Raw genomic sequence first — 72,089 nt, forward strand, 5'->3', positions numbered from 1 at the left:
GTGCTCACAGTTTAGCTGTTTTTCCATGTTTTTCTTTGTCAGCATTATTGTACATTTCCTGGAGTAAATGGAGAAATTCTCTTCTTCTAAGACAGAACTGTTCAAATAAAGAAGTACAAACCTTCCAAAAATTTGTTTGTTTATATCTTTTGGCACTAGCCATAATAAAACATATTCTATTCTGTTCTTTAAAATATCTGTGGGACAATAATCCGATTTTTTGCAGTAGCATTGCTACAAGTAGTAACTGTTTAATTTCATTTTCCAGTAGTGAGGAGCATGATAATTTTAAGCTAGTAAATGACAAATTTTATTGAATTATTACCAAAGTAGCATTACAATACAGTGCTGTGAAAAAGTATTTGAGGAAAATCAAATTGTTTCAGAAATGTAAACAAAATATAACATAAAACAAAGGCAACCTGAGTAAAGGTTTTTAAACGATAATGTTATTTATTGAAGCAAAAAGTTATCCAATACCAAGTGGGTCTGTGTGAAAATGTATTTGCCCCCATAGTTACTAATTCCCCAAATCTATGAAACTGCATTCATAATGGGGTTCAACTGGACTAGATGCAAACAGGCCTGATTACTGCAAACTCTGTTCAATCAAATCAACACTTAAATAGAACTTTTTCAACAGCATGAGGTTGGTTAAAAGGTCTTACCCAGTAACACACTATGCCAAAGTTGAAATAAATTCCAGAAATGATGAGGAAGAAGGTGATTGAAATACATCAATCTGGGAAGGGTTACAAAGATATTTCAAAGGCTCTGGTACTTCAGAGGACTACAGTGAGAGCCATTATCTCCAATTGGAAAATCTTCACAGTAGTGAACCTCGAAAATTCCTTCAAGAAGACAGCAACTACTCATCCAGCAAGCCACAAAAGGGCCAAGGACAACATGAAAGGAGCTACAGGCCTCTCTTGCTTCAATAAAGGTCACTGTTCATGACTCCATTATCAGAAAGACACTGGGAAAAAATGGCATCCATGGAAGAATGGCGAGGCAAAAACCACTGCTAACCCAGAAGAACATTAAGTCTCTCATCTGAATTTTGCCAAAAACACACCTTGATGATCTTCAAACCTTTTGGGAGAATGTTCTGTGGATTGATGGGCTGAAAGTGGAACTATTTGGAAGACAGGGGTCTTGTTACATCTGCATCTGGGGTAAACCAAACACAGAATTCCACAAAAACAACATCATATGCATGGTGGTGGACTAAACCATATTTAGGGAGGGGAGAGCAGATATTTGGAAAATTCTTTCACGAGATTGCATGTTTTTGAGGTTTTCATTAAACTCTCAGGCATGCAAGCTGAAACTGTAATATACTATAATTATTCATAGAGTAGGGGCCTATATAGCATAACTACTGGATTTAGTGGGGCCCCTTTGCAGCCCACTAGCGACAGCTCTCACTCTATTATGTTATATTTCTTCTCAGTTAGTTGTAAACATAATTAACTCGAGGTTACTTGAGGCTAACAAGTCTCAAAAGTCAAGTTAATGGTAAATGCACTGACAGGCAAAAGCACTTTTTGAACTTTTATTTTAGTATTTGTGTTTAATTTAATCCATTTAAAATACTCTAAAATTTACTCTAAACAAGGAACTCTAAGAAACTCTTACAAAAGAATATGTATAAGTGAATCAAGAAATGCTTATTATTAGCTGTTGAGTGATTTGAGAAATGTTAGAAATGACTTGATTTCATACATGAATTCAGAGTCCTGTTATGATCTGAGCATGAGCAGTTAATGAGTTCTACAAAGATTTATTTTTCTATTCTGTATCTTTTTCTATGCAGATACTACAGGCAATAATTGTGAATTAAACTGTGATAAAAAGCATAAGAAACCTCACGTTTTGGAAAAGCTTTACATGTATTTGGGTTGCAAATTGCACATAATGATGCCTTCTTAAACTTCTTAAAGCTGTCTCTATGTTGATCCAAAGCTGGAGAGGATCTCCTTTTCTCTCTCTCCTAAAAACAGTTTATTGGTGTGTGTGTGTGTGTGTATATATATATATATATATATATATATATATATATATATATATATATATATATATATATATATACACACACACACACAAATAAGCTGATTTCTGAACTTAAATATATTTGTTTTTAATATATGTAATTTGTTTTTCAAACCTGATTATAACTATAACCTGATTTCAGATATTGTATCATGCTGTTTACAATACCACTTGAATATGATATATGACAAAAATCATACACTGTAAACCCTAATGTTGTCTTTACATAAACAATCAAGTAATCATGACTAAACATTACTTAAAATGTTGCTTTTTTAAATCTAAGTTTGTTTAACTTATTTACCTACAAAATATTTCAAGTTTAATGAACTCAAAATCACGATTTACTAAAAGTGATAAAAATGTCTCATATATTGCACAGAAGTTTGCATAATGTGCGAGGTAGTCTACAGTCAGTTGTAATATATTTGCATGACACTTTTCAGGAAATATCTTAGCTAAAACTCCTCACTAACATGTTCATATATAACACAACACAACAGAATTTGCCCAGTGGAAAAGAAAAAAGCCTCCATCCATTTGTGCCTGTAATACCAGGGCTGTAAAGAGGGAAACATGCAATGTTCTAGTAGGGAAAGGTTCTGCACATGTGGATGTTTATTTATGTTCTTTATTTGTGTGGATCTTGTATTATTCAGTGCTTGAGGGTCCGCCATGTCTCTCTATCTCCACAGTATCAGGCCATTATTCAACTATTCAACTGGGTACCACATTAACCTTGTAGAACACACAGGATCAAGCTAAGCATTATAAAAAATGTATGACACAATGTGTCATGGTAGAATCTAATGAAATATCGTCTGACAGAAAAGCCCAAGGTTCTCTATAAAAGTCAAGAAAGTTTACAAATGTCCCTACAAAATGAACTTATATATTAATTCATTTATTTACCTACTCTTGAGACAAGACTCAAAATACAGAACCCAAAGACAAACTCTAAGATAAAAGAGACTAATAATTTTGCATCCATGTGTTCAGTGATATTTTATCGGAGCATATTGAGGGTTAAATTAAAAATACATGTGTAATTATTTGTATATGTTTTAGTGCAAAACTGTAAAAGATGATTCTTTGTCTCAAACACTTAAATTCACATCTAGCTAGTGTTAGAAGAAATGCCCCCAGAATAATTCAAATATTAAAAGTTCATGAAATATTTGTTCTTGCATTTAATACTAAGAGGAGCCATGGTGCTGCCAAAACATACCCTAAATGCTGGGTGAAATAGCTAGGATTCATATCGTCAGGTCATTATTCCACTTGCTGATCTTGGATATCTGTGCTTGGTGTCATGGCAATTAGGATCTGCTCTCATTAACATTATCACACCTTGTCAGAATCATAGTATGATTCAAACTTCACATGAATCCACACCTTGACTGTTGTAGAAAAAATTGGATGGCCTTCTTTTAATGCATGAAATGGACACAAGTGTTACCAGAGGAGCATTTTAAACATCAAGGATTTGCACATTTTAACTTTTAGACTGACTACATTTTTTACATTTACACTTACTGTTTTTCAGCATTTGAAATCACTGTTCAGAATCTAGATGAGAACAGACTTGCCTTGTTGATTAACCAGTTTACTTGGGACAAACCTATGTTTTTAACCAACATCATTTATTCACACAGACCTATCAACCATGTCAATGGCTCCCCTGGAGCATCACACAAACCCAAGCCCAGGACAATTTCCCTTGTGAAAACAGGGTGGAACCCATTAATATACTCTGTTTAACACAATTTGCACTTATTCCAATTAAATCTATTTTCTTCATCAGAGTAAACTTTGATATGGTTATTGTCTACTATTAAATAGGATCAAAGTTTATTATTAATGTCAATATTTCAAGTCGTAATGCATTATTAAACATCAGCTCAAACCAAAACTGACAGGCCACTTCATATAAAAGTCTGAAACAGGCTCATGTGTGTAGTGGAGTGTCTTTTATTGGTCATGCTTTTTATCGTGGTTTGAGATAATTGCTCATCTTAATTGTCCTCAAATTGATTACCTGACTTGGTCATGCAGGTTTCTACAAGAGGTTTTAGCCTTATCTTTCCATGGCGAAAAGCACTGGGTTAATATACTCTTTCTTCAGTGAACTGACAGCAGCAGTTTGTACTAACTGTAAAGCAGGACAATAAGAACTGATTCACCTCATTGCATAGTAAGTTACTGTATAAAGAAGTTCTCCAGTTCATAAAATAGAGAATACATAAAGGGGAAGGTTGGACAAGATTATTAACAAGAATGTTAATGTGATTACTGGGAACAAATAAAACTGTATTTTCACTTTCCCTCATTTAATTGGTGGAACTGAAAGCCATCCATTTCTTGATATCTTCAAGACAATTAATTAGAGACATTTAACAACAGCTGTCATTGGGTATTAGGGGACATATATAGCTCTGTGTCATCCATGGAGTAAAGAAAGTAAACATGCTGACAGATAATTTGCTCTAACAGGAGGCTATAGGTCCTAAGATAAAGCCTTGTGGAACGCCACAAGTTATCATCTAACAATAACACAACAATGAAACTATTAGTGTTGATCAATGCATTATATTAAAAAGTCTTATCAGTGGCATAATAAAAATTAAGTAAGGCAAACTATTACACACACACCTAAAGAAGGATAGGCAGCTACATTCATGATTTCTCATTAAGTACTTCAATTTCCGAATGTTCTACTGGGGTCTGGTAAACAGAAAAGATGTAACTCTTTCATTCAAACCAAAAATACTAAACTTATTGTTCTATGTGCTGTGCTTTTGTGCAGTTTGTACTTTGACTGGACAATGTGTGCTTAGTCTATGTATATTTATTATCTTCTTCAAAGTTATTTTGAGGAAAAAAAGACCAATGACTGTATATCATTGGCACCTTCTCAATCACTGCTGATGATGTATTACAGATGTCTCTGTGAAGCAGATTTATAAATTCCAGCCCAAATGCATAGAAAATCTGCTTCACTCGACACAACTGTCACTGATAATCTGCCTGAATTTACAGAACGGTTGTAACAGAATACCATTATTTGTATCTGTATCTGTTTATCGCTCAAAAGCCCTCCCCTGAGCTTCTGTGAGCCGTTGTCTGAGCTCCACACACTGTAAATATTATAAGATCCTCAAGGCACCATTTGGGGTTCCTCACATTGCCACACAGGCGGAACCCGTTTCCAGATTTTGTCTGTTTTTGTGTATATATATTATACAAAATCTAACATAAAAAAGGCAACCTGAGTAAACACAAAATACAGTTTGAAATGATAGTTATTTATTGAAGCAAAAAAATTTATCCAATACCAACTGTGTGAAAATGTATTTGCTCCCACAGTTACTAATTCCCTAAATCTATGAAACTGCATTCATAATGGGGTTCAGCTGGACTAGATGCAACCAGACATTTATTTTACGCTAACAATCTAATGTGGATGTCTTTATACCTTCCACCCCTGCAAACTGAGATCCAACAACACCATGGACAATAACACCAAAACCCCGAGATGCAGTTTAGGGTTCCTCAGCTTGTTCAATAAGGGGTGACTATTTCTCTTTCTCTCTCTCTCTCTGCTTGCACACAGTAAATATGACGTTTGTAGGCACTACATACCAGCTGTCTCCTTCTTTCTTTCTCCATCTCTTGGACTATTTTTTGACCTTATAATTGCAGTTAGCATCTGAGAGACTTATTTACACCTGACGGAAAAGGACGGGAGTGATGACGTCACTCGAATGCGTCAGTCAGGCGCTCGCGCTGTATAAATAGAGAAATGGGGAAAGTTTTGCAAGCAGCGATTCTGTGAAGGAAAACGTGCTGAATTTTTTAAAACTGTCTCCTTTAAACTCTTTCTCCAGCAGCATGGACAGCATCCGGACAGCGGTGTATCTCGGCGTGTGTGTGTTATTGCTCAGCACTGTGTGTCAGGCTCACACTTCTCTGGACAACCGACTGGCCGTGTCCGAGGAGCAGCTGGTCACCAGAGACATGGTAACAAACAAACAAAACAACAACAACAACAACAACTTTGGTTTATATCCATCATTTCATAATTTAGTTTCGATCTTAACTTCTCTTATTGCATCTGTTCTTCAGATTAAAAGATAAACAGATGAAATGGTCAGGTGTAAACGCAGTTTGCGTCTCGACTTAGTATAAGTTTTACGAACTGTAGATATTTTTGTAATTTATATTGATATGTTTCCGTGATTTGCTCAGGTTGAAGCACTGGAAAGCCTTCTGGAAGGAGATGGAGACAATCAGAAAGCAATGGATAAAAGAGCCAGCATCATTCCAAGAGTAAGACTTTATTTTAATAACTAATACATCTTTAGTACTTTCTAATCTCTTATACAATTTAACATGAGAAATGATGTCTGGTTTATTTCAAATTTGGAAATAAATCAGTCGGGTTTTTTTTTCTTTCTGGATGGTAAAACTATAAAGTGAAATTCAAAACCCTCAAGATCATTTTAAACACGTATTCAGGCTATAATTTTGCTGTGTATAAAGGAACGTGTGTTAGTGAGTTAATTCCTAGGCTAAAGATTTACATTCATGATCTGTAATGTTCCTGAAAGCCCAGTCTGTCTTTTATAAAGAATGCAGCGTTTTTTTTTTGTTGTGTACCCGGTGGTAAATTATGCATATTGTATAGAAATTTATGCATGTTGCATAGAAAATACCCCAATCAACACCTACCATTTCTAAAGTACTGTGCAACAGTCTTAGGCACTCCATTTTGTTTTAGTATAAACTTGTTATAGGTTTTTATTTTATGAATTCTACATTATCGAGTCAGAACAAAAACATCGTAGATTTCCAAACATTCGTTTTCCACCACAAAATTAAACGTTACAGAAAAATGTTTGTGTGTCAGTAAATAAAGCAGCCTATTACATTTGAGACACTTTTCAGACAAAATACACAATGAAGGCTTCTGCGGTTTTGCTGCAAAAAATAAGAAGTGAGGGCGACAGTTAAAGTCTCCAGAAGAACCGTGTCTGGTTCTGCAAAATGCTCAATAAAACTTACCAGTTATTTTCCTAATAAAACTGCACTAATTGTACCTGAGACTAAAGTAAAATAAGTAAATATATTATAAATAAAATTAAAAATAGCTAAAAATTAAAGGAAATATTGACTTTGTTTTATTTATTACTGTTTACTGCTCTTTATAGTATATTATTAAAGTAGAAATATTTCATTGAATTTTTCTGAAGGAATCTTTGCTCTACAGCAGTTCTTTGCATGTGCCTGGTACTTTTGCATAGTACTATATATACTCAGCAAAAAAAGAAGTGTCTTCTCACATTCAACTGCTTTTATTTCCAGCAAATTTCTTAACATGTGTAAATATTTGTATTAACGTAAAAAAAAAAATAAAAAAACAAAATTCAACAACTGAGACATAAACTGAACGAGTCTCACACACATTTGACGAACAGAAATGGAATAATGAGTCCCTGAACAAAGGGATATCAATATCAAAAGTAACAGTCAGTATCTGGTGGCCTCCAGCTGCTTTAAGTACTACAGTGCATCTCATCCTCATGGACTGCACCAGATTTGTCAGTTCTTGCTGTGAGATGTTACTTCACTTTTCCACCAAGGCGTTTGTAAGTTCTCGATCACGTCTGGGGGGGACACACGGTTATATGTAATTTTCCACTGCAAGGACGATCAGCTGTCCTTCCTGTCTCCCTGTAGCACTGTCTTAGGCGTCTTACATTACAGACATTGCAGTTTATTGCTCTGGCCACATCTGCAGTCCTCATGCCTCTCTGCATCAGGTCTATGGCATGTACATGCAGGTGAGCAGGAACCCTAGGCATCTTTCTTCTGGTGTTTTTCAGAGTCAGTAGAAAGGTCTCTTTAGTGTCCTAACTTATTGTAACTGTGACCTTAATTGCCCACTGCCTGTAAACTGTTAGTGTCTTAAGGACTGTTCCACAGGTGCATGTGCATTAAAGATCTGTAAAGCTTATTTGGATTTTACAAAATTTTCTTTAAAATACAGTCTCCTGAAAAAGGGATGTTTCTTTTTTTGCTGAGTATATTAGGCTACTCCACATTTGGTGAATTACAGTATATAGCACATGTTGATCGATGCAGGGTGAATTCAGGTATTTTGGGCATCAGGTAAATTGGGACAGTTTAACTTAACAGCATTTATTTTCTATAAGCGAAAGCCTTGCATTGGAACAGCTTGATTGATGCAACATGACTTAATTCATGTGACATCAGATAAGAGGGTGTGGTCAGCATCAGACCAGAAGTGGACCCCAAAATGCTTGAGGAAGGAAAAATTCCAAATGCTTTGGCTATATCACAAAATTGTCATGACTTATATATCATACATATGTGTAATAATATATGTACTACTTTAACAATTTAAGCATTATGTAAGTGTTTAAATGCACGTTTATAACTGACTTATTTATTATTTAGTCTAAACCTTGATGATTCAGAAATGTATAATGTGTTGGGGGATTTTGTTTTATTAATGGCAAGAAAATTCAGACAAGTGGAAATCCAAAAACTATATGTCCCACTATATCTGAATTCACCCAAGTTTTTTTTTTTTTTAAATCATTATAGATATTTTGATTATAAACAGTGAAACCAGTACAGTAATGTAATGTGGCCATTTTGCACCAAAGAACCAATCAGACATTCTGCAAATCTAACCATGTCCTCTACATAATTACACACGTTGGTGTTTAGTGCGATGTAGGAGAGCGGTGTGCCATGAAGCACGGACCACGCATCGGCCGTCTGTGTGACTGTATGAGAGGGAGTGCGTGCAACACCTTCTTCCTGCGCTGCTACTGACCAAGCTTGCAGAACTACTTTCCATCAGGCATAGTGTGGCTAGCTCTGATAGGATCTTACGTTGCTGATGTCTTAAAACTGTTGTCTGGTTCGTAAACCTCTCATGTATGTTTGATAAAGACACATGTATGTTTACATTTATTTATTTTTCTTTGATAAAATATCTTTAAGACTCATTGATTCTGTATCATTAATATCCAATTCTGCATTTATTGTGACATGCATTTATATAGATACTATACATTATAAAGGTGTATATATGTATGTAAATACAATCCAAGGTATTTAAAAGCACATTTCCATTAAGGGAAGCAAATATAAAGCAAGTGACTGTGACAAATGTTTAATTATGTATTTATTTATGTGAAATGTGACCACATATCCTGCATCCATTCTTGAAAGAATATTATCAAGTCATATAATTAAAAGACAAACATTAAAGGGAACAAAGGTGAGAGTTTTTTCTGTCAGCTGTACTGACCAACGGGTTTTTAAATGATTGCAGTAATAGGTTTTTGGCGTCTGATGTTCTCATCAAAGGCGTTTGACTCAGTGCTGAACTTTACAGAGCATTAAATGAGCATCTCTGAATACATTTCCTAAAGCACAGCACACTGTGAATTAATGACATTCTGCCCTTTCCTGTGTCAGAGAAGACCTTTTACCAGTAGCCAAACAAGATAATACACACTGCGTTCACATCAGTGAATTTTGTCAGCACACCATTGACATGACATTTATTTGAATAAGGCACCAAATGAACCAGGTGCCATGGAATAAAAAATTATCCTGAACCTGATTGTAATCTGTTATTTGAGTAAAAAATGAACAGGACATTTCACTTCTGTTCTACAGACCTTTGTAGAATACACACAAGTGTCCAAATCCGATGTCCAAGTGATTTAATTGATTGTATCTTTGCATTTATGGTGCTATATGGTGCTATTCACTTCTCTCAGAAGAAGTAAAAGTATAAAATGTAAAAGTATTGTGTTTGACTGAATCTTTAATAGCTTTGAAAAATCCTTCAAACTTCTAGAATTGTTTTCAGTCAGGCTTGGGTCACTGATCTGTTTCCAGTGATGTAAGCGAAGCTCAGGATTTTTCAACAGTGATCATCCTCACGCATCCTTACTATCCCAAGCTTGACTTTATTTAGGTTTGTATGGTTTTACATATTTAACTGTGTGGATGCGGGACCAGCAAGTTTCCACTGGAGCCTCAGACACCAAAACAGAATTGGTGAGTACAGATTAAAATACTGGGACAAGCAATTTATTGTATGCCTAGACAATGAATTTGTAATTAGGACCAATTGCACTAATGATGCAAACGACCTTTGTTTTTTTGGCCTGATTATTTTTTTCCAAAACTTTGGCCTTTTCTGAGGTGCTTGGCATGCTTGAAAACTCACGAAACTTGGCACAAACGTTGTCCATGGTGGTCAAGTTCTGGCAAAAGCCTGACACTGGGGTAGGCCTGAGGGCTTGATAGCTGCTGCTTGCAGGTATATTTGATCTTGTTTCTCTTATTACATTTATGGTGTCTGAGCATACTATTTAAATAGAACACTATTTACGAAACTCATATTTAAAGGCAAGATCGACCCATGCAAAAATGAACACAGATGGCATAACTGTGTTGAGGAAAAAATTTAACTGCTTTGCTGGAGTGTGGACATGTGAAGTGAAGGAGAACAATAATTCTGTTCTGTCTAATAACAGACAAACACAGTCATGCTTGCCCATTTTTGCATGTATTCCGTACGTGAGTTGACCATCACAGTCTTTTTCTGTTTCCTGCACATGCATACACATTAAAAAAACATTATTTGTTTTCTGCATATTTTACCCTAACAGTGCAAAATGGTAAAATATTACTCTTCACTGAGAGAATCTCAGCATTGCTAAATCTGTTCCTGTCAAAATGCAAATCTCACATTACAGTGGTATAAAATGCTTGCCAAATAGTCCTTACCTGAAAATAATTTGCTTTATGAAGAATACCAAAACATCAACATATTGTTAAAAAAAAGAAGAAAATTACACAAATTACACAGCAGTAATTCTTTCTATTTGGTTTATTCCACAGTTCCCCTTTTAAATACAGAGAACAGGAAATGTCTCACATCTTTCATAAAAATACATAATCTACAGTCAGGTGGACCAATAAAACTGGTGAAAGAGAAAACAGCATGCACCCTTTTCTTCATTGCATCAATGAATTTGATAAAACTCAACTTTTTCAAACTTGCTTTACACTGCCAGAGCAAACACATGAGCAGACAGGCATGGCTTATTAAGAGATCAGCCATGTACCTGAAACCAAAGGCTGTAGCTTTTGCTTGTGCGGGGAGGAAAAAAAAAAAAAAAAAAAAAGAATTAGACATATCCAACAATTAACAATAAGCTCATTTAAAAAGTAACATATGCAAATTAACCTATATAATAAAGTTTAGTTATGTTTTAGATTGACGGTCAGCAGCAATATGTGCAGTGCCTGGGATGTATCAAAATACTCCATAAATAAAACCTCAAACTGGTGCTGAGACACACTGAAGACTACGTACAACATGACAAGCAAACACTTGTAATTAAGCAGAAGCCATGTTTCAGAACCAAAATCATAACGGACTGGAATCAAAAACAAAACCACAAAATTCAGACTTTTGTTTAAAAAAAAAAAAAAAAACTGTTTTGTGAGAAAGTGGAATATATGGATGTCTTCACATGATCAGTAAAATTAGAGCAAACTAGAACATTTACAGGTTCCTGTGGGACAATTCATAAGCGTGTGAAAATGATCTTTTTTTTTCTTTTTTTTTTTTACATTTACAATAAAACAAAGAAACAAACAACAACCTGATTCCTGTGTCCATGTTTATATTCCCTGTAATTTGATTTGCAACACACTTATTAAAACACACAGTAAAGCAGGGTCAGATTAATTTGTAATGAACATCTCTCAGTACAACAGTTCCAGGGCAAATAATATTTAGCAGAATTCTAAACATAATACAATTTAATTTGGAGCAAATGTCAAAATGGAGTCTCCCTTTACATAAGATCAGTACAGTGTTAGTGTGAACATGTAGTATCAGCTGGAACAGAAAATCTTAAGTAGAAAATCCAACAAGTAAGCAAACTGTTAATCTTTTCTATTATACTGCCTGTTGATTTAGATGCTGACTTCATTATTAAATCCTGGCGGTTCACAGTTAGGAGTTCACTGTAGAATATCATGAGCAACTTGTGTGAAAAGATGTTGCATGGAAAGAGCAATCTGCCTTTACAGATTAACATCTACATTGAATGTCAAAGTTAAAACAAAAAACATTGAGTCCATCCATCCTCATATGACGAGCTTTGTCAACAAGTGTCCAGTGATCCCATTGTTACCCCAGGCCAGTTACACTGGCTACTATAGCAGTGCTAGAACACCGACAAAATGATGATCACTGTAACTCTGGAGCGCTTTAGAGCTGCTCATCACATGTGTAATACTTATCAATAGAGTTCTGAGCACTAAATAGATTCAATCTGCCTGCGAACCTTTTCCGAGGCTTGGCGGTCTAAAGACCTCTGCCGGCCGATCACTACGAGTGCAAAGAAAACAGTAAGGCCTAACATGGCACCCTCAAATTTCCAAAAGAGATGCTCCTCCATCACTGCTGAGCGGCAGCTAGAGACACACACACAAAAAAGAGGATGATCATTTAACATTTTATTATGAACTGGATGAACACTACAGTGAGGTTTCTATCCACCTGTTTTATGCAGGTTTTAAATTTGTGCATAATAACTGAAATACCATAAATACATTAAAAAAAAACAAAAACATGTCAGTGTGCTGATAAAGATTTTTACAAGAAAGTAATGACACAGCTATGTATTTCAGTATCAGTAGACAAATCCCAAACCGCAAATTGCCATGTGCATTACAATGTGTATTCTTCTGGTTTTGTTAAAAAAATTTTTTTTTTTACACTTATAAGTTTCTTTTATATAATAGATAGAGTCAATTAATGGTTAGACCTTCATATTTTCAGTGTAAGATTAGACTAATTAACTACAGGTTCTCGCAAAATCTCCATACAAACGAGGAAATTAACACTTTTTATGTGTCATTTGTGTGTACTTTTAAATGTCTTCCAAAGTTTTTCATACTTGGTATATTTTATGGAGGGCATGGTGGCATAGTAGGGCTGGGACGATACTCTTACCTCCCGAATCGATACCATCACGATACTTGGGTGCCGAATGGGTATTGCGATTTTTATATGATATTATATTATCAAACATTTGATCCTCAGTGCCTATTAATAAAGTTGATATACTTGAACAAATCCACAAGGCAATTAGCCTTTCCATCATTTATTCAACAGAAATATCAAAAGATGTGATAATCTTCTGTGTAAAAAGTAAGTACACCCTTGGTCTCAGAAGCTAATATTGCTCCCTTTAGCAGAAATAACTTCTTGAAGGCGTTTTGCACAATTGTCAATCAGGCTTGCTGGAACTTTTTACTACTCTTCCATGTAATATTCTTTCAGTTGCAAGATGTTTGATGGTTTTCTTGCATGTACTGTCCGTTTCAAATTTCCCCACAACATTCCAATGGGATTCAAATTCGGGCTTTGACTAGGCCATTCCATATCCTCCATTTCTTCTTTTTGAGCCATTCCTTGGTGGATTTGCTAGTGTGCTCAGGATCATTATCCTGTTAGATAGACTTCTTTTTGCATTAGACGGTCTGCTCTTGGGCTGAATTTGCTGGGACAGCCAGTCCTGGACAAACTGGTAGTCATCTTAAATCTGCACCAATTGCTGATTTTCCTTACAGTGGAATGATGTATTTCAAATAACTTGGAGATCTTGCCAGACTCATAGGCATCCACAACCTTTTATTCTGAAGGTCTTACAGAACTCTTTAGATCTTGGCATGAGGACACCACACATGTTAATAACAAAGGGAACACCAGACACTAGATATGAGAGGGGTATAAATAAGACAGGTTCCACCTGCACTCCCTAAACAGGTTCTAATCACTGGCACACAATCTTGAACACCTGATTTTAATTTTATGGATTTGAAGATGTGATAAATGTAGGGGTGTACTTACTTTTTCCATGTGACTGATCTGTTTTTTGTTAATTTAAATTGTGAAAATTACTACAAGTTTGTCTATAAGCAAAGGCTAAAATAAAGCAACTGAATATGAATTACAGTATATCGATTCTGGAACAAAAATGCCCTATGGCATAATGGTTAGAACGTTTGCCTCGCACCTCCAGGCTTAAGGGTTCGAATCCGGCCTCTGCACAGAGTTTGCATGTTCCTCCTGCGCTTCGGGGGTTTCCTCCGGGTACTCCGGTTTCCTCCCCCAAAAGGCATACATTGTAGGCTGAGTGGCATTTCCAAACTATCCACAGTGTGTGAATGGGTGTTAACGTGTGTGCGATTGTGCCCTGCGATCCAGGGTATCCAGGGTATCCCCCGCCTTGTACCCCGGGTTCCCTGGGATTGGCTACAGGCTCCCTGTAACCCTGTGTAGCATAAACAGCACGGATGGATGGATGGATGGATAATTTATATTATATATTTTTTCAGATAGCCTTCGACAAAAGAGGAACATATTGAAATCACTCTCACGGCTGGATCAGGAAGCTGTCGCAAGGTTGTGACAGGAAACATGGCAAGCACATCACACACGACACAGTTATTAACAAATTTAAAAAGTCTGGACGTGTGGCGGACCAACCGAGAAGTGGATGCCCATGAACATCCACCGAAGAAGGCACAACCGGAGTGGTGCTGGTAAACACAGTCCCCTATGTATGGAGACTTTTAGAACACCCTGTAGAAAGACACGTTTCCTGACCTTTTTTCCATCCATCTTTATGAAGGATGTCAACAATTCTGGAGCCAACTGTATTTAGTATGTGGAATCAGCCACAGGTGTACCGGTCATGGGAATGTAGAAAGCTCAACAGTGTCTGCTAAAGGCTTAACAACAAATCTGTGCTGCTTACTATAGAGGCTCATACCACAGGTGGCCGTCTTTTCTGGCACACTACTTAGTGTGGTTAGTGTGAGTGTTGGACGTAGTCTGTGATTGTGTTTGAATGATGCTCTTTTGATAATGTAATCTAACTGGAGCTCTTTATATTATTCAAAAGAAACACACAATACTTGGCATTTGGGAAACATTTGGATGATCTAAATGAAAATACCATTTAAGTCATTTCACTGTCAGAGCCAGAAAGATGAGATTATTGAAAGGAGAAACAATACTCACCTTTTGTACTCATCTTTGTTGGACTTGGTACAGTTAATCCTCTCTACGTATCCTGTCTGGATGCAGGCAATTAGCGTCTTCTGCAGAGATTATAGGGGGGATTTCATGTGAGCCAAAAGAAGCTTAAGTAAAGTTCCATGGCTTTTACTGCACATGTTAAATACACTCACAAAATCTATAGCATGGAGCGATCTTTTGAGGGAATATTTAAGGAATAAAACCCAACAGGGAATGATGTTATAGGAAAATAATCAGCGATGGGGCGGTGTGATGGCGTAGTGTGCCACCATTCTAAAGTTAGTTTTCAATAACAGCACCTCCCAAAGTGTTTTGTTCACCTTATACCACAGCAATTTGTCAATAGTTGCAACTGTTCATTTATTAATGAACAATTTAATCAAAATTTTATCTGTTCATAGTAGCAATTAATTTTCTGGAACATCCACAGGTTAGTTCCTGTTATCATGCATGTTATAATAGCTATAAAGAAAAAAAAAGGTATACATAAAATGTTCAAAAGTTGAATGTTTTAGCCTACATACTCCCTGGCTGTTAGTTGCCAAATGATATGGGACAGCTGGCTGCTGAGTGGGAACTGGCAAATGACCAAACTGGGGAGAAAATGGGGGAAAGTCCAAACAAACAAACAAACAAAGCCCAGTCTGTTACTTTCCAGAGCCTCCTACTAAGATTATATTAGATCAGACAAAAATAATGACAAAAAAAGAGAAAACAATTCTGTAGAATGAGCACAATAATATAAACCTGTTATCTGAATTTCAGCCAGCACTCAGAGCAGCTGCTATAGAAAATTAATCAACACCTTCGGACCAATCGTATTTGAAAATTCAGAGCTGTGGTATAATAATTTGAGAATTCAGAATTCAGTGCTGTGGTATAATAATTTGAGAATTCAGAATTCAGTGCTGTGGTATAATAATTTGAGAATTCAGTGCTGTGGTATAATAAATTGAAAATTCAAAATTCAGTGCTGTGGTATAATAATTTGAGAATTCAGTGCTGTGGTATAATAATTGTGATAGCAATAGACATCATTTTATCTAGTTTTCCTAATACAATTCTTACCGTTTGAAAAGCAGTACACAAAGTGCAGTCGCTCGCAACTACAAACTCTTCCACCTGCCAACATGGCATGGTCACCGTCTTTGTTACTGCAATTCAGAAGCATAAACAATTCCAAAATGTTAATGTTATTGCCACACTGTTTTACACCATGTTTACACACTGTATGTATGCTATGTTTACGTTTAATCTGACTGTTCAATCAATCTGAATACATAATGTGCAAGTATACACTCCAGCAGCCCCAGCGGCTGTGTTCACATGCACATATTTACATCAGACTAAATAAACTCATTCCTGGGTGCAGAATACAAATGAACTGTTTACATGTACCCCAGACTAGGGTCTGTTGAAAACTATAGTATATACACACACATTACATGTAACCCAAACCAAATTTATATGCATGTGAGGAGCATATTGTGTCACCATGTTCCCAAAAAAAAATCAAGATTTAAAATTACCCAACCACTTAATTCAGCTTGTTCGCTTAATGCTCATTTGCATTGTTTTCAAAGTCTTAAATGTTGTTAAGACTCTCCATCTTATCACTCTTTTAATAAAGTGATCTACATCTATTTTCCCCTACTTAAGGGTTCTATGTGATGAAAGTCAGCACAGCTGGGAAAACATGACAGCACTATTCATCAATGAGAATGATCTACCTCCTGTATTTTGTATCTCATGGAATCAAAGAAATCAGCCCTTGAAATTATTGGCAAAAACCACAAGATCAGATGAAAGCAGTCATCTTTTTTTTTTTTTACTACTGATTTGATCAAACTTGATGAAAATGTACAATCTCCGCTTTCCATTGTACCCACTTGCAAATAAAAAGATTAAGTATTAAATACATAAATATCTAAAAAAAAAAAAAAAAATCTTCTGTTAGCTACCGATTGAGGCTTTCACTTTATTTCCATAAATGACCACATGCTGACACATCGTGTGTGTAGTGTAGATTTGTCATTTATACTGAATTACGGTGGAATATTCAGTATTAAGTGACTGAAAAAATAGCAATGATAATATTCTCTGCTTGAATGTCTACATAAGAACCATGGTGTGGTAATTATGTGTGGTGTGAGCATATATACAGTACACACACATCTCTCTCACACACACCTGAGCTGTAATTGTCAGTAATGACTGTATAGCTACACATACCTGTGGACTTCTCCTCACCAAGAAATGCTGCCCCAAACACCCTGAAAAAACAAAATAAAAGGGCAAAAGATTACCAATAAAGATTAAATGCTATGTCGTTATCTCAGGGTATTATGTCTGTAAAATATACCCTCAAAAAAAGGGTACTAAAATGGTACCTTTCCTTGCACTGGGTGGTATCTTTACCTAGAAAGGCACATGTATAGTACCTTTACTCTAAAAGGTAATTACAGTCCAGTTATCTTTTTTTAAATATAAAAGGTATGATATATCCATGTTTCTAAGTGAAATATATACATATTAAAGGCTTGACAGTACCACTCCAGCGATGAGGAAAGGTACAGCTTAGTACCCTTTCTTTCTTATACAATAACTCAAAATGTCATAATATCATGAGTTATTAAGTCAAAATAATAAGACCTAGTTAAAATATCATACTTTCATGAAAGAACAAAACAGCACAAAATTGACACAGAAGAGAATTTGTGGAATTTGAATGTGGCATCTGCACTTAAGTGATTTTACATTTAAGTGCTTAGGTGTCCACAGAAGTGGTGTACCAAGAACTGGATCTTGCACCACGACAATGCAACTGCACACACTGCGTTGTCAACCAAGGAGCTTTTAACTGGATCTCACTCTTCACAACTTATTTTTCATTCCAGGAACAAAAAGAAGACTAACAGGGAAAAGATTTGCTGCCGTGGAAAAAAAAAAGTCACAGGAGGCTCTTGACATGATGACAAAAGATGACAGGAACTGTTTCCAACAATTTGAGAAACACTGGGGCAACTGTATTACATCACAAGGAGAGTACTTTGAAGGGGATTAAAGGAGAAATGCTGTAAGATTTATAACACTAGCTGTTTTTTTTTGTGTGTTTTTTTTAAAAAACAATTCCAGGAATTTTTGGGGCCCCCCCCTCGTACAGTCATGTGAAAAAATAAGTACACCCATTGGTTTTTGTTTTTTTTGACATATTTGGACAAGCAAACATTTGATCCTCTTTGAAACAGTGCCTATTAATAAAGTAATAAAATGCACCCTATCAAATAACACATAAAATTGACATTTTGTAGTAATTTTCACAATTCAAATGAACAAAAAATAGATCAGTCACATGGAAAAAGTAAGTACACCCTTACATTTATCACACCTTCAAATCTATAAAATTTGAATCAGGTGTTCAAGATTGTGTGCCAGTGATTAGAACCTGTTTAGGGAGTGCAGGTGGAACCTGTCTTATTTATACCCCTCTCATATCTGGTGTTCCCTTTGTTATTGAGGTATGTGGTGTAATCATGCCAAGATCTAAAGAGTTCTGTAAGACCTTCAGAAAAGAAGGTTGTGGATGCCTAGGAGTCTGACAAGGGATTTAACAAGAGCTCCAAATTATTTGAAATACATCATTCCACCGTAAGGAAAATAATATACAAATGGCACAGATTTCAAATGACTGCCAATTTGTCCTGGACTGGCCGTCCCAGCAAATTCAGCCCAGGAGCAGACTATCTGATGCAAAAAGAAGTCTCCAAGAACCCCATAATGTCATCACAGGATCTGGTAGTAAGTCTTGCAACTGTTGGTGTGAAAGTGCATGCTTCTACAATCAGAAAGAGATACATTTGACCTGCATGGGAGGCGTGCCAGGAAAAAGCCTTTTTGTAAGGCTACAGTTTTTCAATGAGCATATAGGTAAAGACCAGGACTTTTGGAAAATGTGCTCTGGACAGATGAATCAAAGATAGAGTTGTTTGGCCACAGTAACAGCAGACATGTTTGGTGCAGACAAAGACAGCTTTTCAGGAGAAGCACCTCATACCAACTGTGAAGCTCGGTGGTGGAAACGTTATGGCTTGGGGTTGCTTCGCTGCCTCAGGGACTGGACAGCACGCAGTCATTGATTCAACTATGAATTCTGCATAAAATCAAAGAGTGCTTGAAGATAACGTGAGGCCATCTGTCCGAAAGTTGAAGTTGAATTTTTCAACAGGATAATGATCCTGAGCACACTAGCAAATCCACCAAGGAATGGCTCAAAAAGAAGAAATGGAGGATATGGAATGGCCTAGTCAAAGCCCGGATTTGAATACTATTGGAATGTTGGGGGGGGGGCGGGGGGGTTTGAAACGGGCAGTACATGCAAGAAAACCCTCAAACATCTTGCACCTGAAAGAATATTGCATGGAAGAGTGGTCAGTCACAAATTCCAGCAAGCCTAGCGGACAATTATGCAAAATGCCTACAAGAAGAAATTTCTGCTAAAGGGGGCAATACTAGCTTCTGAGGAAAAGGGTATACTTACTTTTACCACAGAAGAATCTCAGATCTATTGATATTTCTGTTGAATAAATGATTGAAAATCCAATTTTCCTTGTGGTTTTCTTCAAGTATATCAATTTTATTAATAGGCACTGTTTCAAACATGAGCAAATGTTTTTGCTTGTACCATGGGGTGTACTTATTTTTTCACATGACTGTGTATCAGTCAACAATATACTGTATGATGCTGTAATCTTGCCTGCTAACCTGAGAGACACCAATCCCCAGAAAAGTATGTGCAGGACCAGAACTCTGGGTCTTAAACATGACATGGGAATCCTGCAGTCACTCTCCATCCCTCAGTTCAGCTGTGAGGAAAAACAGAATTGCTGCAGTTTTACAAACATCTCAGAGCTTCAAACAGACATTATACTAAACACCAACACATCCTGAGAACATGAGATGAGAGAGGAGTTTAAAATGCAAACTTTGAGCCAGACATCAAAATTAAGTTAAGAAGTGATATACACACAGAAACATGAATTTAGAAAATCTAAGAAAAATTAACTTTCGTGGCACTTTTCCTCAGGTCTATGAGCCAACAATGGAACTGGTAACGCAATTATGTGAGACATTATCTAGATAAATATTTTACTTTTATACCTGTAGGTGATTAATAAATTGATTAATTTTCTATAACAGCACTGATGGTAATACCAGCTGTAATTCAAAAGATAAGGTTACATTAATGCGCTCACTTGAACACGTTAACTTTCCTAAAGTAACAACTCATTCACAGGGACTTGTATGGTGGACTATCTAATGCTAATAATAAATTAATTAACAAAAAATGAAATGAAATTTTCTGTAAAGAGGAATTTATTTATATCATTTCTGGAAGGAGTCTCCAGTGTCAGCACTTTGTAACAGTGTAAGTTTTCCTTCACAGAACAGCTTTATGGTTTCTCAGTAACATGAAAAGCTGTGGGATTTTTTGTGTGTCTTTTTAACGTCAAAAGAGATTAAAATACTAGACTTGTGAGGAAGTTATTGTTTATAGCCGCCACAACGTGACTAATAACAGGAACTAACTTGTACCGCGGACTGACACAACATTAAATATAACTGTAAACGGTTAAAGAGCCATGGTGTGTCGTTCATTAATACATTAAAAATGGTCATCGTTGGCGAATCGTTGTGGTGTACGAGAAACAAAACACCACCCTGGCGTTGATTATTTTCCTGTAAAATCACGTCCTGTCGAAATTGTTTCTTATTTACTTAACAGCAAACGTTATCTTTAAGAAGTTGTGTGCGACCATATCACATTACTGACATCTTAACAAACACATGTAGCTCACCTGCTAGCTAATCAATACATAATATGCCAGGACATTTTTGTAAATTGATAGATAGCTAAATAACGTTACTTGGATATTTAAAGCCAACTAGCTTGCTAGGTAACGCAGTCCACGTACTGCATTAGAGAAAGAAAGAGCTGAAACATTAACCTCCGTGTCCTTACCTTAGCTATATTGCCATTATCAGTCATCCCTTGTAATATAACTAACGTTACTTTTCAGATGATTATCCACTAAAAACAGTCACACGATCGTGTGGCATCTCATAGCTTAGATGTCGTTTATCCTGATACTTTATTTACATAGAAGGGAATATGTGACTGTCCGCCATCTTGAATAGGAGAGTTGTATGACGTCACGCCATTACAACGTGGAGTCTCTGCCCCCCCCCCCCCCCAAAAGCAACGCCATACTTCCGCCTAGCGAGCAGACTCGGAAAAACCCCTCACGATGCATTAATTGTGGGGTTCATTTTCCGTCAAAAGTTTTGCGGTCACGGATCTAAAAATAATAAGCGTGAATCAAACATTTAAAAACGCATTTACAAATATACTGCATCATATATATACTGTGTCATTCCTTATGACAACAAGGCTGTGGCTCAGGTGGTAGAGTGGATTGTCCACTAATCGTGGGGATGGCGGTTCGATTCCTGGCCTACATGACTCCACATGCCGAAGTGTCCTTGGGCAAGACGCTGAACCCCAAGTTGCTCCCGATGGCAAGTTAGCGCCTTGTATGGCAGCTCTGCTACCATTGGTGTATTAGTGTGTGTGAATGCGTGAATGAGATACAGTGTAAAGCGCTATATATAACTGCGCCATTTACCAATTAATAATTTCCAAGTCTAACTATTGAGTTTCTAAGTAACTGGAGACATAACTATTTTTTGCACTCCACGTAGATCATAAACCGTTGAAATTGTTTGAGAAATGTAAACATTATTGTGCTTTTTATCCGCAAAAAAACCGCAGCTCCCCCGTTTAATCGTATTGGTTTATAGGGCACTCTTGCCCGGACCAATATGGCGGCGACGTTGACCTACGACCCGGTAGCCAACGCGTCGTCTATGTATGTCTCTGAACACAACAGCCATGAGTCGCAGTGGAGTGACGTCACACCCCTCCTCGATTGATTGGCTAGAGGACGAGCTGTAGTGGACCAATGGTGACGTTAAAGCCCGTCCTGATTTACATGAAACTCGAACTGCAACATTTGGAAAAACAAGCGGAGAATATGGAGCAAGCGGGAAGGGAAAAACAGCATAATAGTTAAACAAAAAACAAACATAATTTTGTGTGCGAATCAGAAAACTTTGAATTGATGTTTCAGTTTTGTGCGATATAATTATAAATTCGTTTTAAAATGTTTGATTTACACCTAGTGTTTTTCGATCCATGACCGTGTTGCTTGATATTCTGATAATTTTGCATTTATTTTTCAGTTTTGTAATATATATATATATATATATATATATATATATATATATATATATACACACATATATGTTTTTAAATGTTTGATTCATGCTTATTCTTTTAATATACATTATATGGCCAAAAGTTTGTGGACACCTGACCACCACACCCAAATGTGTGTTGCCACAAAGCTGGAAGCACACAATTGTATAGGATGACTTTGTATACCCTTGCATTACAATTTCACTTAGTTCCTCCAGAGAAGGAGGAACTAAGTCCAAACAGTCCAAACCTGTTCCAGCATAACAATGCCCCTGTGCAAAAAGCAACGTCCATGAAAACTTGGTTTGTCAAGGACGGCATGGAAGAACTTAAGAGCCCTGACCTCAACCCCATTAAACACCTTTGGGAAGAACTGGAACGCCGACTGCACCCCAGACCTCCTCACTCGACATCAGTGAATGATCTCTGAATCACTGAATGAGCACAAATCCTCACAGCCATGCTCACAAATCTAGTGGAAAAGCCTTCCCAGAAGAGTGGAGGTTATTAGCAAAGAATGACTACATCTGGATTCGGGTGTTCAAAAACTACATAGGTGTGAAGGTCAAGTGTCTGCAAACTTTTGCCCATATACAGTGTATTTGCAGAATATATGATGTTTTCTTTGACATAAAATGAATGGCCATATAATGAGATTACTGTGTTGAATTTATAGTTGCAGGAATTGTCTGTAATGCTACACTGGTGATCGAAAACAACTGCCTTTAAATAAGTTTTAAATATTTTGTTCATTCATTTGTTCATCTTCAGTAGAAGAAGAAGAAGCCAACCACTTAATCCACAAGGTGTGAACACACCCTGGATTCACACACTCAATCACACTTAGGGCCGATGTAGCGTAGCCGATCCAACAATCAGAATGTTGGGAGGACACGGGAGGTGGGAGGAAACAGGAGAACTTGGAGGAAACTCACAGTGACACAGGGAGAACATGCAACGGAGTTCCACAGAGAGCTCAGGATCGAACCTAGCTACCTGTTGCACCCTGTGTCTCCCATATATTTAGACGTGTGTTCAAATATGAACTGCTGCAGGCAGGCATGAGGACTGCAGATATGGCCAGAGCAATACACTGCGACGTCTGTAATGTAAGATGCCTGTGCTACAGGGAGACAGAAAGGACAGCTGATCGCCTTTGCAGTGGAAAATTACATGTAACCATGTGTCCCCCCAGACGTGATGGAGAACTTGCAAATGCCTTGGAGGAAGAGTGTTAAGAAATGTTAAGAAATTGGCTGGTAATAAAAGCAGTTGAATGTGAGAGGACATTTCTTTTTTTTGCTGAGTATATAATATGATTATGTAAATGTAGTAATGGAAAATTTGCACACAGACCACAGTCCTCAAATGTAGTAGTAGTAGTAGTAGTAGTAGTAGTAGTAATAATAATAATAATAATAATAATAATAATAATGTAGGTGACACATTTCAGTAGATTAAAATATGAAGATATATTTATGTTTTATGGCCCCTTTGTTGTAGTGACGTCACCTAGCCACTACCAGTACAGAGCTGTGAGACTGTGAGAAACATACTTTTTTGACCGTATGTCTGAATGTTTTGTAAAAAATTATTTATTCACTTCAGTAAATCTTCAAAATGAACATGCTTGGACTCATGTGATGTGCGCATAATTACTGTGTCTCCAGCAGCTCTGATGCCATTACAATTAATACTACTACTACTACTAGTAATAATCCTGCTTTTTCTTAAACAAAATCGGGCTTTATTCATTCTTCTTTTACAATCATACTAGATTGAACATACATATTGTAGAGCAAATGATCTCGTACGTTGGCAGATAACAATCATGTCCATAAACACAATCAATTAATAAGATACAAATGGTAGCTTCATGGAGCTCAACACAAAATCAACAAGAGCCAAATTAATGATATGGCAAGAGAAATGAATTAAACCTAAATGGAAGGAATACCAAAGAGGAAAAAAAGGAAGGAAATTAATTGTAAAAAATCAACAAAAGACTAAACAAACAGGAGAATAAGGCAAAGCAAAATGTGTGTATGTTGTGAGAGGGAGATAAACATTTTTGCCAAGAGCATACAATATCCGAACATGTGTAGGTACAAACATGGATATGTAGAAAACTCCTTTTGGATTGTGTATACTCCAGTTCAGTCCATTTCAAATGATTCATTAATGCCATGACAAGTAGGCCAAAACAACGCTTAGGTCTACCTTTATATCGTAAACACATCCGTCTGCTCTAACTATGAAGATAAGGCATAGAAGTGCTTTTTCCTCTACTTCTCCTGCCATGCTCTTGTTTGACCAAACTGGCTGCAGCATTTTTAATAAAGCTGGATCCCACCTCCCTACATTACATGCATAGATACTGATATGGAGCTCATGCACAAAGACTAAAGTCTTAGATCAATCAATTAATTTTGACTGCTTCTGCTCAAAAAATGCTTTTAAGACTATATGAGGCAAATATGTAAAACCATGACAATCCCCAGTGGGTGTGACCATTCCTAATTTATCCACTAATGATTTATGCCATTACATGCCTCTTAAAGTAGGGGTAACTAGAGATCTTCATTTAAAAAATAAACAATAAAAGTAGTAGATGTACAAAAGCACATACAGCAGAACCTTAAGTTTTCATTATATTCCAGTAGGGCTGCACCATTTCATTTGGTTTGAATTACATGCAGGATGAGAACAGGTGGCAAGGCACAAAGGAAAGAAGATCTAAGGGTGAGAACAGGGTATATAAATCCTCCTCTATGTCTAAATTATAAAAAGAAAGGTATGCTACTTATGCTAATAGTCCTCCTAAAAAGGCCTCCAGACATGCATTACTATTCATGGAGGAATATTCATTTCAATTCCTATCAGTCTATATATCATTTATTGATTAATTATTCATAATTTTGTAGTTTTGCACAGTGGGCTCTTGAGAGACAACAATCTGAGAAAAACAGAAAGCTTTACCCTAATCTGTGCAGCATAGAAAGCGCTACAAGCAGCTAAGAAGTTACCATGGTGTGTGAAAGAACTGCGCGAGAGCCACACCAGACCTAGTTCATTCTTCCCATCATGGGCATGTTTTTTTGGGCCATGCAACAAACAAATCAAGAGTTTATCCTTTGTCCAGCTTTTGACTATAATGCTGAACTTTTCAACATCATGAGGTTAAAAGTATGCAGTACATTCATTAGAAGCTCAGCGCCACCTTGTGGCAAAAAAGGATGCTGCATCAGCTCAAAGCTTAAAAGTGATAGAGGCCAAAATCTAAAATTCAAACTCTGTTCAGATTCATCTGAAGACTAAAGCCCTACTCTCAGAAAAATAGATTTCTTATTGAAGTCTACTGTAACAAAATAAAACAACAAAAAGAACTAGTCCATTTTAAGATCTCTGTTGTCACAGCATTGAGAAATAAAGGACAAATGAAATGTGCATAAAATGTAATACACACACTATTTGTGTGTGTGCGTGTGTGTGTGTGTGTGTGTGTTTAAAGAGATGTGAGAGGTGACAGTAAATGAAACAGTTTTTAGTGGTCAAGTAACAGTGCTCTGTACCCTCTCCTTTGGAAGACTGAAAAGTTAACAGGACATGTTTTCACACACCAAAAAAACCCTCTGCTGTTTAGTTCATAATATCTTATAAATGTGTTTTCCTTCAAATAAAATATCAGTGTTTACCCAAGAATGCATACAGACTTCTTTTAACACCACATACAATGATAATAATAATAATAATAATAATAATAATAATAATAATAATAATAATAATAATAATAATGCAGATAAGCACAAAGGGAGACGTCTTTAAGTGAGGGAGAACAGAAAAGGACATGAATATTAAATATGAGGTGTATTTTATGGGACAAATACTGGATTTTGAAAAGAGAGGAACAAACGTCTAGTGCTGATAATGGACAAACGAACAAATTGTACATTCATAACAATCAAATATTTATGAAATATACATCTTAATGGGGTCATAACAAGGTGCAGAATCAAGTCATAAAATATTTTAAAGTCATACATCAGTGTAGAGGTAGGCAACGCCATGTCAGAATGTGATAATGGCTGGAGCATTTGAAAGGCTGTAAAAAGGGTTTTTTTGGGATTTGTCATGTGAGACTTGAAGCTCCTGGCTGCGTGTCCCGTGGCTGCCGGCACAGCTCATCGTTCTCCTGCTCTCTGCAGAGCTCACTCCATGTTGCCGCTGTCTGAATTGGAGATGTTGAGTGTGTTGGCAGAGGTGAAGAGCTCTCGCTGGTCGGTGGGACTGTGGTAGTCAGAGGTGAGGTCAGGCTCCAGTAAGGAGGACAGTGTGAAATGGGACGAGCCCTTTTTTAGGCACTGAGAATAAAAGTTCAGCAGCAGGTCCAGCTTGTTCTCAATGGACTGCACCTGGGAGATCAGAGAAAGTCAGTGTTAATGGTGACTGAACATGGAGCATGTGAGTAAATCCATAAAAAATGCCAGGCACAATAGAACTATCTAATGCACAGGTTCAGTGCCTGGAGTTTCCTGAAACTAAGAAAAAATGAAAATAAATAAGAGTAAGTTCACACAATGGCTTTTAAAGCTGCTGCCACTGGCATCCACAAAGAGATCTGGGACCTGGGCGAATATATACATGGGTGCTGCGGTTTTATAAATCTCACCACGAATAATGAGATGAACAGAAAAGGCAATAGATTTTTTTTTGGTATTTTAATGTACAGTATATTTACAGTATATTTTTCCATATGTATACTATATCTCTATAAATGATATATATTATTATATGAAAACATAAGACAGTTAGTCATTTCTGTACTAAACAAATCTATATAATAAGTGATGTACACAGAACTGCAGTGGAAATATGTCCAAATAATGTAACACAGACATCAGTATCGTACTTTACAGCCCCAAAGGTTTTTGGAGGATTTTATGTTAAATAATTATTTTCTAAAAATCGTCCTCTTTTTAACAATGAGGCACACAACGGTTAAGACGGTTAACAATTTTAACCATTTGTGTTCAGAACGTCTTCGTGACCTACCTGTTTCTCCACCTTAACGACACGTCCCATCATGCTAAGCTCGTCCAGAGGATCCAGTTCCAGAGGAGTCTTTTCACCCTTTTCTGTCCTTCCCCTTTTATCAGACGGAACAGCACCACGGCCTACAATCTGATCTACTCTTTAGGCAGAAGAATTAGTCAGTGTAGTCTATCATTTCTTTGTGTGTTTTTTATTTATTTATTTGATACTCGATTTTCAATTTCATTTTTGTGAACGTAGTGTTATTAAAGATATAGGTTCAGATATTAATCCTTAAATGCACGGGTGTTTCTCAGCTGCTTGCACATACCTTAGGTTGTTAGAAAAATAGCTCTTACAAGTAACAAATATTCCTACAAACAAGCAAACAATTAATAACTTATTAAATAATTTATATATGCAGTGCCCTCCACTAATATTGGCACCTTGGTAAATATTAGCAAAGAAGACTCTGAAAAATGGTCTTTATTGTTTAACCTTTTGATCTTTTGTTAAAAAAAAAATTCACAACAATACTCTGCTCTCAAACAATATGAAACAATTGCAAACACAACACAGGTTTATAAAAAAATGTTAAATATAGTTGTGCAACAATAATTGGCACCCCATGAATTCATATGAGAAAAATATTTGAATATTTGAAGTATATTCCCATAGATATTTTACACTGTTAACTACACCTGGGTGACTAGGAACAGGAAACTGTTCAAACATGAGTCCCTGTTTCACAGGGGTATAAAAATGAGGTAACACATATATAAGGCCAAATTCCCTTAGTCATTCATAACAATGGGTAAGACCAAGGAATACAGCTGTGATGTGTGGAAAAAGGTTGTTGAGCTTCACAAAAATATATAGAATATAGCAAAAGCATTGAAAATGCCCATTTCCACCATCAGGGCAATAAGTAAGAAGTTCCAGTCCACTGGAAATGTTATGAATCAGCCTGGAATTGAACGTGTGTCTATATTGTCCAACACTACTGTAGCTTCAAATGGGATCGGGTTCTGTGGTCAGATGAAACCAAAATAGAGCTTTTTGGCAATAAACACCAGAGGTGGTTTTGGAGCACACAGAGAGGTAGACATATGGAAAAGTACCGCATGCCCACGGTTAAATATGGAGGTGGCTCTTTAATGTTTTGGGGCTGTTTTTTTTCTGCCAGAGGACCTGGACATTTTGTTAGGATACATGGCATCATGGACTCAAAAAAATCAAATATCAACAGATATTAAATGAAAACCTGACTGCCTCTGCCAGAAAGATTAAAATGAGCCATGGTTGGATCTTCCAGCAGAACAATGATCCAAAACATACATCAAAATCAACACAAAAATGTCTCATCAGGTATTATAGGAGAAGCCTCAGAGCTGTTATCTTGGCAAAGGGAGGTAGCACAAAGTATTGACTAAAAGCGTGCCAATAATTGTGCCACACATATATGTAACCATTTTTTGATAAGCCTGTGTTTTGTTTGAATTGTTTGATTTGTGATTTGTTTTTAACAAAAGATCAAAAGGTTAAACAATAAAGACAAATTTTCACAGGTGTCTTTGCTCATATTTACCAAGGGTGCCAATATTAGTGGAGGTCACTGTGTGTGTGTGTTTGTGTATATATATCAAATAAATAGATAAATAGATAGATAGACAGACAGACAGATATTTTGTTCATATCTACTTACAGACACATATTTTGCCGGGCAATAGACGATTTATTTGTTTGTTTATTTAGTTCGTTAATTCATTAATTAGTTTGTTCTTTAATACAATTTTAGCATTTCTGTATTAGTACATTGCTTAAATCCAAAAGGTTATGTATTACTACAGCAGTAGCGGCCTAACTGAAAAAAAAAAACCCTGTCAGGTCACAGGAGACCCAAGGTATGCATTTAAGGATTAATCTCAACATTTTTTGCAAATCAAAATGGGAATGTTCTCAGAAACAAACATCACTGCTCAAATTCTTATTAAAACTTACCTCATCTGTAGGCTTTTAATTCTGCCCAGCATGTCTAAGTGTCCAGCTGAATACTGCTCAATCACATCCTTCACATCATACGGTCGTAGTGTTTCTTTAAACTTGCGCTTGGCAACCAAAAACTTCAGTATCCTACACAGAAAGCATGAATAAACACAAATTACAGACAGTTCCAGAAATAAAGTAATAATAATAATAATAATAATAATAATAATAATAATAATAATAACAGGATAAATTATAGAAATAGTCTACAATGTACAAGTAAACAATAAATGTATTAATATATCAGGATGTGAGAGGGAATCCCTACCTCTTCTAACACTCAGCTACCACAACACTCAAAATGCAATCCATTTATATTTTTCTCTGAATGTGATTGGCTAAGGTGGCACAGAGAGTAGCATTGCCACCTCACAGCTCCAGGGTCCCATATCTCAGGTTAATGTCTATGTGGAGTTTCTGTGCTCACTGGTTTTGTGTGAATTTCCTTTGGTTCTCCAGTTTCTGCCCATCTCCCAAAAGTGCAAGTAGGTGCACTAGCTATGCTAAACTGCCCCTGAGGTGAGAATGAGTATGGTGCCCTGTGATGGACTGCATAACATTCAGGGTGTAATGCCACTTTGCTCCCTGACACAGGCTTCAGGTTTCCCATGGGGGTTAAAATCCTGCTTCTGCCCTGTGTGCATGGTGTTTACATGTTCTCCCTGTGGTTTAGGGGTTTTCTCTGGGTACTCTGGTTTTCTCCCCCAGTCCAAAGACATGTGTTGTAGGCTGACTGGCATTTACAAACTGTCTGTAGTGTGTGAATGTGTATGCGATTGTGCCCTGAGATGGCACCATCCAGAGTGTCCCCTGCCTTGTGCCCAGAGTTCCCTGGGATAGGCTCCAGACTCCTTGTGTAAGATAAGTGGTATGGAAAATAGATGGATGGATTTATCATAAACTGTTTCAAATGACTGATCTTTAAGTTTACAAGTGATATTAACATTGCAGGTGCTTTTATGTTAGTAACATAGCTACATTAAATAGGTCCATAGTCTAACAATCTCACAAGATTTGGTTATTTTCAGAGTGTTCTGTATTACACATTCTTTATATACACTGCTTTTGCCAGATGTCTGACATCTTGTCATACTGTAGCTAGAAGAAATTAAACAGTGCCAGGTTGGTCTCTCCCCAGAGCTCCAGCTCTGATGCTAGTTATTGTGCTCATAACACTCATGAAGCTGACTTGACAAAAACAAACAAAACACCCCTAATGTTAGCATCGCCAAGCAGCTGTGCTCAAACTGCCATCTTGCAACATGATAAATTACTCCATGAGAGCGGGATAGATCATGGGTGGAGGGAGGGCTTTTTTTTCCCCCTTTCAGCAGGCATTTTGCCCTGGGATAATCCTCTGTTAACAAAAATATCCTTTATCAACGGACAAGAGAGACAGATTCACAGCTCAGCTGCAAAACCGTGAGTGGCCAGCAGGGGAAGTGACTGAACTTGGTAAAAACAGCAGTGCTGACCAACATGGGTGAAAAGAAGTCTGTGCGCAGAGGCGTGTTTAAAAAAAGAACTATTGTTTTGCAGGAATAGCTTGCGTGTGCGAGGGGCAAGTGCCGAGCTGTGCATGTTTGCTTGTGTGATGGTAGCTTTTCTGCTGGCGGGATGCAAGAGGAACTGTACAGCTATACCTCTGAACATTTCAGCAACCCCCCAAACCCACGCCAAAACCAAGTTTCTTGATGACTCTTGAGTTTAGCCTGCATTGTCCCCATCTTTTGATTTTGCCGATAGCTGCAAATTTTGCTTGGGTGGGTCTCAGGTGCGGGAAAAAGAGAGGGCAAGGAAAAAGAGAAGAAGAGAGGGAGAAAAGCAAAAAAAAGGGATCACATTTATTTGGACTCCCCAAGGGTTTCCATAAAATGCTGACTCTCTCTGTGTCCATGGCAGTGCACTGTATAATGTGTTATACTGTCAGCTCAGCTCTATGCAACATTTTAGCCACTGCCACTATTAATAGCCTGAAAACAAATGTTGGTAGTTGAGTACTCTGGTATTAAAAGATGTTCCAAAGCAAATGTCACTGATAATTGTCTTTCAACAAGATGCTTAAAACCTGGATATTATTAATTGTACACTAGGAAAATGGCAAAGCACAGATGAGTTCAAGGCCACATGGTACATGTTGGGCTTTCTCCTGCAACACTTTTCTTAAAGTGAAATCTCAGCATTGTGTAATGCTAAAATTAGCCATTTTCAAAAGGACATCAGTCTTTTCCAGGGAGTGTTACATAAATTGCAAAATTGTAGAGCATGTTGTTTCACCAGCAGGGATGCACATGCGAGTATTGCACACCTGGAGCTTTGTACTCTGTGTAGAGTTGTACACTGTGAAAAAGTCAAGGGTGGCTAAAGAGGTTAGGTAAAAAAAAAATGCTGACATTTAAGCTGTGATCATTCCACTCAATTTGTAATTATCTAAGACTAGTTACGACAAAGACATTGCATGTTGTGCCATCCCAGATAGTTGTGCTGTACTGTGCAGGAGTGATTGGCAGGATGCACATGCCTGTGTGCTACATGTTTACTAGTGGCTTCCTCGGAAGTGGAGTCAAAGTTTGCAGCAAGCATCTTAAAAAAATAAAAACAGTCAAAAGGGGTTAATATAGGTAAAACCAGGTCACTCTAAAACAACAACAAAACAAAAAAAATGAACCTGAATTAGAGAAACGTATAAGAAATATATAGCAAGATTTTTGAAAAGAACTGGGACAAAATTAAAGGCCTAAATAAGGAACAAAGCTTGCAAGGAGCCAATCAAAGAGAGTTAATGACTACATTTACATGCACATCAAATTCAATTTAAGGTGTATAGTTGGGTTGCATCCGTATTCTGAAGATGATATTTATCATATTCAGGCATCGGAATATTCCTGATACATGGTTGTGGTAAGTATGCCTGAGTTTCCATTCCTAAATACCTTGTCTACAGCTAAGCATTTGTTAGTACCCACAATTCTTTGCAGACTGAGCATTAGCCTTAATTTTGTTAATGAAAACTATGCCGACAAATGTTCATCAATGACCTATTTTTCAATGACAAAGACATTAAACTATTAACAATAACTGTGACTATATCAACATGCAATATTGTTGACGACAAAAAGACAAGACTATAACGCAGTTTAAAAAACAAAAACTTTACCACTTTTTGTCTCTTTTTAAAGGGTGACTGTGTGTGTGTGTGTGTGTGTGTGTGTGTGTGTGAGAGAGAGATTGGGAACAGGTGTGCATAATCAAAAGTCTGGCAATTGAGAAGGAGGCAGTGTGTTGTTGTTCTGGAAAGTGGAGTCTGGAGTGGCCATGTTTGTAGGCTGTGGTGCATGCTGGGAACTGGAGTTTGTTGTCTGGAGACCTGACATAATGAACGCTATAATCAAATGAAACCAAGCTGGAGACGTTCCTGCTTGAGGTCAAGATCAACTAATTACTGTTAAAACTGAAATTTCATATGCGTCACTAAATTTTTTTTAAATCCTCTATTTGTTCACTACATAAGGCTTAGATAAGAGAATACGAATTTCCAATAGCAACTAGAAACATCAGTTATCAGAACACATTTGATGTAAAAAAAAAAAACAACAACAACCAAAAAACAAGATGTATCTTACCATAGATTTTAGACTTATGTAGAGAAAGAAAGAGATGATATTTCACAATACATACCTTCAGCACATCTGTCTGGATGGATGATATTTTTAAGTAGACTACACACTGTGATATAAACCATACTGATCTCTCTGGTTGTCATATATCTACTACATATCCCATATCAACAAAATAACAGGTGAACTAAAGAATTATATACTGTTTATGTGACATAAAAATAATTTAAAATTGCCATGTTATTTGAAATGATGAATAACTTGAAGATGAGGGCTTCCTAGCTACAACATGTCCACCCTTCCATTTTTTATTTTAAATTTTCTGCTAGCTTAAAGGGGTCATATCATGATTTTTAAACATTTTTAAATGTTAATTATTTTGTTTATTGGGTGTAATAGAATAGGTTAACATGCTTTAATGTTCAAAAAACGCATTATTTTTCACATACTGTACATTATTGCAGTATCTCTATTCCCAGGGTGCTCTGATTGGCCAGCTGACCCAGTGCGTTGTGATTGGCCAAAAGATGTAACGGCCCTCAGCATAATGGCGAGCTTCAGCTTCCAAGGCTTCTAAAGCAATTCTAAGCTTCTAAGCAACACAGTTAATAATGCCGTCGGTTTTACCGTATCAGTTTGAGCCCAAGTCAGATTTAGAAAATGCGGATGATCAAGCAGATCAACCGGAACCAAATTTGCAAGCACGACTTGGGCAGAATGTTTCACAGTGGTAAGTTTTGATTTTGTAACTCTCTTACCTTTCAGATACCTTGTTATAACGGGTCTCATTTGGCTTATGAAATCGACAGACAAAAAGACACAAAATACAGACAGGTAACTGTGTCACGGGAATGTGCTGTACTCTGCACATTTATAGGTAAAAATTCCCACAGCTGAATATCAAAACTTTAGCTAGCACATTAGCAGAGGTCTACAACTGAGCCCTGGGCCACAACACAAAACTCCGCATTTGGACAGTCAATAGCAGATACTTCATAAAATAATCGAACACACTTACAGGCTCTGATTCAGAAGCGCAAGATTGTCCGAGCAAAGTGGGAATTGCCTCACTTTTAAGGAGTAGCGTTTGTGTGTAGCCTGTGTTGTACTCTCCCAGGTTCAGGAAGCTGTAATCCGTAAAATGCGCTAATTCCTAATTTCTTCTGTTTTCGGAAGGATAAACAAAGGGGTTTTGCTTTCGCACCGAAACACACAGCGTCTCCGCAACATGGTGCCTGAATTCACTGAAGCCTCACCTTCTTACTGCATGCCTGCCTTTGGGCGGGATTATGCTAATAGTGCACTTTGTGACGTAGACATGTTACGGAAGTAATACCTGGACTTCGATCGAGGTGTTTTGGGCAGGTCTGGAGCAGTGTTCTCTGTTAGATAATATAGATCCCTTTGGGGGAGACTATGAGCTTTGTGACTTTGCAGATCTTATTCATGCACAAACAGATACATTACACACCCAAACAAAAAGAAACATTAAAAATCATGCTATGCCTCCTTCAAGCAAAAAGACTTTAAGCAAAAAGGATGCCATGCCTCTCATATACTTCATCCTTTGGTGAAGTACAGTGATGTTTAAAATGTAAAATACATTTTGCATGGTTAGCAGTGTTCCATCCATGCTTTACAGCTTTCTTACCTCTGACTAAAGGGAAACATTTTCAAATCCATCACTTATTATCCTACTTTTAAAATTATGCCATAATTGGCATGAAAGTATGTTTTTACAGGAGGATAATAATAAATGTGTGTCCTGATGCACAGTTAGCCTAACAGACAGGCTGATTACTACAGTGCAACTACATTTTGTGCAGAACCCTAATACTTGTGTTAATAATAGTTGTAAAAGGTCAAGGCTGAGGAAGCAAATTGAAGCGCCTTTGTAATATGCAGCTCATACAAAACCAAATAAAGCCAAAGTACGTGTTAATTATTATTTTCCTTCCAAATTGGTCCAATTCCCACCCACTAGCTAGCTCTCCCCTTTCACACCGGGGGACCATAAAGGCTAACACGTGCTTCCTCTGAGACACATGAAGCCACCACATCTTTACAAACTGCTGTTCAAGCTACATCACATGGCAGCTGAACACAGAGTGGAAAGCACCAACTGGCCTCTTCTTCAGGCATGAGCTCAGAGGTGCACAATTAACATGTTTTGCTCTGACTGACAGGGGAGAGAGTACACAGTAAAATCCCTAGTGTTGAATTAACACCCAGAGTGCTTATATGAGTCCAGTGGACTCATATAAACACTGTAGGGTGTGAATTCAACACTGTGGGTGTTAAATCAACACTGGTGATTTTGCTGTGTATGGCATTACTTTCACCCAGAGAGCATGGTCAGTTACACTGTCTTGGACTCCCAGCCATGGGTGGTTATGGCATCATCGGGGTTTAAAGAGAGATCACTTTTCTCTTGTGCATGTTAATTCATTTTAGTAAACTAAATGTTCAGGTGAAGGGAATTCAACTCAGACTATTGTATTGTATGTAAGAACCAGATGACAGTGCTTTGAAATGATTTAATTGAAGAAAGGTATACACAGTAAATGCCTGATATTGGCAAATGAAATGGCCAGGTCCTGTAATGTAACCTAGAATTCAAAGATCACGTGAAAACATTTGAAAAAACTGACATTGGCCGGTGAACTCACCTAACTGCTCGAATCAGGGTCTTCACTGCTGGTATGACATCCTCTACAGCAACATCACAGTATGACTTGTCCTCTGTGTTCTCTTCCCCAACTCCCTCCACTATAAGAGAGAAGAATATCATGAGTGAAACCCACATGTTTTTGGTTCAGGGCTTTGGGATGAGGTAGTATGTGCACTGGTCTGTATGATAGCTGGGCTATACCATCTGCGGAAGGGCGTGCTTTCAGCCGTAAAGAAGTGCGGAAACGGGTTCGGTCATTGAAACTCCAGCTTTTCTGCACCTTAGTGGGACTGGTGGCTTCTGACATGTTCTCATTGCTTGGCGATTGACGCACACTCCCTGGTGGTACAGGGGAAGAAGCCTTGCTCCGGAGTGCCTGAGTGGAGCGGGAACTGTTCATCTTAATGCGGTCACGAAATCCAATCTTCCCACTGCCAGGAAATTTACAACACTGTATTCACAAACAACAGCTTGATTTCATTTGATAAGCCAAATTTGTACATGAAACAATTTTCAGTGGTTTCATTTTCACGGCAAAACATTGTGGAGAAATAGTCTAAAACGTAATAATAAATGTATAATTTAGTTAGACGCAGAAGTGTTTAGGTAGGAATACAAAAACATAGATGGACAGGCAGAAAACAGAGCGTATTAATGTTTTAAAAGTGGTTAGTAGTTCGGAAAAAAAAGTGAAACGAAAATAGAAAAGAGAAGTTTAATCAAAATCACGTGCTGTTATTTGTATATTTTAATACTGTCACAAACAGTTGACAGTCTTTTACCTAAAAAGTATTTACATAAATACTATAAAGCTAAATCTAAATACTATAATCATCCAATTATAGCCAGTGTGTGAACAAAAGTATACCAAATTAATCATTTCTAGCAAAATAATTAATCTTCTTCCCTAATTCAGGGCTCAATCTATCAATCTATCTATCTATCTACTTTATCTGATACATACTAATGTTATAAAGTTATCTAACCATAATCCAGTAATATTGTTAGCTCTGCAACTGATTTAAATTAACTGACTTTAAATTGATTTAAATCTGATTTCATACCTAAACATGACAAATTGTAACAGCAGAGTTGTGCTTAATGTAGACAAATGAAAAAGTATATAGCATTGTGATAACCACATTGTTTGAGTCACTGAAAGATTATAATAATCTGCACTCTGCTGGACAGTGTTGTCTTCATGCCACCGCTTCACAAAAATCTACAACTCTACAATAAACAATAGTAAATGAACAAAAGTAATGTGTTATAACAATATACACCCTTTACTGGTCAGCATTTTCAATTATTATTCAAATTGCTTAAAGAGCATAAGCAAGCATATTAGGAGGCGGAGCAGCTTCATGTTGCAGGTTAATTAGATAGGATAACGAAAAAGTGCTTAAATTTAGAATAACGTATATCAATTGCCCTTTTCCATGCTTTATGTACAAGCACTGAAAGTACTGCATTACTACTCTTAAGGCCATTAAGCAAAGACATGCACATTACCGATGAAAAAACATACACTGCTGAGACCAAGCTTCACAAGCCAAACTAAGTACGTTGCAAATGCAATGTTTATGTACTGCAGAATAACTAGATCATTATGTACTATGATACATTTGTAAATAGTCCCTGTTTTTTATATAAAATTGCCATGAAACCCTGAGACCAAGAGAGCAAACATCATAAGCCATCATAAGTGAGGTTTGCTGTCTTGGTCTCAGGATTCCATGACAATTCTTCTGTTATAAACTATATAGTTCATGCAAATATTATTCTACCAAAACTTTCTGTTAAGTGCTGCCATAGGGCCATAGTCACATGCAGTTCATCTTAAGTGCATTACATCTTTAATGTGTATGCAGGACGGGTCCAAGCTGCACATGTGGGCCATATGTCTGCCCCAAAAGTGAACACACTGCAAACATCAAAAGATCTCAAACGTGAATCACTGTCAAACATGCATATATGTATATACACATTGCATATGGAAGTATTCTTAAATTTCCAAGCATTCCATTATCATGAATATCTTCAAACATGCCATGAAAGAACTAAGTCTCCCATGAGATTGGTAATCTTGTTGGAAATGCTGGTACTCATATTCAAATAAACCATGAAGAACAGTTTTTACTAAATCATAAAGAAATGTCATTTATTTATTTCATATGAACTCATGGTTTATCTCAAAACTTTCAGCATAGGCAAACCTCAATCTCTGGGAAGTAGCAGAATTATGCTTGTTATTTCTGCTCTGCTTCTCACACGCTACATGCCACAATCAGAGATTACTAACCCAGAGCCACCATTCTTTCTCACTTAAAGATTTGTAGCAATGTGCAAAATACTATAGACAAATTTTTTAGGCAGCTTTTTTTTTATTCATTTTTTTTAGTTGGGAGCTCTTTCAGAAAAATAGAGTGAGCACCACTCCCCAAAACTCTCTGTTTTCTATTTCAGTATACATCTAAAACTAATACAAAATGTTAATCACTTATTTAATAGTAAAATATTGAAAACAAATGATAAATCGATGAATAAATCAATTGTTAGGTCATTGGTGAAATTCGAACATGATTTTCTAATGAATTTCTTATTACTATTTGCGTCATTCTTCAATAGTGTTCTGATACCATATACATTCACTGACCACTTTATTAGGAACACATGTGAATCTGTTATTCGTGCTATTATCTAGTCAGCCAATCATGTAGCAGCAATGTAATGCATAAAATCATGCAGATACAGACAAGTTTATGTTCACATCAATCATTAAAATGGGGAAAATATGTGATCTCAGTGATTTTGACCAGGGCATAGTGCTAGATCAGCTGGGAGAATGGCCAGACGGGTTCAAGCTGACAGGAAGGCTACAGTAACTCCAATAACCACTCTTTCAAGTGTGGTGAGCAGAAAAGCATTTCAGAGCTTTCCTGTCGACTAAAACCAGTCTGGACATTCTCAGGTTTCCGCCCGCAGAACCATCGATCACTGGGTGTTTTGTTTTGTATTTCTGAGCCATTCTGTGTATACTCTAGAGACTGTTGTGCATGGAAATCCCATCGGTTTAGGAAATACTCAAATATTAGCACCAATATCCATATCATCACTGAGATCACATTGTTCCCATTCTGATGTTTGATGTGAACATTAACTGAAGCTCTTTGATTTGATGCCTTGCGATGCTGTCACATGATTGGCTGACTGGATAATTATATGAATGAACAGGTGTATAGGAGTTGCTCATGAAGTGATCAGTAAGTGTATATTTAATTCAAATGATAACACAAGCAAGCACCTAATAGAGTATTAATAGTCATCTCATAATGATTAACACTTTATATTGGCTCAATTAATAGAGTTCTCGATGTATTATTAATCTATGCCCTTTCCCTCTACAAAAAGGCTTCTTCAAGCCTTTCAGTGGTTCTTAGCTTTCTAAAGGGGTTGCACTTAGAATCTTTTTGAGTTTCACCATAGGCACAAAGCTGTAGATACACTAGATGGCCAAAAGTATGTGGACACCTGACCATCACACACATATATGCTTGTTGAACGTCTCATTCCAAAACCATGGACATTAATATGGCGTTGCCTCACTTTGCTGTTATAATAACCTCCACTCTTCTGGGAAGGCTTTCCACTAGATTCTGGCTATTAAGCCTCAGAAGCATTAGTGGGGTGCAATCAGTGTTTCTGTTCATCCCAAAGGTGTTCAGTGGTGTTGAGTTCAGGGCTCTTTGCAGGCCACTCAAGTTCTTCCACTCCAACCTTGGCAAACCATTTCTTCATGAAGCCCACTTTGTGCACAGGAACAGGTTAGGCCTCTTAGATCCAGTGAAGGAAAATCTTAACGCTACAGTATACAAAGACATCATATATCAATTGTGTGCCTTCAACTTTGTGAAAACAGTTTGGGGAAGAACCCCATATGGGTGTGCCGGTGAAATGTCCATAAACTTTTGGTGTAGTTTTAGTTGTGTTATTGGTAAAGAAATCAGAATTTTGTATCCTACTGTATGTGAAGCTTGCTAATCTGATATTCTAATTTAGAGATCTTCAATCTTATCAGCAAAGGCCCATTGTGGCTGCAGGCTTTCCTTCCAACCAAATAGCAGTCACACTTGTTTACACTTATTAAGTTGTTCTTGGTCTTCTTTGGACTATTAGGTGAGTCTACTATCACTGGGATGAAAACCTGCAGCGGGTACATTTTACCATTCTGTGAAAGAACCATAATTGAACTCACTTGTAAACTATATGAACTGTAAATACTTTGCTTAAATAGCACTTGTTTGTCTCTGGGCTCAGTGAACCGAGTAGCTCTGGACCAGTAAGGCCCTGAAACTATCAGGCAAAGGAGAGTCGTGCCTAGTGTGTAGGGGGCACAGTGACATGGATACCTCTGCTTGCAGCCATGAATCCGGAAGAAACCCCGCTTTTTAGATATGAGCTGACTGAGGAGACACACAAGGCAAAGGGGCAAAGTGTGAAGGCTGTGAGGGGATGTGGGTCATGGCAGGATACAAGAATTACACTTGTTCTCTTTCTAAGTCTATTATCAGCTAATTAAAAAGAAATTGGTCATTGTTAATTCTTCTGTAGTTTATGAACTAATAAGTAGACAAATATTAAACTGTCTTTTTCTGGAGGTTGGGTTATTTATCACTTTAAAGTGAAAGAAAACATAGGAAACAGAGCTAACATATAAAATGATTCCGATGAATTTTAAATTATTCTGTTAAATTACATTTTCTTTAAAAAAAAAAAAAATCTGACACTGTCATATGATGTCACATTATTTACACTCATTATTCACATGGCATTTCCATTCACATTTAAACTGGCTTCTTTTATGTGCATGATTTCTTAATTTTCGCACACTAATAGCCAACCAAATTTTGTTTCCCTTTATGTTTAACTAAATAATGTTTGTTCGTACAGTTGTATGTTGTAGCCACTTTAGCAGCAGTGCAGCATGTCATCTGATAGGATGACTTCTTAGCAAAATCTAAAAACTGTTTGTTTTTTTTTTCCCATTTATTGAGTCAGAGTTTCTCAATAATCCTGCAGTCAGAGCCACTTCCCTGAGCACTGTAGCTGATGTTAGAAGTCTGTTGATATACTGCTTAGCTCGTAGCTGCTATTTAGATTGCCAACTTCCATGCTAGCGACTCGGTAACTAGCAAAAGAAGGAATTCGTATAACCAATGTTATGAAACTGTTGATATGGCTCTGCTTTTGACTCTGGAAAAAATGTATTTTCAAACAAAATTATTTTTAAGATGTTTCGACATGCACTGATATTCTGCAAAGAAAGACAAGGCTTCATGTATTTTCCAATGTTTTTATGTTTTCTTTCACTTTAACAGAGTTATTAGCTGATAACAGACATTTAGAATCCAAGTGCAGCTTTGTCATAGGAGGACCGACTAATATCCAAATGAGTTGGGTAAAACTGTGATCCAGAGATCACTCATTGCAAATCTTATTAGGCTCCTAAACACTTCACAACTCAAGACACTATCCAGGGATCAGCTACTGGCATAAATGTGGGGTTAAAAGATTAGGTCACAGGACAGGTAATACAATTAGCCAGAAAAGGACAGAGGACAGGTCTCATTAGCAAGCAGGGACAGCATGCAGATATTCCACATGTGACAATCAGTCATTTCAAGCCCTTTTTATAGAAGATTACACATCTACTGAGCACACCAGGCCCAGATGTATCACCTGCAATGCTTAACAACATTAACTGATTAAAATCAGTCTTTATCTACTTTATCAGCATAAAGAAAGATAACATAGTTCATAACACACAGCAAAGCACAGCCAACAAGCTTTATTCATGAGAGAAATCAAAATCCTCTCAAAAACTGGCCACAAACCTTGTGACTCCAGAATTCCTTATATTGTGGAAGAAATGGAAGGATGGCAGATAAATGAGAAAAGGAAATGGACAAGAAGAATAGATGAGTAATGTATGGATTTATAAAACTTTTTGGCAAATTGCATTTACACTATTAAAGGAAAAATCCAACCTGAAAGACTTGCATATTAATCATGATAATTAACATGGTGTCCAAGACCAGTTTTGTAATGAAATTCTGAGTTCCATTTTTTTTTTAGTTAAAACTTCCTTCCTTGATGTGTTGGTCTATTTTCACTTTGGTGAATAAATAATACTCATAATGACCACTTGCTGATAGTGATGCCAGTGGAAATTAGTCCTCACTTCATCTCTACCTAAAGACAGCATTGCAGCAGTGCTTTATTCCTTCAGTGTGTCTAGCTCTCGCACCTCCTCACCTCTACACTCTGCTTAAACAGACAAGTCAGAAAGCTTCAACGTTCATGCTAATATGGCTGCCAAGGGCACCAAGTTTGTCATCATGTAGATTACTAACTAGTCACATTCGAGTGTAATTAAGTGCAACTGCATCATACAGTATAGCTGCATTGCACACTGGTACTTTGAGTCCAATGTTTGTTGTCTCCACTGTTTCTGTGTTGAATTTCTCATTAATATAACTTTGAACATTGCTCAAAAGAAGCTTTGCTCATTTGCTTTTAGGAGCCAACAGCAAAACCTGGCCATTATCACTTATGCTTGCGATTGCTGAAAAATTGTCCCCCTGTGGCACCTGTGTGGCAGACACCCGCTAACTTCTCACAGATATAACACAGAATAAAACATCAACCAACAAAATAAATACATCACAAACATTTCAATATAAACATATCTATTGTGCTTCAGGGTGGAGTTTTTCTTTAAAGCTGTACTGTGCAATTAAAACAAATGAGTTAAACACTTTACATTCTGACAGCTATGATATTTCCATAAAAAAATGCATCTCTACCCAAATGTGCTGACCAACAGCAGCAACAACAGCAACAGCCAGTCAATCATTTTGTGTGTGCACAGCAATTACAAACATACTACATGGAAGCGATGTTGGTAGACTAACAGGAAAGCTAAGCAGTGTATAAAAATGACAGCAAAACAAAATATCAGGAAAACAGGAATGTTAGTAGTGTGAGTAATATGTTAAAAAGCATTCACAGGAAACAACACTGAGCAATGGTAGCACAAATATAACCTGTGCAGTTCCTCTGGGGTTGAAATGTTGTAGCACTTCGGTGTATCTTGTGGCATTTTTTTTGCATTGTGTGTAAAGTTTATCTTTCTTTTAGTGAAAATAATGGCAGTATGTGTGCATGAATGAGCTGTAAATGATGTGTGTTCAGTGTGAGATGGCAGACATGGTGTGTAATTTGGATCTGGACAGCAGCATACCTGTCCCCCGACACATAGAGGGAACTGTAGGGCCGAAGCCCTGACAGCAGCGTGTGGTAGTTGTGAAGAAACTTCTTGGTGTTACGTTGCCGTTGAAGGTGACTGAACAGTAACGTCAATTCTCTGACCCATGAGCAAACATAAATTAAACATATAAAATCATGACAAAAGGAAAAGAAAACATAAAATGAGAGCAAAATGATTAACCAAATACATACTTAAAAAGACAGATTTTTTAGATTTTTTAAAAAATTGCTAAAAAAAACCCTTTAAATAATTTATTTATTCATTTATTTATTTTAAATTTGGGGAAAACTATGCATACATATAACACATTCTGTCTTTTTAAAAAAAAAAATAGTCATAATAAATAATAAATGTTTAATAAATGTTAAAAATGAATGTGAACATAAGGATATAATAGCATTGAGGATATGTAAAAATGTTTAAAAAAAAATTAAAGAACAAAGCATCAGGGCTAGGTGACATTAAAATCAAGCAACAGTTTATTAAGGGTCCTAATAAATAAAGGTCTGTTCAGGTCCTTTCAGGAAGTCAACTAGACTAAACAGAAATGCACTGAGTAATTCTGAACTAATCTGGGGCAAAAAACACCCTGTAATTAAAAATAAAATGAAATAGTTAATAATTAAGATGACTCAGTGTTGTTCAGTTGATGTCTTTTGTTCAGTGGAAGACAAAAAAATAATTAACCTTTCACCAAAACAGCAATAAATATAAAAAAGGATAAAAATATTTAAAAAATATATATAAAAAATAAAATATAAATAAGGATACATGAAGAAATCACCTTTCACTCTCGTCTAAAATTCAGTTAATGATTGGGTCAAAGTATTGACTTTAATAATATCAAAATTAGACTCTTTACAAGTGTTTGGGTGAATAACATTCAATTAATATTCAATCTACTGCCCTAAACACTACCTGTCAGCATTTTGGGGCCACTGCATAAAAATACAAAGTGATTATGATCCTCTTCTAAAAGGCATTATTTTATCATTATTATTATTATTATTATTATTATTAATAATAATAATAATAATAATAATAATAGTAAATTTTAACCAAATAATTTCAGAGCTATTGAGATTTCGAAAAAAAAAAATCTTTCAAACATCACGGCATATTAAACAGATAACCAAAGTATAAAATAAATGTTCACCATAAAGCTGTTAATCTGATGCAGTGGCTCCAAAAATATATAACAGGCTGGTGTTAGTCTCTCATTTCTGGTGTATGAAAATACCATGAAATTAATAATAACAATTTTTTTTTTTTTTTTAAAGATTGGATTGGCAGTAATGTTTATTATGTGGGCCTGTTACCTTAGTGTTCAAAACCTGCTCTGAAAGGAGTGAATCGTTTATAGGGCTTCTACATGAGACGGTTCAATTTGCACAACAAACAAACAGCAAGCTCTGGTTTTAGATGGCTGGGTTAGCAGAGACCGTGCTTACCTGAAGGATGGGAGCATACTGTCATAGAAGTACCAGGTAGCTGTGAGATATGAATGACGAGCATCTGTAGAATAGAGACGCCACGCAGCCTAGCAAACACAGACACACACAGAAACACATCTACAGGACCTGACTTTAAAGACTGTAAAAATGATCTCTGTGTGAAATTCATCCGGCATGGATTTGTTTCTGAGTAGTTCATCACCTGTATGAGGGTGGCTGCCGGAGTTCTCCTCTTCTCAAAGTGTTTCTGTCTGTGCTGCTCCTGTACCTTCAGTGCAAAACCTGAACCAAGGATTCCCTTGGAGGAGAACACACAGGTATTACACTGTAGATTTTACAGTAATTTACTGGCAACCTGAGTCACCTACAAAGTACTGTATAATATACAATAAACAACTGTAAAACATATTTACATATTGTATAGTATAAAATGACACACAACCCATTACATTTGCTCAACACAAGATACTGAGCTGAAGGGTCTTGCTCAAGGACCCAGTCAAGGTAGTTTGGTGGTGCTGGGATTTGAACAGTGTTGGGTGTAATGCGTTACTGTAATTAGATTCCATTTCCCTGTAAAAAGTAATGCAAGGGATTACTCTTTATTTTCCAATAATTTAATTACAGTTACTTTTTAAATAAAATGCAAAACTCTCATTACATACAGAATGTCAATAATATTAAACAATAAATAAACAAATAATAAATAATAAAACTAAATTTAAAGTCCAATGATTGCTCTCCCTTTAAATTTGATGATAAATCTAATATGCCTGCGCACTTTAAGAGAGCAGATGCTGCATTCTTGTGAAAGGATGGCAGAAGCTACGATTGGCTGTTTTGCTAAGTGGAAATATTCTCATTATTTTGAATTTATGACACATTCAGACAAGAATATCATTCTAAAATGTACGTTATATCCTGGGGGCAAAAACATATCAACTTCTCTGAGTAGCTCCAGTAATTTATTAAAGCACTTGTCATGGCAACATTGTCCTGTTAAAGTTGAGGCGAATTCACCAACAATGAAAAATGATTTGAAAGAACTTATTTCAATGGCAATTTAATGTATGAAGTAATTAGTTTTTAATATTTTTTTTTTAGACAGAGTAGTTACTAAAGTAATCTGATTACAGTATTAAAAAGTAACTAGTAATTAATAACTTTTTTGGCGTAACTTACCCATCACTGGATTTAAACACATGACCTTCTTATCTGTGACATGAAACCTTAACCACTGTGCCACCACAACTTGCACAACAAGCATGCATCAATTCAACGCAAATGCATTTTAGTGGAGTTAATTCAGTGGTAGAAGTATTTGAATTACTGCAAGATAGTTGCAGTGTTGTGTGTTTGTAGTGGCTCAGTGGATAAGGCTTTGAGTCACAGAATGGAAGGTCCAGCACCTCCAAGCTGTCATGGTTGAGCAAGACCCTTAACCTTCAGCTCAGTTGTATCCTGCATCAGCCAAATAAGCAACTATACTGGGTTATGTGTTATTTTATACAACATTAAGCTATTGCAGTACTTTAATGTAAATATGTTTTGCAATTCAGCTTGCCTGTAAATTACAGTTTGTTTGTTTTTTACAGTGTAGCATCAGTGATGGATAAAAGGTGTATAGGCAGTGGAGTGACAGGTGCACTTACTGCAGGCAGGGCAAAAAAAGAGACCCCCAACAGGGCGAAGCCAGCTGCTAGAAGCCGACCGAGCCATGTATGTGGAGTCTTGTCACCATAACCAATTGTGGTGAGGGTAATCTGGAAAGCAGACACTGAGGATAAGAAGTCAGCGAGCAGATATCCTTGTTCTAATGCTTCTTGAGAGCCACTATTCTCAAAGTGCAGAGAATTATCTCGAGTACACATTATGGCTCAACAATGTACTCACAGTTCCCCACCAGAGGGAGTCTGCATAGGTAGAGAACTCTGTGTTGTGGTCTTTTTCAGCCAAATAGACCAAAAATGAGGCAAATATCAGTACCAGGAAGCCAATGTACCACGCTGTGACAAGCTCCTAAAACAACAGACGATAAAGTATTTAGTACTAAATACCATAAAGGTACAGAGTAATTTTCATACAATCAGAGATTCTGTGTGCAAACACTATTCTTCTAACTTCAATGTACATGTTGATTATTACTTGGTAAAATGAACTGGTCATTTGGGAACAACTATAGTCTTAAGAAGAAAGTTGCCAGGACCGGTTCTTTAGAGTGACGTCATATACAAACCATTGTAGGTTTCATGAAGAAATGTTTGACTGATGGATCTTAAACCATTTTTGTTAGCGCCACTGTAAAAATTTTCCAGTAATGTTACCATTACGCGGAAGGATTTTTGTGGTGAAAAATAATTTTTCTGCTTAGAGCTAAAAAATAATAGCCTGAAATGTTTTTTAAGGAACTAAAATGGTCTAAAAATGCTTTCTGGCACCTTTATTCTTAACTGTGTATATGCTCCAAAGAAACTGGAATGAGGTTAAGGGAAATTTTAACTCCATGTGTATGCGTGTGTGTATGTACCTTGCTGTGTGCATACACTACAGAGCCCAGTAGTTTCCAGGTGCCGCCTCGGCGGTCCATGCGCACCATTCGCAGAATCTGCAGGAAGCGCATACTACGTAGAGCCGATGTGGCAAAGATGTTCCCTTGTGTTCCCGCCGCTATCACAGCCACTGACGCCACAAACACTATAAAGTCTAGGAGCAAATAAACATGGGGCAAACACATACACACACAGTAAGCAGGGTCAAGACTTTCAGAGTCAAGTGTGAAAACTCATAATCCGAGACAAACACAGGCTTTACCTATAATGCAGAAGGGTTTCCTGGCAAAACGGAGACGCCCCTGACATCCTCGGTAGCGACAGCAGCAGCCAGCTGCCCATACCCTCACAATGTACTCTAAGCCAAACACCACGATCATCACAAACTCCTGTAGGACACACAGCAAACAGGAAGCCTTCAGTGTACAGGTTTTTTCTCTTCTCTTAAAAATCTGTAGGTTACAGTATAAAATATTGGAAAACTGCCAAATCTGTGCGATTTTAACAACTAGGCCCTGGGATGTGTTTTTTTTTGTTTTTTTTTAAGTCATCACCATCTCAGCACTGAAAAGGAAATTGAGAATTTAATTATTTAAAAACAAAAAAAACAAACAAAGAAAAAAACAGCTAATTTATATTTTTAAAAGTACAATGCAATCACTAAATACAGAAAAATCCTATGAGTGAATAGCAGTAAATGCTGCATCCTGTATTCTCCAACCTTCCGGAGAATACAAACACTGATAAATAATTTTAGCTGACGATATATCACTTGTATTATTTACTGAAATGTTACCAGGAAAAACATCTTGAGATACAGCTGTTACTTTTCAACTGCATCTGGCTTCTGTAAGCTGTAATCATCAAGATTAAAACAACAAAAAAAAAAGGCTTGAAATATTTCACTTTATGTGTAATGAATCTAGAATATATGAAAGTTCCACTTTTTGAATTAAATTACAGAAAGAAAAATTACTTTTCCATGATATTCTAATGTTTTTGAGATGCACGTGTACAGTATAGGCCTACTAATGACCCAATAAGGTAACTGCTTTGTTACATTACAGAGAGTGAGAAAGTGAGAAGCTTCCATTGCCCCCCTGAAAAGCACTTCATAATGGCTGAATGGATATTATTGCTGTTAAGATTACTGGCTCAAGACACCTGAATCCTGTGCTGCGCTTACACTGCTCTTTCTGTGTGCAAAGAGCCCATGGGAAAACAAGATGTGAACATAATGTGTCCACAAGGAAACGTGACACTGAACTGCCCATCTAGCAACCAGCCAATCAGCCAATCAGTCTAAAACACCCAAGCTTAAGGCGTTACTGCAGGCGATAAAGAAAAGAAAATAGCAAAAGCGTTTCCACAAAGTTTTTTGGTGCAACAAAACACTTCTTTCCTTTTAAAGAATGCCTTGTTTATGCTTACTGAGTAACAAAAGTTACATGATAATGCACTTAGTAAAAAATGATGTGCTGCAAAAAAGAGGTGCAACCAAGGCATATTCCATACTGCTTGCTAATTACAAATGCCTCCTCTTCACCCTGTTTTAGGACACACCTTTAAAATGACACGCAAAAGGTATATATATATTGTTATTAGATGGAATGTTCCACAGAAACGCCTTCTCACATATTTAAAACGACATTCATTTGCATTGTTGGATTTGGAAGCAATAATGGGAAAGTAAGTAGAAAACAGCTAGACCAATACCAACTTTAGCGACAAAACAGGATCTTTACTTCTGACAAATGGACAGACAAATGTCTTCTTAAGGTAAGACAAGCTGCAGGCAATGTTATGACATATGGTTAAATCTTTTTACTGGTTAAAGGCATTATATAAGATCACACGTTTTATGATTTAGTATTTGTAACAATAAAGTGCAAAAAAAAAATGGGAACTCAATTGAGTTGTGCATCCATTGAGTGAGACTTTACAGGCAACACAAAACCCACCAGCTCTGTCGACATGGTGGTTTACACACAAAAGGCCAATCAGATATTTCAACAAATATTTCGCTGAATGCTTTACTCTGCTTTTATGTTGTTAGCCTGTGCTATATTTCCAATTTTTGTTTTTGTGAAAAATTATTCAGTAACATTTTACAATAGCAGTACATTAATAATCATGCACTAATACCTGAACTGATACTTAAATATGAACTAATGATGAGTTAAGGCATGTACTAATCACAAACTAATGAAGAGTTAACCACAACTACAACATGAGTCAACATGAATTCATGCTTGAATAACACCCACTTTACATACTGCAGCTATGTACACAAACATCACTGGATGGTGCTGGATTACTTTCATAATTTACATCGATCCTCCTTATCGGACGTAGAAAGACACACTAATAATAAACACCAGTAATTTCATCTCAACGCCATACAGTGATGTTTGTGTATGCAGCTGTATATGGCTAATTATATACACAATTTGCATGTTTGATTTAGTTTACCCCTACGTGTTAATTAATACATAAGCTAACAAGCATGTACTAACATAGTTCAGGTGGTCGCTATTCATGCATGAATTCATAAGTCTCACTTTGAGGTTAAGGTTAGCTTTTCTTTAGTTCATGATTAGTACATGCCTTAACTCATCATTAGTTCATAATTAAGTAAGTATTAATTCAGGTATTAGTGCATGATTATTCATGTACTGTTATTGTAAAGTGTTACCGAATAATTCCTGAACATTTATGGTGGATTTTTTTTTTTCCATCTTTGTGGCACTAACAAAAACAGTTCCATCAATCAAAAGGTTATTTAGGAAAGCAAAAAATGTTCTTGGCATCACTGTAATTAATTAATCTCGGATTCCCTAATTAATGAATCACTAATCTATATATCTACAGGAGCTGCCCGTCTATCTATCTATCTATCTATCTGGTTAGTTAGTTCCGTGTGGCATCGTGGAACAGTGGCTAGTGTTTATACTTCACAGCTCCAGGTTTGATCCTGAGATCAGGTTACTGTCTGTTTTTCTGAGTTTCACATATTCTCATGTGTCTGCTTTGGTTTCCTCCAAGTTCTCCAGTTTCTGTCCACCTCCCAAAAACATGCTGTTAAATTAGCTATGCGAAATTGCTCCTACAGTAGGTGTGAATGAGTGTGAGTGTGTGTGTGTGTGTGTGTGTGCACATGCGCATGCATGTGTGTATAGAGTAATGCTCTGTCAAGGGTGTATTTCTGCCTCACGCCCAATGTTCCTGGGATAGGCTCTGGATGCATGCAGCGACTGTGACCAAGATAAAGCAGTTACTAAAGATGAGTGCCTGCATGAATGAATGAATGAATGAATGAATAACCACCACAGTACTGTATGTTGCTTATGTTTCTTTAATTGTAAGCATTGGAAAGTGGATATTGCTAAAATATGCACGTGTATAATGAGGCATTTGGACTTCTTACCAAGATGAAGAGGCCCTGGTTGGCAGTTTCCTGATGGGTTGGAATGGTGGAGAAGACGGAGAGCACCAGACAGCTGAACACCAGGAGGAAACTGCAATACAGACACACACACACACACAAAGACCAAGGGGAGGTTAATGCTTACAAATGACCACAAGGACAAGATGTGGTTTCACTCTAAAATATCAACACAATCATTTACTGTCTTTTTCACTCTTTAAGGCTCTTGGATTACTTCACATGAATAAATGAAAGTATAAAATAAACCAACATATTACACATTACACAGAGGCATAAGAGGGACTCAGATGAAACCCTGAGAAATGATCCCTCAGTACTGGTTCTGCGCATTTGGCTGAGCCCTTGAATCCGAGCTGGCACTGAGCTCCACACACAGGTGCTCACAATCACCACTGCCACGGACCTCAGTGGAAATGCCCAGCATGCTTGCGTGGGAAATAGACGACTAACAGAAGAAATTAGATCCCCAGATCTTGGCCAAAGCTGTGCCATGTGTAACAGGGGTTGTGTTTTTTTATTAGCACGACACACTTGGCTGAGTTCTGCATGTTTGTGTGGACTGTTGTGTGAAATCATCTAATGGAGGTGTAACTGACTCTGTTCCATTCACTGCTGCAATGATCAGAGTGTGCTATGTAACTAAAATGCTTATCCAGATATCATATCCTTATCATTTTCTGTGGTGTAATTTATTTAGAATTTTAGAATGTACTTAAAAAGAGGCAGTCATCACTATGTATGCATTTATTTTGAAAACATTTTTAAAAAACAGTTTTATTGTGATACACACAAGTCAGATTTTTGCATAACTGTTTATCAAAGTAATATTATGCGAAAGAAAACACTATTCGCATGTACATCAACTGCATATTTTCCATTTTACAAACAAATCACTTTGAGATAAACATAATCCAAGGAAAATTTTAGAAAAAATTATAACATAAAAATACAAATTAAACTCTACCATCATTAAAAAAATGAGCAAGAATTATTACAAACATTAAGGACACGCATACACAGGGAAGAGGCGGGATTCGAACCCCCAACCACAGAGGTGCAAGGTAAACATAAATTAACATGAACTAATAAGCTGGCGCAAGTGCAAATTTTTATCATGAAGCTGCTGAAGACTGCAGGGGATCTCTGAGGAACATGCAGCATGCGGTGGAGGTTACCAGACTGCTCCAGGTGTTTCCAGCTGAAGTCCCCTAAAACAAAGACTACACCGATGGATCAGAGCAGTAACGATTGATATGTTGTTATAACCACACAAACAATGGTGAAATTCTGATCTTTAATTACAACCCCATTTCCGAAAAAGTTGGGACAGTATGGAAAATGCAAAAAAACAAACAAAGAGTCATTTGAAAATTCAATTCACCCTCTACTATATTGAAAACTCATCATTATTTGATGTTTTACTTTGTGAATTGAATTTATTTTTGAAAATATACACTCATTTCAAATCTGATGACTGCAACACATGCCAAAAAAGTTGGGACAGTCGACTGTTTACCACTGTGTAACATCAGCTTTTCTTTTAATAACACTAAAGAGTTTGGACGCTGAGTGAAGACACCAGGTGGTTAAGTTTAGCAAGAGGAATTTTCCCCCATTCATCCATTATGCATTTCTTCAGCTGCGCAACTGTACGGGGCCTTCGTTACCTTATTTTGTGCTTCATAATGCACCACACATTCTCAATCGGAGACAGGTCAGGACTGCAAGCAGGCCATGCTCGCACCCGCACTCTCTGCTTACGCAACCATGCGCTGGTAATCCGAGCAGAATGTGGTTTGCCGTTGTCCTGCTCTGGATGGCAGCATATGTTGATCCAAAATGTGTACATATCTTTCTGCATTAATGCTGCCCTCACAGATGTGCAAGTTACCCATGCCATGGGCACTCACACACCCCCATACCATGACAGACACTGGCTTTTGGACCTGACGCTGATAACAGCTTGGATGGTCCTTTCCTCTTTGGCCCGGAGAACATGACGGCTGTTTTGTCCAAAAACTATTTGAAATGTCGACTCGTCGGACCACAAAACATGACTGCCTCACCTGTTTCACATCACCTTCTTATTTCAACTTGTCACATCGCTATTAGTCCTAAATTGTCCCGTTCCAACTTTTTTGGAACATGTTGCCTGCATCAATTTCAAAAGAAACTTTTACCTTCAAAGAACTATGCAGTTGATTAGATAAAACATCAAATACCTTATATGTTTTTTGTTTAAATACAAGTCAAAGTACATTTACAAATCACTCCTCTTTGTTTTGATTAGCATTTTCCATACTGTTCAAACTTTTTCGGAATTAGGGTTGTACCTGGAACCGTAAATAACAGAAACACCAGGTAAACCAGAAGGACAGGTTGAGTGTAAACCCTGAGGCAGCTTTGAAGTTAAATGACAGTGAACCATATTACCTGATATGACCACCAATACAGTTATCGTCCTCGATACACATGAAGGTTATGAAAGAGCCTGAAGTCACTAGTTATTACTTTACCATGAGGAATAAGTCTAAAAAAAGCAAACAAACAAAAAACAATTCTAATCAATAAAATGAATGCAGGATCTTGTCTTATGTCTTCCATAAAAACGAGCGGATTCACAAACGTTCAGTTTCAGTTTCATTTTAGTTACACCAGTGAACATTAAACTTTTCAAATATTTGGCCCATTATTAAATGTGAACAATATTATGCCTATTTATTGAAATCATAGAGCATTTTATTCCTGAACTTTTACACTGACAAAAATGTAGGCTTATAAATAAGGTCCAATTTGACCTTATTTACAAATCTACTTATTAAGGTTAATAAGGTTTGGGTTAAACCCATTTAATTCAAGTGACCAATCAAAAAGGCTAATGACTATAAGAACTCAACAATGAAAACAACTTTATTGATGGTAGGTTGTGATTTCCACCAGTGTAACTAAAATCAGACCCTCTGGCTGTGCTTCACGGACCCCTGGGTATGCTTCCCAGACCCCACTTTGAGAACCACTGGCTTATAAAAATGCATTACACTATCGCGGTCCAAAATAATAATATAAAAGAACATTAAGACACATCTCAACTTTCTCTAATAATTACTACATATCCCCCTCCTGGGCATAAAAAAAAAAATGGGCCAAGCCCCAAATGGCAAATTATTAGGCTTTTAATTGTCTTAACAATTAATCATTGGTCAGGAAATTAATAAGAATAAAACAAATAGATAAAGTAACTTATTATGGGATAGCTTTTCAATTTAATTTCTTTAAATGTTTAAGCCTTGTGGATAAACATTTGGGTAGACATCTTTTTATTTATTTATTATTGTTATTTATTTTTAATAAAACTTGTGTTTGTTTCAATTTTATATCAAAATTTTTATCATTGTCATTATTAAAACATTTTATTTAACACAGGAAGTCTCAGGAGTGCAACTGTTTAATTCTTGTTAATTTTCTGAACAATAATTTATTGTTAAGACCATTAAAAGCTTAATATTTTGCCATTTTGGGCTTGGCGTTTCTTTTTTTGTTGTTTTATTGGTTTTTTTGCCCAGGAGTGTATATTCCTCATAGAAATGAATATTTCATAGCAGAAATCAGAGCACATAAACCAACTGCTGTCCACTTGTCAAACTACAGATTTCTGTATAGCTGCATCAGCATCACTCTACACGCAAAGAAGAGAAAACAAGGCTTAAAAGGCTACTGGCAAAAATAGCGATTTATCACTGTGTGTGTTTGAGTACGTGTCTGACCACATCACAAGATTAGACCATCATGCACTGGCTCTACACACACACATTCTTTTCTTCCGCTGACTTTCACTTCCCTGCTCAGCCTATCTCATTAGTTCCTAACAGATATTTGGTAAAATGATCCAAGAAAGACAATAGGAGACCTGAATCAGCAGAAATCCGACTGGATAGAGGAAGAAGGGCCTCAAAGCAGATCAGGTTCTGATCAGGTTCACATTTCAACTAAGTGGCAAATTTTAGTCATATTCTCTGATCTTTCTCAGGGATAAAAAAAAAAAAAAAATACCAATTGAAAAAAAAGCAGAAATTAAATCTTCAAAATCAGCAAAATGATGGTCTCTGGAGGTCAAAGGGAGTAGATTTTCAGACTCCTGCAAACAAGCACAAGGCCTGGCTGTAAGTCATATCAATATTTCTGTCTCTTACAATTCTAATGATAATGTTGATGATGATGATGATGATGATGGTGGTGGTGACGATAAAGACGATAAGGTTCTGAGGTATAACTTGAACAAGAAAGTGTCCTCAGTGTTTATGACAAACTCAATCACACGTACTCTTATTTTTTTTTGTAATCGAGTGTGACACTAGAATAAGAGAGTGAGAACTCCCAATTCCTTTGTGTACACAACCTGGGATCTCATTCATACACACGCTTCCACATATAAAATGTGATTTCTTGTTCTTCTTGTGCGTGAGGATGCATATTTGCTTGTGCAGGATGTGTGCATATTTACACCCACACTAGAAACCTCTAGTGGTAGAAAAGTGTAGTCTTGTTTAAACTGAATATGAGGAACTCTCCTCACACTTATTGTCAATAACATCAGCATAGCTGACAGAGTGATTACTGACTTCGGGGCTCACAGCAAAGCGGGGACAGGTAACAGATGAAACTTACTTAAAAAGTAAAATCATATAAAAGGTACAACTAAAGATTGATTGGGATGATGCCTTGCTTGAGAGATTTACATTTACATTTAGTCATTTAGCAGACGCTTTTATCCAAAGTGACTTACAAATGAGGAAATACAAGCAAGGCGATATATCAAGCGGAGAACAATACGAGTAGTGCTACCATACAAGATCTATTAATTGAGTTCTAGAAAAGCAAAGTGCGCAGAGTTGAGGTGTAAGAGCCAGAGTAAGTTTTTTTTTTTTTTAAATTATTTAAATAATGTGGGCTTGCCATTTTAGGGGTTAGTTAAGTGCTCATGGAAGAGGTGGGTCTTTAGCTGTTTTTTGAAAATAGTGACAGATTCTGCGGTCCGGATTGAGGTTGGAAGTTCATTCCACCACTGAGGGACAGTTAGTTTGAAGATTCTGGAAAAGGACCTTCAAACTAAGGTATTGCTCAGAGAACGTGTTGTTAAAGAGTGTTGAATTCTTATTGCTGAGAGTGATGAGTGGCTCAACAGTCGATTTAGTTTGCAATATTATTTAGCAGTATTCTAGAGTTTTTAACCATAGGCACATTTCAATAAGGAATTGGAGAGAGACCATCCATTTTCCAACCAACTGTGAGCCAAATAATGACACCGCTTACATGCATTCATTTCATATCATATATATTATCATATCAGTACATTACATTTTAAATACAGCAGTTGAAAAGACAACAGTAATGAGGGATTTTCATGAAACTAAAAAAAAAGTATTTATTTCGCATACAAACCACTCGTTAAAGTGTCAAATAAACCATTTTTGGATTTACTCAACCAGCGTGTACCTCGAAATTTCAAGGATCTAAACAGATTCTGTATGGAGGAATGGTCTCCGATCCCTTGCCATGTATTCTCCAACCTCATCGGGTGTTATAGGAGAAGACTCAGAGCTGTTATCTTAGCAAAGGGAGGTAGCACAAAATATTGACTAAAAGCGTGCCAATAATTGTTGCACAGCTATATTTTTGGGATAAACCTGTTTTGTTTGCAATTGTTTGATATCCATGCCAGCGGAGTATTTGTGAGAATTTTGAACAAAAGATTACAAAGTTAAACAATAATGACAATTTTTCACAGCCTTCTTTGCTCATATTTACCAAGGGTGCCAGTATATACGGGAAATGCACAGTATATTGGTTATATACTGATAGAGATGTTCTTCATAAATGATATGCACATTACAAACATTACACACTGAAAGCACAGCATTATAATTAATTATTTCATAGAGAATGTACAGTGGAATGTACTTTATTGCATTTTAACCGTCAAATAAATAAGGAAAAAAGGAAAAGAATTACGAAAAGCATTTAAGAACCTATTAAATCATCCTCACTCAGATAATAATGGAACTAGTGTACTTGTTTGGTGAAGCAGTTACTGTAAGCTTATATATAAATGACTCATAACCAGTGATGGCATCAAATGTAAAACAAATGTGTGTGGTGTGTTATAAGCGCCTGATGATTCATTTCAGCTTTTAGAGTCAATTACATTATCCAATATATATATGAAATGAGATATTTGTTACATTGAACATTTCATTAGCATTTCTCTTTTCACATATACATATTCTTTCCTTTTTTATATTTTCGAATTCTAAACTTGATCCCATTTTTTTGAAGTTTAACCAAAAATCTTAATACAGGGTGTTCAAAAACATCTGCCTGGCATGGTGCCAAACCATCACAGGTCACAGTAACACACGCTTTCACACACTACGGACAATTTGGAAATGCCTTCAGTGCATGTCTTTGGACTGGGGGAGGAGACCGGAGTACCCGGAGGAAACCCCTGAAGCATGGGGAAAACATGCACACTCCACACACAAGATGGAGGTGTATTCCTTTCCAAGGAAGTCTAATATATAGCGTGTACTACCTGCAGAATTAAAAAGGTGGTCCAGGTTGTCCACATTGATACCTTTATATTAATATTAGCAAATCTAAAGGTAGTTCTGTCTTTTGTTTCTTGAAAGCAGTGCAGCTCTCAGCTCTCGAACAATTATTAATGTACAAAAACTCATCGTACATGTGAGGAGAGACACGGGACATTTGTCTAAATATGCTGGATGATGAATAGGGTTTTACATAGTGCTTAGCTGGACAATTTATCCAGGCATGATCGATGAGGGGGTAAACAGATGTGCTGAAACATATTCGTCCTGTGTTTTACATGAAAGTGCACAAGTATCGCACACACGAGAGAGAGAGAGAGAGAGAGAGAGCGAGAGAGAGAGGTTTTGTCTTGGTAGGGGAAAGATGGTAACAGTAGAAAGTCCTATAAATAGCACCTGCAGACCTTAAATAGCGATAGGCAGCAAATTTATCCAGGCACACACCAGAGCTCCTGCTTTACTAATCCCTGCTGAGCAAAGTCCTTGGGGACTGTCAACTTCTCCAACGCAAGCAAGACCCAAAATACAGGAAGAAAAATAAAGAGCATGCCATAGCAAAGAGTGGCAGAATTCATTATTAAAGGCCTTCACGGACCCATGAGAGAAAACAAATATTACTACATCCTAATAAATCAGGTAAGTATTAAAATGCTGAACAGCCATGACACTGGGTTAGAGAACGTAAGCTTAATAGTCACAGAAGACTGAAAAGCACAGCAATAAATGACAAGTTTTCAAAAACAATTCACATGTAGGCAAAATATTAGACCACTAGTCCTCTGTGGTGGATCAATTCTAGGGCTGCAACTAACGATTATTTTGATAATCGATTGATCTGTCGATTATTTCTTCGATTAATCGATTAGTTGGGTTAAAAGACCAAGTTTTATTTTCTGTATTTTTTTTTTTTCTTCAAACAACTTTATTTCACATTCGGCCCAATGTTGTCCTTCAAACATTGTGCAAATGCTATGAAAAAGGCTACCACTTTCACTGATGTTGAGCTACTCGGTGTGGACTGGTTTTATGTCACATAAAATCTCAATAAAACATACAAAATAATGATTTTTAAAAAGCACCTTTCAGGAAAAGAAGCATCATGCATCATTTCCTATTTTCTTTTTTTTGTCAGAAAAACCACTACATCCTGGTCAGGGTGATTATGGATCAGGAGCCTAACAGGGGAACACTGGGCGCAATGCAGGCATACCCCAAGACAGGGAGAACCTGGAGAAAACCCAAGCAGACAAGGGGAGAACATGCACAGAAACTTGTAACAGTAACCCAGGCTCAGTATTGAACTAGAGATCCCAGAGCTGTTAGGCTTCATCACTGCAGAAGAAGCAAATCAATGGTATAATGGGTATTTAAAGTAAACATTTAAAGAGTAAAATATAAGCAAACTGAATTTACCGTTTTTTCTAGATGTTTCCACACTTGCAAATTCACAACAATTGGCACCTTAATTTATATGTTACAGGTTAAGACTGTAATTGGTGGAAGGTTAGCATTTTTTACCATTTCTTAGAACTTAATTTGTATGAAATCAATTAAATTCCAACCACAACTGTCTTGTTCATTTGAATTCACATGAATTTTTGCGTAAAATCAGATTTTGTTTTAATGAGGTTAGGCAGTACTTGTGGTTGATGTTTCCATAGAAATTGGCTACGGATTTAATTGAATGTTAAATTAAATAAATAAATATACAAAATACAAGAACATGACTGACTGGAGTCAGTCCAAAAGAAAAACGTATTTGAGTCACGATTGTTGGATAAAGTGATGTACAATAACTTTCCACCTCTCTCAGTAGCTACTACAGATTATTCAGTAACTGCAGTGAAATTAATCGAAGAGGAATTTAGTTACAACAGTACAGATTGTAAATCTGGACCAACTGTCAGGTTAAACCAATTATGAAAAGACCATTCCTTCCAGCTGTTAAAAATAAATAAATAAATAAATAAATAAATAAATAAATCTATGAGTGTTTTGTACTTAACCACGCCCATACATTCAAACCCCTACGAACGCACAAATACGCAGTGGCCTTCTTCACATCTATACAGCAATCTGGAAGGGCTCACTCACTCCAGCATGCAGCTCTGATGGGAAAGGGCAGGGTACACAATCGTAGGCTATTGTGGCACAGTGTTGTATGGTTGATATTTGCTGAGGTGGCTGAGTAGAGCGGGAGAGGGGCTGTAAGCATGGTTAATTGTTTCGTGGAAGGTGCTGAGAGGCTTGACATTTCCAGACAATATCATTACTGTGCACAGACAATTATAAGCAAGCTTTAACTCAGGCACCATAAGCACCATTCAGCACAAACAAACTGTCATTGGCCTAAACTTCACAAATTTACCACCAGTGCACAACATGTACCCAAGGCAGATGTATGCAAGCACACACATACAGTACTGTGCAAAAGTCTTAAGCACCCTATTTTTTGTACAAACTTTGTTTGTATAATTTCGACATTATCGAGTCAGTACAAAAAACATTGTAGATTTCCAAACATTCGTTTTCCAGCACAAAATTAAATGTGACAGAAAAATGTTTGCATGTTAGTAAAGAAAGCAGCTTATTACATTAGAGACACTTTTCAAACAAAATACACAATGAAGGCTGCTGGGTTTTGCTGCAAATATAAGAAGCGAGTGCAACAATCAAAGAAGAACCGTGACTGGTTCTGCAAAATGCTCAGTAAAACTTACCAGTTATTTTCCAGTACCCGAGAATATTTTTTTTTGGTAAGTATTTTTTTCAAATATTGACTTTTTTATGTAGAAACATTTAATTTCATTATTTTCCCATTGCATTCCTTGGCATGTGCCTAAGACTTTTGCACATTTATATATATAATATCAGTCAGAACATTAGAGCCACTGACAGGTGAAGTGAATAACATTGATTATCTGGTTACAGTGGCACCTGTCATGGAGTGGGATATATTAGGCAGCAAGTAAACAGTGAATTCTCAATGTTTTGGAAGCAGGAAAAATGAGCACGCATATGAATCTGAGTGACTTTGACATGGGCCAAATTGTGTTGGCTAGAGGACTGCATCAGAGCATCTCCAAAACAGCAGGTCTTTTGGGATGTTCCAGGCATGCAGTGTTTAGAACCTACCAAAAGTGGTCCAAAGAAGGAGACAGGGTCATGGGCACCCAAGACTCATTGATGCGCTTGGGTTGTGAAGGCTAGCCCGTCTGGTCCGATCCCACAGAAGAGCTACTGTAGCAGAAACTGCTGAAAAAATTAATTCTGACTATGATAGAAAGGTGTCAGAACACACTGCATTACAGCTTGCTGTGTATGGGGCTTCCTAGCTGCAGACCGGTCAGAGTGCCCATGCTGACCCCTGTCCACCACCAAAAGCACCTAAAATAGGCACGGGCATCAGATCTGGACCATGGAGCAATGGAAGAAGGTGGCGTGGTCTGATGAAGCACGTTTTCTTTGACATCATGTAGACGGCCATGTCACTTACCTGGGGAAGAAATGATATCAGGATGCACTATGGAAAGAAGGCAAGCTGGCGGGCGGAGACAGTGTGATGCTCTGGGTAATGTTCTGCTGGGAAATCTTGGGTCCTGACATTCACGTGGATGTTACTTTAAAAAACGTACCACCTACCTAAACAATGTTGCAGACCAAGTACACCCCTTCATGGCAACAATATTCCCTAATGACAGCGGCTTCTTTCAGCAGGATAATGAGTCCTACCACACTGAAAAAATTGTTCAGGAACGGTTTGAGGAACATGACAGAGTTCATGGTGTTGATTTGCCCTCCAAATTCCCCAGATCTCAATCTGATCGAGTATCTGTGGGATGTGCTGGACAAAAACAAGTCCGATTCACGGAGGCCCCCACCTCACAACTTACAGAACTTCAAGGATCTGCTGCTAACGTTTTGGGGAGTCCATGTCTCGACGGGTCAGAGCTGTTCTGGTGCCACAAGGGGGACCTAAACAATATTACGCAGGTGGGTTTAATATTATGGCTGATTGGTGTGTGTGTGTGTGTGTGTGTGTGTATGAAAAAAAACACACACTAACAAGCACCCTGCGACACATACTCTATTGCCCTTGCTAAAGCATTTATGTGCTGACATTTCACCACTCAATGCACTGCTAACCTCACTCTTAAAAAAACCCCAGACCATTGCAAAATATAATGCTTTTATTTACACATGGGGCAAAAAGAAAAAGTGAAGTCAGGGCCTCTGGGCTATGGCTCTGTAAAAATGTGTGAGGGAAGCAAGGGAGCTGATTGAAGCCATACTCGTTTATAATGCGTTCTCCCTCACTCCTTCTACTGCATCTCTTTCTGTCAAATTACCACTGGATTAGATAAGTGTCCAGTGAAATGATTCACCCCATTTAGCATTTACAGTTTTTCACAATTACTTACACCCTGGCACACAATTCTAGATAACCAAAACTCGCATCTCTTTTCCCTCAGCCACTGGCACAAAACACACTTAACTGGAGTTTACTCTAATTACGCACACACTTCTTGTAAAAGACACAGTGCCCTCCTCTCTTTCCATTTTTAGGAACGCGAAAGCATTAAATGTCTACATTTTCAAATCAGTTAAAAACACACACACAGACCTCAGCAGAACAACCACTATAGTCCTTTGCCCTACACTTATATCGACAGACAGCGCCTTAATCTTATACCACTCTTGCTCCAGTCTTGCCACTTCTGCAATGAAGAAATTCTTCCACTGTTTTCTGTAGGTTTTTGGTCCAGAGCCACAGAGCTTCTCCCCAACCAAGTCCAGTGAAGCACTTTCTGGAGCACTTTCAAATGTATGCGTTGGCTTTTCCCATCAATCTTACTCGCTGTTGTAATTTCACAAGGGATTTCACAATATTTCAGAGGCCACATCACCTTGTGGTACAGCTGGTAGCAACAAACTTTGTACTTCCCAGGGATTTTCCTTTGATTGATTCTTGCCAGACTGTGTGAAAGTTGTTTCAGTACTGCTTTATCCATCTGCTTGTTGAAGAGTACCCATAGTGATTCCCAGCTCCAGCTGCTGGTTATGAAGTCATATGTGGGGAAGCACATGACCTCCGGGCTTTTGATGTTATGGAGGAAACTCCACGTTGAATCAATGAGCTGGTGTGGGACTGACCCATAAGCAGAGATCCAGTCCCATGATATGCAGGTCATTTTTTATTTATTTATTTACTGCCATGTTCTGTAGTGTAGTGTTTCACATACCATGGCAAGCCTGACACACCTGCCTTCTGGAAACTGGCGTCAATGTAGTTATTCTCCATGAGGTAGCCATGCCCTGAAAAGGTGCTGTTACTGCTGAAGCTACTGCTACGGCTGTTGCTGTTGCTCGAAAAATCCATTTTCACTTAGCAGGTTCTCAAAAAATGTGTGAATGGCTTTTTTGCAAAGACTTAAATACTGGCTCTCTTCTACTTCTCAGTGATAAGCGGGAGTCAGAAAGGGAAAGTTGTGCAGCGCCACCTTGTGTAGCAGGGTATTTCTGCTTTTCAGTAAGCGCCATTAACTGTCAGGGAGTGAATTTGCACTTTCATTGAGCGCATCGCTCATGTTTAACTCGTGGGTGCGAACACAAAAAACGCGTCGAAAAACGGACCTTGTAACGCACTCAAAAAAAACGTCCTGGTGTGATCAGGCCTTTAGATAGAGGTTGAGGTAAAGAGTGGTTACTTGGGTTACTGTACACTTCATGTCAGATCTAACCAGTCTGGCCATTCTCATCTGACCTCTCTCATCAATAAGATGTTCTTTCACCTCACAGAACTGGGGCTCACTGGATCAGCAGTTTTGGAAACACTCACACCAACCAGCCCATCTGGCACCAACAACCATGCCACAGTCCAAGCCACTGAGATCACATTTCCCCGTTCGGATGTTTTATGTGAACATTAGCTGAAGTTTTTGACCTTCACCTGCATTAATTTCTGCATTACACTGCTGCCTCATGATTGGCTGATTAATTAATTACCCAAATGAGCAGGTGTACAGGTGATCCTATTAAAGTAGCCGGTGAGTGTATCTGTACTTTATTTGAGTTTTAGTTATTTTAATCTCTAATTTCTGCTCACTACATTTCAAATCTGTTGATTTGAAAAAAAGCTTTGCCAAACTGAGATGAGTAACTATTATTTATTGCTGCAAACATCTATCTATTTTAGCTACATATTGAATTAATCTAGCCATTGTATTGTAACAGCTAACTATTAGCAAAAAAAAAGTGCACTAATTTATCATCATTAACTAAACTTAATGTATGATTTGAGGCACATGCTTAATCTGTGACCTTTTCTTTTTAATTTTACTTTCATAATTTAAATAAATGTAATACTTTCTGCTGAATAATTCATATTAGTTTCAGAAAAAAATTTAAGATGCAGTATAGAGTCAATTTTAAGAGCTTTTTTTTTTTCCTTTTATTATAAACTGTCACTAGCATTATTTTTTTTTTAGATCATTTTACTTACTTTTACTTGTGAAAGAGATTTGTGTTCTTTCGTTATGTTGGCATGAATACACCCTGGAGGAGATGCCAGTCCATTGCACGGGACCATGCATGCACACATCACCCCTGGGGGTAACTTAGATTAGCCAGTCAACCTTCTGGCATGCTTTTGGGAGATGGGTCAAAATCAGAGAACCTGGAGAAACCCCAAACAGGAACAAGGAAAACATGCATAGAAACTCCACACAGACAGTCATCCGAGTTTAGGAGTGAACCTGGGAGCCTAGAGCTGTGATGCATCAATGCTTCCTACTGTGCAACCACACTGCCAAACTGCACAAATTATAGCGGCTTAATGTACATCCTCTTACATCAAAACTCTACCCTGCTACTGTTTTGACCCTCTTGGTTTCCCACTGTCCAGATTTGAATATTATCCTCGCTCTTAATAATTAGTTCCACCTCTTCCTCACTTCCACCTTCATTATTTGTACAGCAATTCTAAATGGTCTCTAGTGTGCACGTTTTTCCACCTCTGAATTTTCCCCCAGATCCCTTTTTATACTGTCTAGTGTTATTTTGGTCTTCTTGGGTTCTGAAAATGGTTTTAAAGTGCATAAAATGCACAAATACCCAAAAGTTCTCCTTATTACACAAACCAGGAATTATGGTAATCTTTCTAAGTGTGCAAAAGATTAATCCAGTTAATCTAGCAAGAATGTCTAGTACATAAGGAGATTAGAACAGACTGGTCTATTGGATTTAAAGACAGTAAAATAAATTTTTTTTTTTTTAAAAACTGTCCATTTGATCTGTGAATAATAAGATTGTTTAAATTATGTGGCGTGAGAAAAAGCTGGCTGAAGTTCATGCTGCAGCTGGTCAGCGTATCAAAACTACTTTTCAATACTTTGGATAATCTTCCCAAGAACAATAGTTCACACAGTGCACAAAAGAAATCGTCCGGGGGTCTTGACCCTGGCTTAATTAACATGCAGACCTTGACTTATTAGGCTTGTACTTGATGCTACTAAGAGGAAACACTCCATTTAAGTGTATAGTTTAGTGGCTCCATGTCTAACACCGCCAAAAGAAAATATATGTCAGGATCTACCTGCTACTATTGTGTGAGCATATTATATTTACATTAGAGCTGTATCCGAATATGAATATGATTATGAATACAAATACATTATTCAGAATGATCAAATAATGTGGTCTAAACAGCAACATACATTTACAGCAGCATCTGACTGATGTACCGGAGGTTGCGGAACAACAATTCAATCAGAATTCATACACCATGCTGACAGTAAAGACATGTATCTCCTTCCCCAAGTTTGTTCGAGACTATCTGAGGCATTCTGGTTTAGGACATGCCTACTTTGAGTTTAAATCACCGCATTACACCCTTAAATGTATAATATAAATATTTTTCAAGCCATTTGTGATGTACTGGTGCATAACTTAAACCCTGGGTTGCCATAACAGTGCCCTCTGACCAGCAGGTGAGAACAGCTGACTTTTTAATAGTAGCCCTTTTAACACTCTGTTGATAAGCTTATCTGGCAACACAGAGGAAACATTTGAAGAGCATGTCCATATTACTGTTATCATTCACTGTATTACTATAAGGTCACTCAATAAATATCTCTGACCAAGACTTCAAACAGAGTATCTCTGGTTGACATGAAAGGCCTCAGTGTCTATTCAGGGTTCAGTCAGGGCTACACTAACTTGCCTGTCAGCACTAGAGCAGCTGTTAGGAGACACAACACAGAGCATCCAAGACAGTTACATCACCCGTACACACCAACTCTTCAGTCTGTATTGACCACAAAGCACATTACTAAAGTCGGTCTGCTGCCTGAAACAAGTCTGTCTCTACAAAGCATAACTGTACGACAATACCACTCTTTATGCTATTTATTCTACAGTACGTCTGAAACTTTCCAGAAACACATTTCTAGTTCTTAATATTAATGAACTCACTTAATTCATCAGACATGGAGAAGAAAAGAACCAGGCAAACCAAAAGAACCATCAAAATGATTAGACTCAAGTATATGAACCATATACTACTTTGGGCTTCTACTAGATTTTGATAAATATTTTATATAAATAAAATAAATTTGCAGGGAATTATTATCCTAGAGGTTCATATATATATATATATATATATATATATATATATATATATATATATATATATATATATTCAATTAATGACCTTAATCATTTAAGCTACACATTATTCAGTGGCTTGGACTAGGGCGACCGTTGGGGGTGGGGGTGGAGGGTCAGTTTTTTTTGTTATGTTTCATGTGAAGAATCTGGGCAATCTGTAATTGACCTTCTTTATATAAACCCAATAAAAAACAGTTGATCAAAAAAAGCAATACATTATTAGATCATTTATCCAATAATGATACAGTAATGACAAATAATAAATATTGTATTTGTGATTAACTGGTTAATGCAGATCAGAACACATTTGAAGCAGAAAGCTGTATAATACCAACCTGTCACCTTTTCAGCTATATATAAATAAAAAAAAATTTAAAATGTACGTATATGTAATCAAAGTATGGTTTTATGCCATAGAAAATAAATATTTACACTAAGGCCATAAAATTGATTACATCTATTCTGAAAGCAAATTATAATTTAATTATTTGAAATCAGTGATAAATACACAATAAAAATGTTTTTACACAGGAAAAATGGGCAAGCGTAAAATTTGACAAGGGCCAAATTGTGATGGCTGGACGACTGGGTCAGAGCATCTCCAAAACAGCAGTTTCTTGTGCGGAGTTTCTGGTATGCAGTGGTTAGTACCTACTAGAAGTGGTCCAAGGAGGGACAACCAGTGAACCGGAGACAGGGTCATGGGCACCCAAGGCTCAGTGATGCACGTGTGGTGTGAAGGCTAGCCCGTCTGGTCCGATCCCACAGAAGAGCTACTGTAGCACAAATTGCTGAAAAAGTTCAAAGTTAATGCTGGCTATGACAGAAAGGTGTCAGAACACATAGTGTATGACATCTATGACTGCTACACCCACCCTTCACCCAAAAATTCAACGAATTATAACTTTTCACATGCTAATTCTGATCAATTTTCCAGCTTGAAACTGTGTGCTTGCTTTACTAGATGTGACTGCTCCTTTTTTTTTTTACTATCTCTTTAAATAAACGTGACAGTTTGACAAATCCACCATGCAAAATTCTGAGTCAACAGCAATATTGTTAATATAAATACTTGTGTATATACCCTACAACTCACTTAAAGGTGCTGTTTTAAGTTTACAGTCCATGCTTTTTTCCCCTTTGTTCCTCAAATGCACAAGCTCTGACTTCTCTCTCCGACACCACTTCTGAGGTAAGTCAAAGGCAGCATTACTCTCATGCTGTAGCAGTGATGGCTGGTCATGATATTAGATGAGAGGCTAAAATCTAATATCGATCTACAACCCCAATTCCAAAAAAGTTTGGACACTATGGAAAACGCTAATAAAATCAAAGAGGAGTGATTTGTAAATGTACTTTGACCTAATGAAGACCAGGTATTTGATGTTTTTCCTAATCAACTGCACAGTTTTTTGAAGATAAAAGTTTATTTTGAAATTGATGCATGCAACACGTTCCAAAAAAGTTGGGACCTGGGCAATTTAGGACTAATAATGATGTGATGAGTTGAAATAAGAAGGTGATGTGAAACAGGTGAGACAATCGTCTAATCAGAGAATATAAGGAGTCTCCAAAAAAGGCCTAGTCCTTCAGGAGCAAGGATGGGTCGAGGCTCGCCAATCTGCCTACAGATGCATCAGCAAACAATCCAACACTTTGAGAACAACATTCCCCAAAGACAAATCAGTAGGATTTTTGGCATTTGACCTTCTACAGTGCACAAGACAGTTAAAAGATTCAAGGAATCCGGTCAAATCTCTGTGAGTAAAGGGCAAGGCCGAAAACCACTTCTGAATGCACGTGATCTCCGATCCCTCAGACGTCACCGTCTTAAAAACCATCATGAGTCTGGAATGGATATCCTGACATGGGATCGGGAATACTTTGGCACACACATATATATATATATATATATATATATATATATATATATATATATATATATATATATATATGCCAAAGTATTTGGACAAAGGTTGGACAAGTCAAGAATCATACGAACTAGAAGCGATAACTTGGCAACTTGGCACACACAGAACAGTGACAACAACAACAAAAGTTTGACAAAGGGTGCTACTCAAGACAGCTACCCTGACAAATATTTAATGTTTCCTCTAGTAGTATTAGTTCTTGATATGTAATTTGATCAATACTGATAAACTTGTTCAGGTATGTGATCAGGAAATTAAAGGTATAACACACACATGTATACAGTGAGGGAAAAAAGTATTTGATCCCCTGCTGATTTTGTACGTTTGCCCACTGACAAAGAAATGATCAGTCTATAATTTTAATGGTAGATTTATTTGAACAGTGAGAGACAGAATAACAACAAGAAAATCCAGAAAAACGCATGTCAAAAATGTTATAAATTGATTTGCATTTTTATGAGGGAAATAAGTATTTGACCCCTCTGCAAAACATGACTTAGTACTTGGTGGCAAAACCCTTGTTGGCAATCACAGAGGTCAGACGTTTCTTGTAGTTGGCCACCAGGTTTGCACACATCTCAGGAGGGATTTTGTCCCACTCCTCTTTGCAGATCTTCTCCAAGTCATTAAGGTTTCGAGGCTGACGTTTGGCAACTCGAACCTTCAGCTCTCTCCACAGATTTTCTATGGGATTAAGGTCTGGAGACTGGCTAGGCCACTCCAGGACCTTAATGTGCTTCTTCTTGAGCCACTCCTTTTTTGCCTTGGCCATGTGTTTTGGGTCATTGTCATGCTGGAATACCCATCCACGACCCATTTTCAATGCCCTGGCTGAGGGAAGGAGGTTTTCACCCAAGATTTGACGGTACATGGCCCCGTCCATCGTCCCTCTGATGCGGTGAAGTTGTCCTGTCCCCTTAGCAGAAAAAAAACCCCAAAGCATAATGTTTCCACCTCCATGTTTGACGGTGGGGATGGTGTTCTTGGGGTCATAGGCAGCATTCCTCCTCCTCCAAACACGGCGGGTTGAGTTGATGCCAAAGAGCTCCATTTTGGTCTCATCTGACCACAACACTTTCACCCAGTTGTCCTCTGAATCATTCAGATGTTCATTGGCAAACTTCAGACGGGCATGTATATGTGCTTTCTTGAGCAGGGGGACCTTGCGGGCGCTGCAGGATTTCAGTCCTTCACGGCGTAGTGTGTTACCAATTGTTTTCTTGGTGACTATGGTCCCAGCTGCCTTGAGATCATTGACAAGATCCTCCCGTTGTAGTTCTGGGCTGATTCCTCACTGTTCTCATGATCGTTGCAACTCCACGAGGTGAGATCTTGCATGGAGCCCCAGGCCGAGGGAGATTGACAGTTCTTTTGTGTTTCTTCCATTTGCGAATAATCGCACCAACTGTTGTCACCTTCTCACCAAGCTGCTTGGCAATGGTCTTGTAGCCCATTCCAGACTTGTGTAGGTCTACAATCTTGTCCCTGACATTCTTGGAGAGCTCTTTGGTCTTGGCCATGGTGGAGAGTTTGGAATCTGATTGATTGATTGCTTCTGTGGACAGGTGTCTTTTATACAGGTAACAAGCTGAGATTTGGAGCACTCCCTTTAAGAGTGTGCTCCTAATCTCAGCTCGTTACCTGTATAAAAGACACCTGGGAGCCAGAAATCTTTCTGATTGAGAGGGGGTCAAATACTTATTTCCCTCATTAAAATGCAAATCAATTTATAACATTTTTGACATGTGTTTTTCTGGATTTTCTTGTTGTTATTCTGTCTCTCACTGTTCAAATAAATCTACCATTAAAATTATAGACTGATCATTTCTTTGTCAGTGGGCAAACGTACAAAATCAGCAGGGGATCAAATACTTTTTTCCCTCACTGTAGGAGCAGCCCTAGTTCCCTTAAAGACTTCTAAATTTGGATCCAAACTTGTTGAGACTGACACAAGAATACTAGCTGTTGACTGGCTATCCAGACCGCCAGACTCCGTGAAACTCTCTCTCTCACACACACACAAACACACACATCCCATGTGCACACAGTGCAGCCTCTGTCTGTCAAACCAAATTCATGAAATGAAAACATTACACTGCTCCCTGTCATGGCACACAAACTCGTTATACTCCAACCCAAAGCCAAACAGGGTTTACTGCAGCTGCAGCAGAGGTTCATCACAACCTACACGACACAACCAGCTCTACAACACAGTATATTAAGCTGGATGTGCAAACTGTTTCACGTCAAAACCCTCTTTATCATTAGTTCATAGGTCAGGAATCGAACACCTGCAAACCTGTGGTCTAACAGCTGCAAACACAATGTGCTGTCTGATCTACATCATTTTATTGTCCTCATTTTATTTTACAGCTGAATTACAGGATGCAAGGCCACAGACCACAGGGGTCATCTTCATGTAAATCCAGCTGAATTTTGGGAGCGGGTGTGTTAACAGAAATTTGCTTATTTAACATTTATAAATAAACCAATCAAATAAACATTACAATTATTACAATAATTATTATAGATATTATTGTAATTATTAAAATAAATAATTAATTATTATTTAACACAATAAATAAAACAATATATAACTAATTGTAATCATCACATGTTTTAACACCAACAACAACAGTAATAATAATAAGAAGAGGAAGAAGAAAAAGAATTTATGATCATCATCATCATCATTATTATTATTATTATTATTATTATTATTATTATGATGATGATGATGATGATGATGATTGTTGGTGGTGGTGGTGTTACTTTCGCCAGCATTTTGCAAGTATTTTGTTAAATTCCAGCTTGAAACTGCAGTATAAAAATGACCCTATATTATAGCATATTTTAAAAAGCTCTCTGCAAACGGAAAAAAGAACGACAATTTCAAACAAGATTCATGAAATGTTACGCTCTTCCTTGATGACAAATTGTGCAATTATATAAGTGTTCACAAGAGGTATATAAGCACACACACTTACTTGCACAAATGTTGTGAAATTTATGGCTCGATGGCACCAAGTGCTGTGCACAGTACAAAATCACGTGTGCTTTAATGGAGAATGAGCTGCTGATGTGGTATTTATGGTCCAATCAGGCTGACCTTTAGGCAAAGCTTTCGCTCTCTATTCTCTTCTAATGGAAACTATTAACACAGAGCGAGAGATTCGGCTCCTGCAAAGGGGACACGGAGAGATAGGAATGCACCTCAGTGTGATACTGACATTAATCATCAGTAAATGCATAGAAACTGGCGTTTTGAAGGATAAGCATGGGCGTGCCTAAATAAATCTAAACCTATTCATGGGCATTGCAGTATACAGTATATCAGTATCGTTCAGCACAGATGCAGGTGTACATTAAGTCATTATGCTGTACGTGATTAAATGAATAACAAAATATCATGAACATCAAAGGAATGATAGTTGACCATGGAAATTATGAATCTTGTTTTGCTATCATTTCATTGTGGGCTGTCAAAGTTCACAAAAGCAATATAGCCATTTCAAAACACACAGCCATACATCAACCAGGTTCAAGTGAAGTGTGTGTGTGTGCGCGTGTGTGTACAATAGGCACAAACATATACACACTCACACACACAAATGCCAGACTCATGAGTGAGGAGCAGGGAAGTCGGCCCTTATAAATACGCCTCTATATTATGAATTTGTTTTAGTGCTGTCTCCATGGTGAGGTTTTCCCACATGTTTATAGAACCTGCCATTATAAATTAAAGCGGTCTTAACAACACTTAGGCCATACATGAAACTGCAGCCTACCAGTAAACGGAAGATAGAGAGTGAGAAGGAGACAGAGAGAAAGAGAGAAAGGACGGGTACACACTGGTAGTAGTTATGACCGAGTGGGGAGTTTGACAGGGGGTTCCCTATTAGGGTAAGTGGTCTTTTTCTGTGGCTTGTACCCTCTTTTAAATCATACTGAAATACAATAACACACAGTGAAGCTGTGGGTTTACTGACAGACACAGAGAAGCAACAGAATAACCAGCAACACCATTACAGCTACTCTAGTCTTGTCTTATCTCTAACAAGTTGAACTTGATGCCAATGGCACTGACAGGGCTGCCTCCACCAACAGGTCTATTCTTGTTTCAAAAATTTGTATGCCACAAATACCATTAAAATATACACTCACTGAACACTTTGTTAAGAACACTATACTAA

General features: G+C 37.3%; 3 protein-coding genes across 3 annotated transcripts; 1 reads left to right on the forward strand and 2 right to left on the reverse strand.

Annotated features, from left to right (window-relative positions):
* Nucleotides 1-5,818: 5,818 nt before the first annotated feature.
* On the forward strand, nt 5,819-9,092 carry cart4 (cocaine- and amphetamine-regulated transcript 4). The gene is made up of 3 exons (XM_053612624.1): nt 5,819-6,072; nt 6,301-6,381; nt 8,809-9,092. The coding sequence occupies exons 1-3, from the start codon at nt 5,944-5,946 to the stop codon at nt 8,914-8,916; spliced, it is 318 nt and encodes a 105-aa protein (XP_053468599.1). The 5' UTR covers nt 5,819-5,943; the 3' UTR covers nt 8,917-9,092.
* A 1,470-nt stretch (nt 9,093-10,562) lies between these two features.
* jtb (jumping translocation breakpoint) lies at nt 10,563-21,442 on the reverse strand. The gene is made up of 6 exons (XM_053612623.1): nt 21,252-21,442; nt 19,994-20,094; nt 17,465-17,505; nt 16,301-16,386; nt 15,215-15,294; nt 10,563-12,597 (listed from the first exon to the last, which is right to left on the reverse strand). The coding sequence occupies exons 2-6, from the start codon at nt 20,080-20,082 to the stop codon at nt 12,441-12,443; spliced, it is 453 nt and encodes a 150-aa protein (XP_053468598.1). The 5' UTR covers nt 20,083-20,094; nt 21,252-21,442; the 3' UTR covers nt 10,563-12,440.
* A 4,067-nt stretch (nt 21,443-25,509) lies between these two features.
* On the reverse strand, nt 25,510-51,117 carry LOC128600827 (potassium voltage-gated channel subfamily KQT member 4). Its single transcript, XM_053613530.1, has 14 exons — nt 51,078-51,117; nt 50,673-50,812; nt 47,508-47,634; nt 47,224-47,399; nt 46,590-46,715; nt 46,349-46,459; nt 44,899-44,994; nt 44,694-44,782; nt 43,216-43,338; nt 36,114-36,343; nt 35,911-36,010; nt 29,580-29,711; nt 27,600-27,738; nt 25,510-26,959 (listed from the first exon to the last, which is right to left on the reverse strand). The coding sequence occupies exons 1-14, from the start codon at nt 51,115-51,117 to the stop codon at nt 26,756-26,758; spliced, it is 1,833 nt and encodes a 610-aa protein (XP_053469505.1). The 3' UTR covers nt 25,510-26,755.
* Between the last annotated feature and the right edge of the window lie 20,972 nt (nt 51,118-72,089).

This window comes from Ictalurus furcatus, chromosome 24, assembly GCF_023375685.1.
Source record: "Ictalurus furcatus strain D&B chromosome 24, Billie_1.0, whole genome shotgun sequence".
Lineage (NCBI taxonomy): Eukaryota > Metazoa > Chordata > Actinopteri > Siluriformes > Ictaluridae > Ictalurus > Ictalurus furcatus.

Excerpts from the sequence above, each read along its gene's own strand:
- cart4 (XM_053612624.1), top strand. The coding sequence starts at position 5,944 with ATGGACAGCATCCGGACAGCGGTGTATCTCGGCGTGTGTGTGTTATTG. Across the intron at positions 6,073-6,300 it reads AGCTGGTCACCAGAGACATG|GTTGAAGCACTGGAAAGCCT; the intron begins GTAACAAACAAA and ends TGATTTGCTCAG. Across the intron at positions 6,382-8,808 it reads GAGCCAGCATCATTCCAAGA|TGCGATGTAGGAGAGCGGTG; the intron begins GTAAGACTTTAT and ends GTTGGTGTTTAG.
- jtb (XM_053612623.1), bottom strand. The coding sequence starts at position 20,082 with ATGGAGAGTGACTGCAGGATTCCCATGTCATGTTTAAGACCCAGAGTT. Across the intron at positions 17,506-19,993 it reads TGGGGATTGGTGTCTCTCAG|GGTGTTTGGGGCAGCATTTC; the intron begins GTTAGCAGGCAA and ends TTGTTTTTTCAG. Across the intron at positions 12,598-15,214 it reads AACAAAGATGAGTACAAAAG|CTGCCGCTCAGCAGTGATGG; the intron begins GTGAGTATTGTT and ends GTGTGTCTCTAG.
- LOC128600827 (XM_053613530.1), bottom strand. The coding sequence starts at position 51,117 with ATGCTGGGCATTTCCACTGAGGTCCGTGGCAGTGGTGATT. Across the intron at positions 47,400-47,507 it reads GAAACCCTTCTGCATTATAG|ACTTTATAGTGTTTGTGGCG; the intron begins GTAAAGCCTGTG and ends ATTTGCTCCTAG. Across the intron at positions 44,783-44,898 it reads CGGCAGCCACCCTCATACAG|GCTGCGTGGCGTCTCTATTC; the intron begins GTGATGAACTAC and ends TGTGTTTGCTAG.